This window comes from Poecile atricapillus, chromosome 9 (genome assembly GCF_030490865.1).
Source record: "Poecile atricapillus isolate bPoeAtr1 chromosome 9, bPoeAtr1.hap1, whole genome shotgun sequence".
Classification (NCBI taxonomy): domain Eukaryota; kingdom Metazoa; phylum Chordata; class Aves; order Passeriformes; family Paridae; genus Poecile; species Poecile atricapillus.
Window position 1 is genome coordinate 2,870,074 of NC_081257.1, and position 60,948 is coordinate 2,931,021.

Here is a 60,948-nt window from a genome sequence, read left to right on the forward strand (position 1 = left end):
ATCCCTTACCTTTCCAGAGCTGTCCCTCAGGTCTTCATCACTCCTAAGACCAGTTCTGCTGGGATGATCTTTCTCCTTGGCTTGGATCAGTGGGAGGCCTGGTAATGGAAGCAAAGGTTCGTGTAAATCTCTGGCAGACTTCAAGCCCTCAAAAACACCATGCTGGACAACAGGCAAGAAAGATTCCAGATTGCAGAGGTCTCATAAAACACAGGGATTGTGTAGGCATGGTACATATGCCTAGACCTTCTCCCAGTGAATGGGCTACTGGCACAGGCAGAGAGTCAGGGAAGAGATTTGTCATGGTAAACCTGCCATAGGTGGCTTTGGGCTTGTACTGTCAGAGGATGACAAACTCAGACCCTGCATAGGCTGCATCCATTTAGAAACCTCCTCCTTCATTGGAAGTTTCACAATGACTTTCCCTCAGAGGAGGTTTCCCTATTTCTCCCAGTGCAGAACCAGGCAATGTCTATGAATCTCCATCAGATCTCAAAGGCTTCAGCTCAGAAAGTGCCCCAAGGAAAGGTTTTCTCCTTCAAGGGCAGGACAAAGGAGTGGGAACATATCTCACTTCATGCTCAATGACTTCCTTCTCTCTTCTAATTGTGACACTAGAAAGGCTTCAGGGAGATAAAGGGCAAGTCCAGGATGGAGAAGAATGTTTCCTTTTCCTGCACTGCATTTCCAGGGCCGCAAGGTACCACTCCAGCTCCAGCCATTCTACACTTCACACTGGAGGAATTTTCACTACACCACCACAGCACATTGCTGGTGATTGGACTCTTCAAGAGTCCACTGAGCCCATCAAGCCATTGAAATCAATTTAAAGAAATTTTTAAAATTAATTATTTCCAACCAAGCATTCAAAATGTCACCCTGAGTCATAATTCCAACGGTCATTTGAGGACAGACATGCCCTGCACCTACCTCCTTCTTCAGAGTTGTCATCTTTGCTTCTGCTGCTGGATCTGGCCCTTGAGAAAATGGAAGACAAAAGAACATAGGATAAAGAAGAAAGAGAAAGGAGGGAATGCGTGTAGCATGAAACGAGACAACCCTTCTTAGCATGGTCACTCTGAAGAAGGAAGAAATGCAACACAGAAAGCCAACAAGATGCAAAGCTGATTCATTGTCCTTAAGCTCTCAGTTGCTGGAGCCAGACAGAGCTGGCCAAGCTCTGGCTGAAACACAGCAGTCATTCTTCAACTTGCATCATGACTCCCAATTCTGCTGTCTCTCCTTTTGGAGCCAAGTGGCTCCTACAGCCTCTCTGAAGCAGCAAGAGCTGCTGAGGTGAGACACGAGTCTCTATGGAGGGCAGCTCCTTTTGAACAGCTGTCGAAGCTTGACTTTGCCTGCTCGTGCCTTACACCGGTGACAGTCTCGTGTTCCATGTGGTCAGAGCACTGATGTCTCCTGAGAATGATATTACACCTCCTTGCTCTTTCTAGAAGAAAAAGGCTTTTGCAAACACAGCTGCTATGGAAGGATATTCAGATTGCACTTTAAAAGCCCTACAGAAGATTTTCAATGTGAATGATACTTCTGTGATTCCTTCTTTATTGTTATCACTCAGACAAGCTGGACAGCTACATTTTCTCACGCTTCTCTAAGCCAATATATTTCTATCAGGTACAGTCCTATACCTCCTCTCTAGCGCCTTCCCCTTTTGATCTTAAGCCCAGATTGAAATATTAAACGTCGGTCAGAATACGTCTACACCCCAAAACTTCTCTGGGATCTCATTTCCCAGTGGAGGCCCAGGCACAGAGAAGTTGTGCCTTATGTTTACTTTGGGATCCCTTTTCTTGAAAACAGCTGGAACACACAATGGTCTCCAGAATATGACAATTACATCTAGGAAGTAATTGCTTCCCAAAGCTAGTTTTCATTGCCCTTGTAACTCCAGCTCAGTTCTGGTTCAGGGATTATCAGTGTATTTTTCTTTTCAACATATAAGTGTTGGCAAATGAAATACAGCACCTGAATTTAAAAATAAAAGAATCAGTATTGGAATTTGCAGACAACTCTAAAGTAGCCAATATTTGTCCAATCATATTCTTGTGGCTCTAGAAGTTGACAGTGAAGGATCACAGTATTAAAAGATTTGCAGGATCCAGACCCATACAACACAGTTCAAAAAATGACGCCACAAACATTACAGAGGGAATCAATATCCAGTTCCAGAAGAGAAGCTGTCTTGAGGAGCTTTTAAGACCTGCCTCCTCGTCCCTACCTGTCGTGGTTTTGAACCAGTAATTAACAAAACAAGGGGGAAAAAAAAGAATTATTATTTTTTTGCTGTGAGATATGGATTAAAATAAGAGCAAACCAGGCATAAAACTTAAAAGGAATAAAGAGAAATTTATTGACAAACTACAAGAATAAGAACACCAGAATAAACTTTTAGAAAAACCTTTTCATTTCTTACTGCTCACTATTCTTTTGTTCACATGACAACAGAGACAAAAACTTTATAATTTTGACGGTTTAAACAGTTCTAATTCTTTTTATAGTCTTTTCCTCAGTTTCTGTAGAGAAACAGAAGTTCCTTTCTGTTAATTTATGGAGTTTTTCACAAGAAAACTATTTTGTTATAGTTTCTCATTTTTCTGATATCAGCTGCTCAGAGCTGTTATTATCAGAGCCCACCCCTCCTATTCCACATCACTCTGAAATGTTATAGGTCATTAGTTTGGGGATAGTATTTTTAAGGATAAGTGAGTCAAAGGCAAAAATCTGCATCTGCTCCTGTGAGCTTCACTAGAAAAACAGTTTTCTCATTGCCTCTCAAGGCTTCAAATCTCCCAGCACTTCACTATACCACAATTACTCCACTTTTTACTCAAATTTACACTTTGAACACCTTATTCCTCCCCATACTCTTCTATGAATTAAAGGAGTTCTTTTCAGGACTTCATTGTCTATCTCCATAGTTTTAACAGAAAGATATTTCAGCTTAATTAAAGCATCTTCTTAATTCTCTACCTTTCTTGAAGTTTTCTTTTCTTTCTTGCCACTAGTAGTTTATAAAGTCTCTTTTCATGTGGATCACTCTCCTTTTCTCTTTCTGGACGAAAAGATTAATCCGCAAGTCTCATCTGGATAAGAAAGAGTTAAAATCTTGCCCAAGCTTTTGTAGATGGTTCGGTGATCTCTGCTGAACAGGAGCTGGAGCTGTCTGCGATAGAAAGTTCCTCATAGTTGCTCTGGAAAGCATAGTTACTGTTTCTGCTTGCAGCAGGCTTAAAGCTTTTCTTCCTCTTTACTCGGCAGTTTTCTGGTAAATTCTATCACAGCAAAACCTGCAGCTAAGCCAGGAACCGGCCTGGCCCAGCTTAGCCCGGGGCAAGCCCCCGCCGGTCCCCATCTCCCGGCCGGGAGAACGGCAGGCCCAGCTCGGCCCCCCACCCAGGCCGCATGGCCTGGGCAGGGAATGAGAGGCTTGGAGCTCCTCCACCCTTCACAGCCAGGAAACAAAAAAGCACCTCAGACTTCTGGGTGTACACTTTAAGGTGGGGTTCACAAGTTGATTCTACTTTTCAATGGCTAAAACTGCTGTCAATTCTCAGCAATGACCGATAATTGGTCAGGAGAAAAGACTCCCAAGAGCCCCCAGCAACTTTAACTTCCTTAAAGGTAAACTAACCTCATGACACTACCACCACCTCCGTTCTTGGGCCATATGGTGGTGGGTTTGACGTTGGGCTGGATCAGCACAGGTAGGACCAAATGCTGAATACACAGAGGTTTGCCTAAATACATGGGAGAGCTGACTGTGCAAAAATAACCCACGAGATGGGAAGAGCGAGGTGAACAGCATACTGGAGTGTTGGAGTCTGAAATACAGACTGTGTGCCCTTGTTTTTAGTATTTAGTTCTAAGATCCAAGAAAACACTGAATTTCATATAATATGAAATTCATGAGCATGTTTTCATGGTGATACATGAAAACAAATGTTAAAGTTAGACAAGAAAGTGTAGGTGTGTAGATTAGAAAGTTTCTTAAATCACTGGGTGAAAAAAATAGTTTAGAGAACAGGAGACAAGATGGAGGATTTAGGGTGTTGTCTCTTGTCTTTTTCTTCCTTCTTCATGTTCTTTTCCTACAGGTTTTTGGGTAATAGTGAGTAACTGGATAAAAAATGCCACAGTGCATCACAGAGGTGATGGGTCATTGGGTCATTAAGAAAAATAATATACGTGTCTATTGTTAATTGGATAAAAATAAGTATAAAGATAAAAGAACTGCGTAGTTCAGAGCCATTTTGTGTATCAGACATGAAGTGTGCCACTCACAGAAGCTTCAATCAATACCTGCAGGATCACAGCAACCAGTTCCTGAAAGAAATCCGTCTGGAGAAAAACATCTGCTATCACATTCCGAATTTCCAAGGGCCCTGGACTCGGAACATTGGATTCTGCTGGTCAGTAATCTGAAGATAGCCAGGTGTGGTAAACTGTATACAGTCTATATAATGGGATTGAATATTTATAAAGAGAGATTGTTTAAACCCAGGATATGGGGGAAAATATAAATGTGATGTTTAAAGAGATAGGAGCCCCGGGAATGTGGGGAGATGAACTGCCCTTTCTGAAAGCGCGGGAAACCCAGATAATTCCCCAGCGGCGTGGTTCCCCTGCCCCTGTCCCTTCAGAGAACGTGGGGGGACGAGGGAGGAACGCGAGGGAAAACTGAACACCGGGAAGCTTGTGTTACTTCAGAAAGCAGAGTGAGCAGTTTGTTATATTGTTAGAGGTTAAAAAAATTGTATGGAGAGATATGATGGTTTATATAGAGTCTTTTTGGAATTATTGCAGTTAAAAGAAATCGCGGGGGGGTATGGAAAAAAAAAAGTTAGAAAAGTTCCACGCTGTTTCTGAAACCACGCCTTTAGAACAGCCCCCTGCACCCTCCATGCACGTCAGAGGAGCCAGAGCGAGGGAGTGAGCTTACCCCGCCCTCTGACGAATTTAATAACACAGAGATGTTAGAAAAGGCTGGTAAAGGTGTGTCTGCCCAAGAGGGGACACGGAGGGGGGTATTTGCTCAGCAGGCAACCCCGAAAATACCCGCCCATCAGGCGGAGTTAGAAGCTGCCCAAAGAGGAGAGGCTTCGAAGAGCAGCGGGAGACGGCGGGATGGCCGCGCCGCGGAGTGACCCCAAGCAGAGGGGGGAGAGATTAGAAAAAAAAATATTAGAACGCTGCCATAGACAGACAGCGAAAGAAAAGGGGCTGGCCAAAGTTATAAAGGCACACCCCGCAGGGAGAGCAGTGCCGTGATCCATGAGGAGGACCCGGCCCTCCGGAGGGGAGATTGGCGGGGCCCCTGTCGAGCCGCGCATGCGCGTTTCGGCACTGAAGCCGAGCCGGCAAAGTTCGGGAAGTCAGCCCGACTCAGTCGGCAGAGCCTGAGACTCTTAATCTCAGGGTCGTGGGTCCGTTTTCTGGCACAAACAGCAGTCACCCAAAAAGGGATTTATCTCCTGAAAAGGAGTTTCTCCCTAAATATAAGTTTTTAGAGTTTTTTTCTCAGATTCAAAAGCAGCACATGGCAGCACACAGCAGCTAGAAACGCTGTTGCCATGGCAACCACCGGTAAAACAACTCAAGCAACTTCGATGAAGCTACAGAAAGCAACAAAACAAAAGAGAAAGAACAGAAAGCTGGACATCTCAGAGAGGGATAAAAAAAGAGAGTGTTTTAATTGGACAATTAAAAAATTAGAAACTTTGCAAATTGTATTATTAGTAAATCAGCAAATTGCTGTAATCATGATTGACATTTAAAAAGAAGTCTCTATTGAATGAAGTGCCTTCAAAAATAGATCTAAAAGTTTATAGATATTTTATAGTAAAATATATATAGATGTTGTATTTCTAATAATATCTGCTGGTTTTGTTTTTACAAAATAGCATGGAAAATGATATTTATACATCCCAAGAAGTTTAAAAGATTTTTCTTCTGTTTCAGTATTCCTAATATATGAAGGTTTTGAAAATGTTATCTTCTCTATACATCTACTGATAATGTAATACTGTATCATATGGAGTGATCATCAAGCATTATTACTGTAGTTACAGTCAGTTTCTGCAAGAAGCATTTCTTTAAAATTAAGTTGAAAGATCATATGATTAACCCTACAGAAAAAGAATTGAATGACAGGTTTTCTTTTATTTTTAACCTTTCCTTTCATTTGAGTAACTGTATTGTGGAGTTAGTTCAATGCAGTTTTCAGTAATCTCAAAATTATATTAACCATATATTACCCATTTGCTTGGTATTTTTTTTTTTATAATTAGGCAATTTTAATGTGAGTCCTTTTGTTATAAAAAAACATGTATAATAGCATATATATCAATTTGGATTTTGAATTTTAGTTGAAAAAGTTAGACTTAATGTTTCTGAAAAGTACTACAAAAGCTGAATAGCAAATTACCAAATCTGTGGTGCTGTATTTTTTTTTTAGTGAAACTGCATTCTAAAAATCCTAACAAATGTAAGCATATACCAAGCAAATTTTTGTTATGAATTGGTATTTTTAATAACATCTACAATTATTATGAGTTATTCTCAAAACCAGATAACACAGAATGATGATAAATTTGTTACATCCCTATAATCTCTATAGTGAACCAATATTCCTATTATATTGTGTTCAAAGAAGTGTATACCAAACTTTTAGTTGCTTTTTTAATAATAATAGAGTAAGATTAAGTCATATTTTCATCTGATACAGATTAAGTGCTAATAGAATTAATCAAAGTTAAATTTCACTATATGTAAGTTTGAGTGTTTTTAAGTTAAGTTATAACTTTGGTATTTTTTGATTTTAAGTTTTGTTACTTCCTTTTATCATAATTAATTTTTAACAGGTTTAAATTTAAATTGCTTTATGTTTTATTGAAGATATTTGTTTAAATTGCAAAGTATAGTTATTTTCCTAAAGAGATGAAGATGAACACCTGCTTGTAGACAGAAGTGAATGCAGTCTGTGACACCTTTAACTTCATTAAGAATTCTATTGTTTGTTTTTGTATTATTATTGTTATATTGTTATATTGTTAACATATTGTTATTGCTATTGTTATAGCTTTCTTATTTTTCAGTGTTTTCAGAATTTTAAGAAGATGTACCATTGCTAAGGGTCAGCTGCCATGAGAGAAACTTCAGATTAAACCAACTGCTGCATGGTTTAATTGGTCTGGTACCTAAGGCTTCTGGTCATTTGCTTTATACAAATGCTTTTTAAAAGTTTGCTGTGTTTTAAGCATCTTATAGCTGTTATTTTTAAACCCCTTGCTTTGAAAATGAGTTAGGAGACATCTTTCCAGATGAAGCCCAAGGCTCTGGCCAAGCCTTGACTTTACCTGGATGGAGAATTTACCAATAAACCCAGAAGTTTTCTGCATCAAAACAATATTCAGGTCAATTTGACTTGGCAATTAGTGAATTAATATAGCAGCTGGATTTCACAGTGAGCTTGGAAAATTGTTATCTGGACACGATTTTCCAATCTTCCATTGATTTATCAGCTGTGGCAGACTCTGGGATGAGAGTATATATTTAGTACATTTAGCAATTCATATTACAGATTATTTAGATAAGTTTAATATCACATAATATTAATTATGCATCTTCTTAATAAGTTTTCAATTTCTGTAAAAGTGTTATTTCCTATGTGTATACATGTGCAAGTGTTTTACTTTGATAGTTTTTCATTTTTATAACAAAAAACCAAATACCTTAATTATAAAAAAAAAAAAAAGGGGAGAACCAAGGCTATGCCTCGGAAGTATAAAAACCTAATATATTTTAAATTTTTTGAAAAAGTATAAAGATCTTATATCTATTGCAAATAATTCTTGAACAGTCCTTTTCAAACAAGTCTTTTACTAAGCCAGTTCCATCAATTATCAGGTATTGTTCTAACAGTATTCAAGCAAATTTGAGAGAGAATTCTTTGGTTCTAGTCAAAAGTTCAGAAGCAAGAAAATTAAAAAATCTATTTCAATTAATAATTTGGAGGAAAGTGTATGTTTGTGTATTCACAGGTTCAAAGCAAAAGTAACTTCCTAGCAAAGAACATGAAAACTCATCAGCTGCAGAGACAAGCAGACAGCCCAAAGAGCAGAAGAGCGAGCATGCAGATGTGAACTGTATCAAGACCACAGTTAACAGCGGAACAGCTTGGATCCAACATGCAAGAACAATGAACTTTGGGTTTCATGTGAAACAGTGGGAAAGTCGATATTTTAAAGCCTCATTTGTTAAAGCATGGTGTGAACTGTGTCAAGATTCAGAATCTTGCACGAGAGATAAAGTCCTTGAATATGAAGGTGAATCAGGTATCACCCTTGAGCTGTATCATTTTGTTGATCATTTTGTGATGCAATTTCACCCGCATCACTTCTTTTAGTTAACTCAAAAGAAAGTGTACCTTATCTCAGTGAAAATAGATTTTAGTATAATATCCAATTTTTCTGTGTTAAAACAGAATGAAGATGAGATAATGAATGTTACTCCAAATCATGCTCTATACAAAGAGGCAACATCTTAGCGTAATCTTATATCAATCTTAGTTACACCTGATTGTGAAGAGTTTGACTCATGAAATTTTAGATAGAAATTTATAACAACTCAGCTCTCAATTCAAGTAGCTTCAACAGAAACTTTAGAGCAATTAGACAAATTAAGCTACTGGTCAAGTAAGCAACCTAGATCTATTTCTCTAGCTTTGAGTAGTTAGTTAACTAATGTTCAAAACTGGAAGCAGAGTGCTCTGTGGAACAGAGCAGTAGTTCTGTTGTTGGTGCATAAGGCATGAGTGAAAGAAAAATAACCCTTCTTGAAAAGTAATCAAAGAAAAGCTTTGGGTTGATTTTTTTAATTTTTTTTTTAAAGAGAGGGGCAGATGTTGGAGTCTGAAATACAGACTGTGTGCCCTTGTTTTTAGTATTTAGTTCTAAGATCCGAGAAAACACTGAATTTCATATTATATGAAATTCATGAGCATGTTTTCATGGTGATACATGAAAACAAATGTTAAAGTTAGATAAGAAAGTGTAGGTGTGTAGATTAGAAAGTTTCTTAAATCACTGGGTGAAAAAGTAGTTTAGAGAACAGGAGACAAGATGGAGGATTTAGGGTGTTGTCTCTTGTCCTTCTTCTTCCTTCTTCATGTTCTTTCCCTAGAGGTTTTTGGGTAATAGTTAGTGATTGGATAAAAAATGCCACAGTGCATCACAGAGGTGATGGGTCATTGGGTCATTAAGAAAAATAATATACGTGTCTATTGTTAATTGGATAAAAATAAGTATAAAGATAAAAGAACTGCGTAGTTCAGAGCCATTTTGTGTATCAGACATGAAGTGTGCCACAAGGCCTTGTTCGTACCATCAGAAGAAAGAAATGTGCCAAATTGCAAAGATTAACCTTGTAACCAGCCTAGAGAAACCTGTTAAGCTTTGTAAAGATCCTTCAATAAACACGAGAAACAAGATTCTAACGAGCTCGAGAGTTTACTTCGAATAATTAAGGACTGAGATAAGTGGAACTCCCCATGAGGGAGTATCCCAGAGGAATTCAGCCCAGAGAAGGCTGGGGAACTATAGAGAGCTGTATCTACAGAAAATTCAGCCCAGAGGAGGCTGGGAGACTATAGAAAGCTGTATTCACAGAGAATTGAGCCCAGAGAAGGCTGAGAGACTAGAGAAAAGATATATCTACAGAGAACAGAGCCCAAAGGAGGTAAAGAAAAGAGAGACAGAGGTAACACTGGAGCAGCAGACACCTTGGCTTACCTCATCTCCTGGGACTCTTGGACATCCAGCTGCACAGAGCTTTGCAGAAACCCTGCAGCACTGCTAACATCGTGACTTACTACCCTGCGTATCGGGGAGATCAAAGGCAGTCCCAGTGATTCCTTCTTCGTATCCCCTTCAGTGGGATACAGCAAGGAAGCCTGCAAAGGGGAGAATACAGTGCTCACATCAAGAATCCAGCCTTGTCTGTGGTAGTGCATATTTCTGGGAGTTACTTAGTTTCTCTGAACCCTCTAGGCAGCTGTGAGGTGTTTTTCCCCTCCCCTCCCCTCCCCTCCCCTCCCCTCCCCTCCCCTCCCCTCCCCTCCCCTCCCCTCCCTGTCCCTGAAATGTTATCCCATTGGTTTTAAAATTTCCGATACGGTGCTACACTGCTTTCCTGTGAACCCCTTCACTGGCCAAACGTGCCCAACCCCAAAGAAAGCACTCAGACGGCTGATTGATGTGGCAGGAGGTGACTGTGGTGGCACGTCCATTTCAGGACCCACCATGGCTTTTAACGTGGTGGCTACGACCCTGGACTCTGCCTTCATACCCCTTAAGGTATTTAACACAATTTTCCATACTGAACCGAGGGTTGTTACGTCTTTACTCTTTCCCATGATTGCCGTTTCCCACATCAGATTCCCGATATCCATCCATTCCTCTACCGCAAAGAGCAGTGAGGACACTACTAAATGCCCATGATAATTAGCCCATATAATGAGCATATCCAGGTCCTTCTCCCTGGCTGCTTCCCTTCGTTTAACGAGATTACAGAGAAGCAGTTTTTTAGCTGCCACAGGCTCCACATCCATTTTTCCTGCGGCCATGGCAGGGGGAGGGTAGCGACCCCTCTCATACGCCTCTGCATTGGACTCCCCCAGCGACCTGCCCCCCTTTTTCCGTGGGTCGCCTATCCGGTACCGATCCAAGGCAGCATCTATCTGTGCTCAGAACAGCTCCACCAACCTCGGTCCAAGGCTCCGTCCCACTGTGCGCGGACCCACCAAAGCCCCCCTGCCCGCAGGGTGTCCCTGTTTGAGCGCCAGATATTGAGAGACCGCCAGCTATTCACCACTCTTCACAGAAGGAAATGTGAACGCCGTTTATTTCTATCTTTAGGACACCTTTTACAGGGTTCTGCAGGGTCCACGGGCTAAGCAAGTTACTATTGCCTAATGCACACAAGTTTACATTTTTTCTTCCGTACACACGGATATTGTTTTGCTTTACTCTCTCTCTTCTGCAGGAAGGTTTCAAAGACTGTAGCCTTTAATATCACGACTTATTTCAAAGGCTGGATTGTGCAGACAGGCCTTTACTAATATATAAAATATAGCAACATTGTGCTGCTTTGGAATCTGGTGTTCCTGGAGGAGAAAATGGTGAGTGTTTTGTTCATCTTTCCCTCAAACACCTTCTATTGTAGACGGGAAACATACCCAGGGAGGCTGCTGTGGACTTGTGGGTAGTCAGTGGTTGCCCAAATAACTCTGTTGAGATTTCTGCTGCTGCCCAGGCCTTTCTTTGGCCTCTTCACTGCGGGGCCTTGTCCTGGGGAGCCCGCTGGGGCTGCAGCCAGTGCTGGCTGCCACTGAGGCTGCCTGGCCAAGAGCAGCCCCAGGAGCAGCAGGCAGAGGCAAAGCAAGGTAGGGAGGAAGAAGAGAAGGGAAGAGATTGGCCTTGAAAGGCAGAGGCGCTCTGAGACCTGCTCCAGGCCAGGGACCCTGCCCAGAGCCATCCCCTGCTCGCCAGGTCCTTGAGGGACAGCTCTCCAGCTGGGCCAAGCTGTGCCAGCAGCTCCAGCCATGCTGGGGAGCCTTGGCCACTCTGGGCCCTGCTGTGCAGGAGGGTCTCTGTGTGCCAGCGGCAGCTGGGGGCCTCAGTCACCTCCTCTCTCCAGAGGAGCACTTCTGGACAGCAGTTGAAAGACAATGGCTGCACTAAACACCCAGACAGCTTGAGCAGCTCCTCCGGCAGTAATAAGGGCCTGGACAGCTCTCTCATGGGCTCTGAGAAGAGGATCCCAGAACAGCTATCTATGAGAAAACCTCCTATAGCCCTGTAGATGCCACTGTCACCTCTTTTCCCCATGGGTATCCCCAAAGACCCTTCACCCTCTTTTTGATCTCCCTCTGCCCCAGCCTAGACCGTTCCTTAGTTCTTGCAGAGACCTCAGGACCAGCTCAGCACCCTCCAGCCCCAGCTGAGACCAACATGGCCCTTCCTCTGTCCCTGAGCCCCCTGGCCCTGCCCTCTAAACAGCACTGAAGGTGAGCCCATCTGCCAATGTAGGTGATGACCCCTTCATCTGTTCCAGTAAAGAAATGGAGATGTTACCCCAGTGTCCGGCTGGTCCCGCCAGCAAAGCCCACACAGCACCAGCCCTGGCTGAGCTCCATGTCCAGGAGCTGCCAGGGCTGACCACGGTGTGGGCAGGCAGGAGCCAGGCAGGGGCTGCTGTGACCAGTGGCAAGGCCCCAAGGGGCTGGGGGAGTCCAAGCTGAGCGTCCCTGGGCTGAGGGCACATTTCCTTCAGTGGCATCACCTGAGCCTGCACCTCCTTCACTGGAGTGCCCAGGAAAAGAGGGAACCATCAAGAGCAACACCAGGGACACAGCCTGACTGTGGACATGATTTTCTGAACCTGAGAGACATTCAAGCTCTCAGGGGCTGATTGTTCCCAAGAGAAAGTCTTTTGAGGAGTTTTTCTCTCTCAAGGACTGTTTATGAAAACAAGCTTTGCTTTCCCAAAACAAGACACAGATGTTCTGAGAATGTTTTTCTCTTGTCCCACCAACAGGATGAGGGAGGTATTGTTCCTTCTACCAATCAAGATAACCTGTATCAGAACACCTTAAAAAAGGGTTGAAAAACCCCAAAATAAAGGATTTTTGCCTCATGAAAAAGCCTCTGGTTGCTGTGTGTGATTGGAACCCTCTTCTATAGTTTGTGTCATCTAGCGACACCTGACCAGCAATGTCAGCAGGAAAAACTAAGGTTTTGTTTAGCAATGGCCCTTTGATGAAGTAAAAGATTTATAATCAGGGCAGTCAGATGGGAGAACACTCGAGGGGTACAGCCAAGGCTGTGAGGTCACAGCAGGCTCTGGGGTCACACAGGTTGAGGTCACAGCAGGCTCTGAGGTCACAGAGGTTGCAGAGGCCCGTGGTTGCACAGCACCACAAGGACCGAGCAGTCAGTCCTTGACTACGACTGTTGCGGAAGCACTGGCGGTGGCAGCAGCGGCAGCTACGGCAGTGGTGCTGACACTAGGACAGCGTTGTGAGGACAGTGGTGGCAGCAAGTGTTGGAGGACTGGCAGTGGGCAAGGCAGCATGGCCTTTCCTCTGCGCCTCTTCCTCCTGCTCCTCCTGGCAGTGGCCCTGCCTGACAGGGCTGCCCAGGCTGCTCCACAGCGAGCACAGGGAGCAGGTGAGCCCGCGGCCTGGCTTCCCTTTCCTGGGACAGCGCTCCCTTCTCCCTGGGAAGCATTGGGAATGGATTTCCCCAGGGCATAAGGGAGGGTTTCCTCTGTGGGAGGGAGAGAGTCAGGGGCCCTGGGCTGGTCCTGCTGCCCCTTCAGGGGTGTTGCACAGGGACTGCAAAGAGGGTGTTGAGAGTGACCAGAGCCAGCTCACAGCTCCCCAGGCCCCTCAGCAGCTTTGGCCACGGCCATTGACATCGGGCTCCCACGGCCTTACCCAAAACCCATGCAGTGCCCAGTTCCCTAAGGCAGAAGGGGATCCCAGAATGCACCATGGACATGGTTCTGATCTGTGCTCCAATCTAGATTGGAATCATCACATGGACTACCAGAAAGTAATGAATGATGGCTTGAAATTCTTCGAGGATGTTGGAGGCAAGTTCTCAATTCGCCTTTTTACTTACAGAATAATCAATGTCAAGGTGGCAGGAGCTCAGCCACGTGCCATTTCCCTTAACATAATCTCAGGGGTGATGGATTCTGGAAACCTTGCCCCACTGCCTCCTGCAGCCCTGAGTGATCCCACAGCATCGCTGCCAGTGGCAGGAAGGAGCATTTAGCTGTCAATCTTCTTCCCGTGTGCAATGCCAGTGTCTCCTTCCGTGTGCTCTCTGCAGCCATGGAGAGGAGCAGAGAGGGAAGGGGCCAGGCCCAGGGCTGTGCCCCGGGGCTGTGCCTTGCACGGCTCCTTTGCTGGCCCCAGGGAGCCTGAGGATCTCCTACAGAGCCATGGGAGCTCTTCTGTCCTGCCTTTCGTTGCAGACAAGCCTGTTGGTGAAGGTGATGCAGCTTCCCAACCTACACCCAGGACTGAGGCTCTTGGAGATGGTGAGGGTAGGTCAAGGCCTTTCCCCCTGGGAGAGCTGCCAGCTCAGAGCCCAGAGCTCAGCCAGGGCGGCATCGCTGCAGGTGCCAGGACAGAGCTGTGCACGTGTGTGCCCTCGGCCTGCGCGATCCCCTCACCGCTCCTGCAGCTCAGTGCTGCCTGTGGAGATCAGCAGAGATGAGAGAAGCTTCTGTGGCTGTTTAGTTACAGGTGTGTCTGCAGGGAGGACTTCGCCAGCTCCTGGGATGGTTACTGCAGCCAAGCCCAGCTCCCATCCTAGCAGTGAGTAATGTGTCCCTGCTGACCCTACAGGCTGGGGACTGGTTTTGTGGGATAAATTCCTGGGAAATGGAAATCTTCTGTTCTAAGGTCCTCCAAGAGAGAAGACCCAAGATACAGCAGAAGCTAAATCCCTGAAACATTCTGAACTCATATGGAAAATGCTGAAGGAATTCAAGCAGGGAGCACAAGGTGAGTCGATGTCCCTCAGCCTCTCCTGAGAATCAGCAGCCGGGGGCTTTCTCTGCACATCTGGACACACCGTGCCTGGCACAGCAGGAAGGGATCCATGGCAGCCTCGCTGCCCTGCTGCTGCTTTCATGGCCTGCAGGGCTGTTTCCCAGCCTGGCCTGGCTGCAGCTTCTCCCCAGCCTCTGCAGGAAGGCATTTGGCATCAGCTGACAGGGAGCCCAAACTGCAGCACAGGCCATGCACACCCTGAGATCCCCTGCAATTTCTCAGTCTCCGGGTAGATCAGGTCTAGGGGCTGTTTGGAGAAGGGATCAACCCGAGACCATCCTGAAATCCTGGGTGTTTGCAGATCCTTATCCATGCCTTTCAATATTGCCTCCTGAAGATGGCACCTCCGCAATGAGGAACACCTCCATCTGATCCAGCTGTCCCTCTTCCATTCTCCAGGAATGAAACAAGAGCCTGTGCAGCAGGAAACCATTCCTGAAGGAAGCAGGGATTCTGTGCCAGACTCTGCTGCAGGAAGGGAGGCCATGCCAGGCACAGTCACAGGAGGTAATTGCTGTGCCTCTGGGCCTGAGCCCTGCTGAGGCTTGAGCTGCCATTGCTGCTGCTTGGCAGTGCCTGCCCTTCAGGGATGTTGCACAGAGCATGGAAAGGGTGTTGAGAGTGACCAGGAGCCAGCCCAGAGCTTCCCTGGCCCCTCTGCAGCTTTGGCCATGTCCATTGACACCTGGGTCCCATGGCCTTACCCAGCCCCATTGCAGTGCCCAGTTCCCTAAGGCACAAAGCGATCCCAGCAAACCCTGATAAAGGTTCTCATCTGTGCTCTCTTCCAGATAAGGTTCCTGGCAAGGCTTCTCCATTAGCTTGGCTCCATAAAGTTTTGAAGCCCTCTGCGCCTCCTGCAGGTATGTTCTCCATGTCCCATGGAGGAATAATCATTGAAAACATGTCAGGAACCTGGTAACAGAAGCTTCTGTGGCTGTTGAGTTGCAGGTGTGTCTGCAGGGAGGACTTTCCCAGCTCCTTTGCTGATTGGTGTGCAGAAGCCCCACTTCCATCGCAGGGGTGAGTAGTGTCTCCCTGCTGACCCCATAGGATGAGCACAGGTATTTTGGGAAGCACTGGGAAATGGAAATGTTTTCTGTTGAGGTCCTCTGAGAGAGAAGGACAAACGTACAAGAGAGAAGGAATCACTGGAGTCAAACAACATCCAGAAACAAATTGTGGAGGAACTGCAGAAAGGGCCTGGTGGGTTCATGTTCCCCTAAGCCTCCTCCTGAGACTCTGCAGCCGGGGGCTTTCTCTACCCATCTGGACACGCTGTGCTCTGCACGGCCCCCTGCTGCTTTCATGCCCTGCAAAGCTCATGAAAGCTGGCCTGGCTGCAACTTCTCCCCAGCCTCCATAGGAAGGCATTTGGCATCACCTGGCAGGGAGCCCAAACTGCAGCACAGGCCATGCACACCCTGAGATCCCCTGCAATTCCCCAGTCTCTGGGCAGATCAGCAAGGGCAGCTGTTTGGAGGAGGGAGGGCCCTGGCCCAGGCCAAATAACCTGGGCACTTTCCTGGTCCCTGCCGTTGATGAATACTGGCTCCTAAAGTTGCCACCATCCGAATGGGGAAGAGTTCCATATGATCCAGCTGCCTCCATTCTTTCTCAAGTCATGGACCTAGAGGTTCTGTGGAAGGCAGCATTTCCTGGAGGCAGCGGTCACTCGTCGGCAGCCTCTGCTGCAGGAAGGAATGTGATGGCACACATGAGTACGGGCCCAGACACAGGAGGTAATTGCTGTGCTGGGCTCAGCCCTTGGAGGGGCTGTGTGCCAGCAGCTCTCCCCCCAGGGCAGGCCCTTGCATGGCCTGGTGACAGCCAAAGCTGGAGGTGCCTCAGCTCTGAGGCCTCTGGAGCTCGTTCCCAGCCCTTGGGAAACGGGACTCGTGCACCAACATCCCTCCCTCTAAAGCTGCTCCTGGAGCTGGCCCTGAGCACCCAGAGGCCCAAGGCACAGGAGCAGCCCCAAGTGGGAGCCCTGCCGTGAGCCCAGGGCCGCAGCCAGCCCTGGCACACAATGGGAATGATTCTTATCTTGGTTTACTTCTAGATTCGGTTGCTGGGAAGGCTCCTCCCTTAGCCTTGCGACATGAAGTTTTGAAGCCCTCTGGGTCACCTGCAGGTATATTCATTATATATATTATTATATATATAATAATGAATATTCATTAACAACCTGTCAGGAACCAGGTGACAGAAGCTTCTGTGGCTGTCTTAGTTACAGGTGTGTCTGCAGAGAGGATTTCTCCAGCCCCTGAGCTGGATGCAGCACACAAGCCTGGCTCCCATCCCAGCGGTGAGTAGTGTGTCTGTGCTGACCCCACAGCCTGAGCACTGCTTTTCTGAGATCCATTCCTGGGAGGCTGAAAAGGTTTTTGTTCAGTTCCTCCAACAGAAAAGACCAAACACACCTCAGACAAGAAATCCCTGGAGCCATTTGAAGTCATGTGGCAAATGCTGAAGGAAATGCTGCAGGGAGCACAAGGTGGGTCCATGTCCCTCAGCCTCCTCCTGAGACTCAGCAGCCAGGGGCTTTCTCTGCACATCTGGACACGCCGTGCCTGGCACAGCAGGAAGGGATCCATGGAAGCCTCGCTGCCCTGCTGCTGCTTTCATGGCCTGCAGGGCTGTTTCCCAGCCTGGCCTGGCTGCAGCTTCTCCCCAGCCTCTGCAGGAAGGCATTTGGCATCAGCTGACAGGGAGCCCCAAACTGCACCATGGCCATGCACACCCTGAGATCCCCTGCAATTTCCCGGGTAGATCAGGTCTAGGGGCTGTTTGGAGAAGGGATCAACCCGAGACCATCCTGAAATCCTGGGTGTTTGCTGATCATTAGCCATGCTTTTCACAAATATTGCCTCCTGAAAATGGCACCTCCACAATGAGGAACACTTCCATCTGATCCAGCTTTCCCTCTTCCATTCTCCAGGAATGAAACAAGTGCCTGTGCAGCAGGAAACCATTCCTGAAGGAAGCAGGGATTCTGTGCCAGACTCTGCTGCAGGAAGGGAGGCCATGCCAGGGACAGTCACAGGAGGTAATTGCTGTGCCTCTGGGCCTGAGCCCTGCTGAGGCTTGAGCTGCCATTGCTGCTGCTTGGCAGTGCCTGCCCTTCAGGGATGTTGCACAGAGCATGGAAAGGGTGTTGAGAGTGACCAGGAGCCAGCCCAGAGCTTCCCTGGCCCCTCTGCAGCTTTGGCCATGTCCATTGACACCTGGCACCCATGGCCTTACCCAGCCCCATTGCAGTGCCCAGTTCCCTAAGGCACAAAGGGATCCCAGCAAACCCTGTAAAAGGTTCTCATCTGTGCTCCCTTCCAGATAAGGTTCCTGGCAAGGCTTCTCCATTAGCTTGGCTCCATAAAGTTTTGAAGCCCTCTGCGCCTCCTGCAGGTATGTTCTCAGTGTCCCATGGAGGAATAATCACTGAAAACATGTCAGGAACCTGGTAACAGAAGCTTCTGTGGCTGTTTAGTTACAGGTGTGTCTGCAGAGAGGATTTCTCCAGCCCCTGAGCTGGATGCAGCACACAAGCCTGGCTCCCATCCCAGCGGTGAGTAGTGTGTCTGTGCTGACCCCACAGCCTGAGCACTGCTTTTCTGAGATCCATTCCTGGGAGGCTGAAAAAGTTTTTGTTCAGTTCCTCCAACAGAAAAGACCAAACACACCTCAGACAAGAAATCCCTGGAGCCATTTGAAGTCATGTGGCAAATGCTGAAGGAAATGCTGCAGGGAGCACAAGGTGGGTCCATGTCCCTCAGCTTTCTCCTGAGGCTCAGCAGCCGGGGGCTTTCTCTGCACATCTGGACACGCCGTGCCCGGCACAGCAGGAAGGGATCCATGGCAGCCTCGCTGCCCTGCTGCTGCTTTCATGGCCTGCAGGGCTGTTTCCCAGCCTGGCCTGGCTGCAGCTTCTCCCCAGCCTCTGCAGGAAGGCATTTGGCATCAGCTGACAGGGAGCCCAAACTGCACCACAGGCCATGCACACCCTGAGATCCCCTGCAATTTCCTGGTCTTGGGGCAGATCAGGAGGGGCAGTGTTTGCAGGAGGGAGTGCTTTGGCCCAGCCCCAACAGCCTGGACATTTTCCTGATCCTTAACCTTGCCTTTCACAAGCATTGCCTCCGTATGATGCCACCTCCCCAGTGGGGAATGTTTCCATCTGAACCAGCTCTGCCTCTTCCTTTCTGCAGAAGTGGATGAAGAGGCTGTGCTGAAGGCGGTGTTTCCCGGAGGAAGCAGTGGTTCACTGGCAGCCTCTGCTGCAGGAAGGGAGGCCATGCCAGGCACAGTCACAGGAGGTAATTGCTGTGCCTCTGGGCCTGAGCCCTGTTGAGGCTTGAGCTGCCACCTCTGCTGCTTGGCAGTGCAGGCACAGCCTGGACAGCCCAGAGGAATTATCCCCAGCAGGCTCAGGACACTCAGCTACTGAGCAGTCCTGCTGGGCTCCCTCCATGGGAGACACGTCCCAAAACCCAGCAGTGGCTGCAAAAGGGTGCCCATGGTGGGGAAAATGCAGAGGGGGAGGGCAAGGCTCCACTGCATCCTGAGAGGGCCTGGCTCTGTCCCCTTGGGCTGCAGGAGCTGTCCCAGCAGAGGGAGGGCAGGAGGGGAACAAGGAAGGGATATTTGTGGCACTGCCTGCTGCTGTTTTCCCCAGGGCTTTAGGGAGGGTTTTCTCTTTGGGAGGGGAGAGAGCTCCCAGGAGCCCCAGGCTTCACCACTTTCCTCTCCAGGGATGTTGAGCAGGGCATGGCAAGAGGGTGGAGAGTGACCAGGAGCCAGCCCAGAGCTCCCCAGGCCCCTCTGCAGATTTGGTCATGTCCATTGACACATGGCTCCCACACCCTTCCCCAAACCCCTTGCAGTGCCCAGTTCCCTAAGGCAGAAGGGGATCCCAGAATGGACTGAAAAGGGTTCTCATGTGTGCTCCATTGTAGATTGGGATTGTGATATGGATTATGTGGAAGCCCAGGTGGAAAATGGCTTGAAATTCTTGGAGGATGTTGGAGGCAAGTTCTCAGTTCCCCTTTTTACTTACAGAATAATCAATGTCAAGGTGGCAGGAGCTCAGCCACATGCCATTTCCCTTAACATAATCTCAGGGGTGATGGATTCTGGAAACCTTGCCCCACTGCCTCCTGCAGCCCTGAGTGATCCCACAGCATCGCTGCCAGTGGCAGGAAGGAGCATTTAGCTGTCAATCTTCTTCCCGTGTGCAATGCCAGTGTCTCCTTCCGTGTGCTCTCTGCAGCCATGGAGAGGAGCAGAGAGGGAAGGGGCCAGGCCCAGGGCTGTGCCCCGGGGCTGTGCCTTGCACGGCTCCTTTGCTGGCCCCAGGGAGCCTGAAGATCTCCTACAGAGCCACAGGAGCTCTTCTGTCCTGCCTTTCGTTGCAGACAAGCCTCTTGGTGAAGATGACGTAGCTTCCCAACCTACACCCAGGACTGAGGCTCTTGGAGATGGTGAGGGTAGGTCAAGGCCTTTCCCCCTGGGAGAGCTGCCAGCTCAGAGCCCAGAGCTTGGCCAGGGCGGCATCGCTGCAGGTGCCAGGACAGAGCCGTGCACGTGTGTGCCCTCGGCCTGCGCGATCCCCTCACCGCTCCTGCCACTCAGTGCAGCCTGTGGAGATCAGCAGAGATGAGAGAAGCTTCTGTGGCTGTTTAGTTACAGGTGTGTCTGCAGGGAGGACTTCGCCAGCTCCTGGGATGGTTACTGCAGCCAAGCCCAGCTCCCATCGCAGGGGTGAGTGGTGTGTCCCTGCTGACCCTACAGGCTGGGGACTGGTTTTGCGGGATCCATTCCTGGGAAATTGAAATACTTTGTCTTAAGGTCCTCCAAAAAGAAAGACCCAAGATTATGGAACCAAAAAGTCTCTATCATCAAATGATTTCCTGAGACCAACAGAGAAAGAAGTGCAGGGAGCACAAGGTGGGTCCATGTCCCTCAGCTTTTTCCTGAGACTCAGCAGCCGGGGGCTTTCTCTGCACATCTGGACACGCCGTGCCCAGCACAGCAGGAATGGATCCATGGCAGCCTCGCTGCCCTGCTGCTGCTTTCATGGCCTGCAGGGCTGTTTCCCAGCCTGGCCTGGCTGCAGCTTCTCCCCAGCCTCTGCAGGAAGGCATTTGGCATCAGCTGACAGGGAGCCCCAAGTGCACCATGGCCATGCACACCCTGAGATCCCCTGCAATTTTTCGGTCTTGGGCTAGATCAGCTGTAGGGGGTGTTTGGAAGAGGGAGGGCCCCAGAGCAGTTCCAAAAGCATGGGCTTGTTCCTGATCCTTATCCATATCTTTGGCAAGTATTGCCTGAAGAAGACCAGTACAGCGTCGAGGAATTATACCATGCAAGCTCAGGGGTTTGGGTACTGAGATGTCCTGTGCAAAATGGGGCAGCAAGGTGCCTGCAGGCCAGAGCTCTGGGGCAAATAGAGAATGTCCTGGCCATATCCACTGTGCTGCCAGCTCAGCAGTGGAGCACAGCACGTCTGATGCTGCCCATTGCTCCCACAGATTCAGCCGGCACCACAACTCATGCTCAGAATATCTGGGAAAGCATGAGAAGAATTTTCAGCCCAGGAACACATGGTTTGATTAAGCTAATGGCCATTTTGGTTGCTGGAGCCCTTTTCCTGATGATGTGGTGTGCTGGAATCTGGTATTGCTGGAACAGAAAAGGGTGAGTGTTTTGCTGATCTCTACCTCAAACAGCTTCTTGAAAGGCTGCTCATAGTCAGTAAACATTCCCAGGGAGGCTGTGGACTTGTGTCCTTGGTTGCCCAAATAACTCTGCTGAGAGTTCTGCTGCTGCCCAGGCCTTTCCTTGGCCTCCTAATTGCTGAGCCTTGTCCTGGGGAGCCCGCTGGGGCTGCAGCCAGTGCTGGCTGCCACTGAGGCTGCCTGGCCAAGAGCAGCCCCAGGAGCAGCAGGCAGAGGCAAAGCAAGGTAGGGAGGAAGATGAGAGGGGAAGAGATTGCCCTTGAAAGGAAGAAGCGCTCTGAGACCTGCTCCAGGCCAGGGACCCTGCCCAGAGCCATGCCCTGCTCGCCGGGCTCTTGAGGGACAGCTCTCCAGCTGGGCCAAGCTGTGCCAGCAGCTCCAGCCATGCTGGGGAGCCTTGGCCGCTCTGGGCCCTGCTGTGCAGGAGGGTCTCTGTGTGCCAGTGGCAGCTGGGGGCCTCAGCCACCTCCTCTCTCCACAGGAGCACATCTGCACCTTCACAAGACCAGCCAAAGACCCCACTCAGCGAGAAGCTGACCTGTCATCCCCAGTCTTTAAATCTGTCCCCATCTGCTGTGCTGCAGCTGCAGCCCCGTTTGGAGGGTGTCCCAAAACCCACACCTCCAAAACTAAACCCTATGGCCCTGACCCCCCTGGATCTCCTCCCTAGTGCGCAGGAGGTGCCCTGCGTGCCAGGAGCAGATGTGGCCTCAGCCACCTCCTCTCTGCTCAGGAGCGCCTCTGCACCTTCAGAAGACCTGACAAAGACTTTAGTCAGCAAGCAGGTGACCTGTTATCCCTGTGCTTCAGCTCTATCCCCATCTGAGCAGGTGACCTGTTATCCCTGCGCTTCAGCTCTATCCCCATCTGAGCAGGTGACCTGTTATCCCTGCGCTTCAGCTCTGTCCCCATCTGAGCAGGTGACCTGTTATCCCTGCGCTTCAGCTCTGTCCCCATCTGAGCAGGTGACCTGTTATCCCTGCGCTTCAGCTCTGTCCCCATCTGCTTTGCTGCAGGTGCAGCCCTGTTTTGAGGGCATCATAAAACCCAAACCTTCAAAGCGAGACCCTCTGCCCCTGAGCCCCCTGGCCCTGCACCCTGGCCAGGACTGAAGGTGGGCAGCCCCTGTCCACCAGAGCAGGCCTTGGCCAATGTTTTATGTTCAAATAAAGAATTGAAACTGTTACCCCAGTGTCTGGCTGGTACCACCAGCAAAGCCCACAGGGCACCAGCCCGGGCTGAGCTCCATGTCCAGGAGCAGCCAATGACTCAAACCAGAGTTTTCCAGCTAGCTCAAATATAGGTTTTCTTCTCTCTCTGGCCCAGGGCCAGGAGGGATCTTGGCCAGAGCTGCTGTCTGGGTTTAGATCTGGATTTGAGCAGTCCAATTCCCTCTGAGCACAAGTCTATCGACCAAGTAAAGAAGCTGTAATAAATTTTTATTATTTGTTAATCAAATTAAATATTATTACTAAAATATGATTGCTAAAGTTGTTTTAAAAAAGCTAACATTGCATAAATGCCTAACCACAATGACCACATATGCGGCTGTGAAGGCAAGAAGCTGAAACTGCAGAGCTGAAGCTGCAAAATGCTATCCGGCTGTACAAAGGGGAAGTAGAACATCTCCTCATTAAGGACAATTGCCTACCCACGACCACCAAGAGGCAGAAGAAGACCCCCTACCAACAGGAGGCGGAGGTGCTGATGCGATCCAGGAAGACACAGATGCAGGGACTGTATAAAAAAGGGAACCTCCTCAGCCAAGGAGCGCGCCATGTGTGGGACGCTTAAGAGGAAGTATCCTCCGGCTTGCCCCCAGCTAGGTTTTTGCTTGCTTTACTGCTTGCTGAATTAATAAAAATTGGCTTTCATTAATTATTATATACATTGTCCCTTCTATTTTGTCACGGCAATTTATAACAGAAGCCATAAGGGGGACTCTTCTGGGTTATATTTCACAATGTATTCTTGCAAAGGGAACGCCAGGAAGAGACAAAGGTTTGGGGGTCTGGGCTGATTCTTTTAACAGGACTTGTTCGGAGGGTGGGAGTTTCAGAAAGAAACAATTATTTTTCACAGCTAGCAAACTTAAAAACTTTTTACAAATCAATGTTAAACACGCTAAGATAACAAATAACAGACACAGACTCCTTCGAATGCCTACAAAGGTGTAGGAGTAAACTCACAGGAGGGGACTTGGGTATGCGGGGAGAGCGGGGCGGGGGACAGTCACCCGACCTCCTTTAGATGGGATACAGGAGACGGAAATGCCCCGGGGACCACCGGCGAGAACACTTCACTATCCTCGGGAAACCAAAAGGCTGAGTCCCCCGCACGTTCCTGGGCCGGGGCCGGAGAAACACGGAGCTGCCGCGACTGCTGGAAATGACAGCGGCGCTTTCTCTCCGTCCCCTCGGGCTCCCCGCTGCATCCCCGCGGCGGGGCAGAGGGGGAGGGGGGTCGGCACGGGCCCCGGCGGTGGCAAAGACTCAAACAGAAGGGTCCGGAAAAAGGAAACTCCAGTAACAATGATAAACCCGGCCCCCGGCAGGGAGAGGAGAGGGACTGAGGAAAAAAGCCTCAACCTCTGGCGCTCCCCCCCGGAGGGGTGTGCGGGGGGGGGGAGTGGGCACTCCCCGAGCTGACAGACAGAGGGGAACGACACAACAAGCCGGGGCTGACCACGGTGTGGGCAGGCAGGAGCCAGGCAGGGGCTGCTGTGACCAGCGGCGGGGCCCCGAGGGGCTGGGGGAGTCCAAGCTGAGCGTCCCTGGGCTGAGGGCGCATTTCCTTCAGTGGCACCACCTGAGCCTGTACCTCATGAGACACACAGGGCAAATATAGGCTCTCTCCTGAGGTGTGCAGGGTTCCCACATGAGGTGTGCAGCAGGGTTAAATTGAGAGGGTTTTTTACGCTTCACAGCACAGCAAAGGGGACACTCTTGGCTGAGGTTTTGCAGTGCTTGGAGGAAGCCTCTTGCGAGCCCTTGGGCCTGGCGTGTGGGCACAGCGGGCAGGCAGAGCCCATCCCTTGAGGCCAGTCCAGGCTGCTCAGGCTGGGCCAGGCCAGGTGAGGGCCCTGGTAGGGAATGGCCGCAGCCGTGGGGTCTGATGAGGCGTCCGAGCTTCGGCCTGGCCCTGTGCTGCAGCCAAACACACATTGACAGCCATGGCCATTCTCTGGGGCACAGGAGGCACCCAGGGGTATAACTGGGGCTGTGGCTTCTCACCCTGAAGGGAGGCTGGCTCTCTTGGTTCAGAGGGCACAGCTTAGATCCCAGTTACCTTTGTGAACCTGCTGGGGAACTGTTGAGGGGCAGAGAATTCCAACCCTTCTCACTGGGAAGTGTGGCTGATGCTGTGGGCTTGTTTAATTTTTTGCCCTCTAAATTTGTGTCCTGGCAGAGTGTTAAGTTTGCTTGCTCTCACTAAGAGCCTTCTCTTCTTGGTGCTTGGGGGGCTGCAGTGCAGCCAGGATTGAAGAAGGATCCGCAGCTGCTTGGTCTATGTTTGTGGGATACCTTGTGGGGCACCTTTTGGCTGTGATTTATGGTAGTGCTTATGCAGGCATTTTACAAAAACTGGCTTCAGTTCTTTCATCTTGTCAAAGTTGGGAATAAATGTCTTTTAAAGAACTGTAATATTAAGAGCCAGGCATTACTTGCTTGAAGTGCTGCATGCACAGGCCATTGGGATCACAGGCCCAAGGCACAGGAGCAGCTCCGAGTGGGAGCCCTGCCGTGAGCCCAGGGCCACAGCCAGCCCTGGCTCCCAACTGGGCAGGGCCTGCACGGGCTCCTGACAGGGCCTGGCTCTGTCCCCTTGGGCTGGGGGAGCTGTCACAGGGCAGGGAGGGTCAGGGGTGGCTGTGGCTGCTCAGGGATGGCTTTGACTCGAGTCCCTGGAAGGAGCCACTGCCCAAGCAGCTGCGCTGTCCCTGGGCTCTGCTCCCGGCCTTCTGGGCTTTGTTGGGTGGCACAGCCTGTGCCAAGGGGCAGCAAGGTGCCTGCAGGCCCCAGCTCTGGGGCAAACAGAGAACGTCCTGGCCGTATCCAGCGTGCTGCCAGCTCAGCAGTGGAGCACAGCACGGGCTCACACTGCCCATTGCTTCCGTAGATGTTATCACAGAAACTGGAGTCTATGTTGAGGATCCCGTGCGCCTGCCAAGAATTGTCTGCCCCCAGGATGTCTGCAGGTCCTGCATGATAGGCACAGTAGTGACACTGTTCACTGTGCCCCTTGTCCTGATATTCTGCTATTTTGGGATCCAGGAAGTCTACAAGATCAGACGGTAATTTGTTGATTTTTCTCCACAGTTTTCTTAAAATTCTGCTCATAACACTGGTAGCCTGATTCGTAGTCATGCTGCTGTGAACTTGTGGCTAGTCCTTGGTTGCCGAAATAACTCTGCTGAGAGTTCTGCTGCTGCCCAGGCCTTTCATTGGCCTCCTGATTGCTGGGCCTTGTCCTGGGGAGCCCGCTGGGGCTGCAGCCAGTGCTGGCTGCCACTGAGGCTGCCTGGCCAAGAGCAGCTCCATGAGCAGCAGGCAGAGGCAAAGCAAGTTCACAATACTTGACATTCATTTCATGATAGGACAGAGGTTATTTAAGAGCTCATGTAAAGTTTCATGCTAACAGTGATGTTACAGGACAAGAAAATTCGCTACAGTTCAGTGTTAAAACCAATCCAACCTGATGAAGGTTTGGCTTTGGCCTTGAGACTTTGCTCTTTGTGTGAGCCCTGTTCTGGATTGACTCCCAATCGGTCTTGGAGCCAGTTTTGGGTGAAGGCTCATCCCAGCCCTGAGCCTTGGCAGCTTTGGGCTCCAAGGGGCAGCTGAGGCTGCACTGCACGTGACTAGGCTGCAGGGCTCCAGTATCAAAGGGCTTTGAAAAGTGTAAATTACTATATTTTTACTACATGGCTTTGTGTATGAAATTAATTCACTTTTTTTAAACTTAGTTTTAGAAAAACTTCTTTTCCCGTTCTTTTTCCAGTTCTTTGATACAGTGAATTACAGCATAATTATCCCATGGTTGAATTACAAGGCTGTAAGTACTAGAAAATGAAATAATTTTTATACTCTTCTGTCTTTCACAGACTGTTCAAACTTGAGTTGGTTCAATGTGACCAGCAGAAGAGTTTTACTCTTCTTTTACTTCAAACAAAGAGCAGAGCTGGAACCTGTTGGAAAGAATCTTTTCACTTCATAGCTTATGCATACTACCAGGGTTCTTTTTTTTCCAGCTCTGGGCTGGAATATAAAAATATAACAACAGCAAATACTCCTGTGTTGGAATACAAAATAAAAGCTTTAATACATAAATGAGTATGAGCAGAAATTCTGTATTTATTTTAGGTTTGATGATGTCCACAGTTGCACAAGCATAGTGTGACAGTAATAACATTAATATTTAATACTAGTATATTTTGAATGGCAATATATAACAAATCAAGTATGTCTCATATTCTGCTATTCAAAGAAAACTAATAATAAGCTAATAACATGCAGCTTAGGAACTATTACCACACTTTTGGTTAAATTACCACTCCTGACTGTAAAACCCCTGATAAGTAACAATTTTAATCTATTACTCCTCAAAATAAAATAATTGTGACATCATGGCATTAACATTAAAAATTATATTCTTGCATACATAACACAGAACTTTATCAAATACTAAAATATATTGAAAATCTATTTGGTAATTGCTTTTATGTGTTCTGTGAATACAGCTTTTTACCATACTCTACTGTTGCTAAAAGATAATTTTAATGTATCCAGTTTCTAGAGTGTATATAGTACAAGAACAAATATATGCAAAGGTCTGGTTTCACTTCTAACTTCTTCCAAATAGTTGTCTCTAGTCTGCTGCATTTATTTTAGTATTTTGATTCTGGTTTATGATATGGATTAAGACAATGACAAAATTCTTGGTCTTTTCAGCTGCCTACTGAAAAATTACATACATAAGAAATTAAAAGCCTTACCTGAATTAATTTACCTCTCAGACGCAAATTATAGTAAACACGTGCCTATCTTTGGTACACCAGTAGTTTCTGTCTGAGCATTCCTGCACAATGTTGAGATATTTTTGGTAGATCTTCAAGCATTTCCCATCTGAGGCTTTTTTCCTCCATAGAAATCCTACAGAAAGGAAACATAAACCTGAAAAATTGTTGGTAACACATTCAAACAAGTCACATCTAGGTATATAACAGCAAGAGAATGAAGAAAAAAATTTGGGTGGTCTAACAAGCATTGAAAAGAAACAAATTATTTTTCTAACACAGTAGGCCCACAAAAGCAAAACTGACTGAAGAACACAGGGTTTTCTTACCAAGGCAGAGCAAGATGTTACCACCTGTCTAGAGGACATTCATAATAATCCCTTAAAAAGTACTGAAAAACAACATTTATTTTTTAAATTAAAAATACATTCACACTGTTAAATTATCACATTGGCAATATTCACTGTTTTTCAAGTATTACTGTTGGAGGGTAATTTTCTCACAAACGGGATGGGACCACCAGGTGAAGCTTTTATTTTGGACACCAGTCTCAGCTACAGACACAGGAGATGGCACAAGCTCACATCTACCACAAGCAGCTCCAAAATCTCTTTGTTACAGAACGTTTTATAAGTTTTCCAGGCAATAGCATATTGCTAAAGCTTACAGACAGTTTTTCTAGCCAAACATTATAAGCACATGTACATCTCCAAACAATGCTTGTTTGCTTTCTATTAACAATTTGTAATATTCTATTACTAAGCTTAAAACCTTCTACTATCTTGTACTATGTTTTTCTGCAGTCTTAAGGACCAGCTTAGCCAAGCCTAACAACTCAACTATTGTTTCATGTCCTCGCATATTGTATCTTCTTTACTTTTAGGCTTTGCAGCTGCAGCTAGCTCTAAGTTCTCTGCTTTTTCTCTTCTGAGGCCTATTTTCACAGCTTCTGAAAGTCCTCTTACCTTTACTGTTTCCCACATATTATGTTCAAATGACATTTTTCAAAGCATATACAAAGAAATATTCAGAATGCCTAAGTACCTTCCCCTGCCTTGGCACAGACTCTCTTAAGAAGAAGCCAGGACTGGGAGATACTGGAATTGCTCACCAGAGAGTATAGCCATGTCACTGTCACAAAAAGTCAATCTCAGCCAACTTCCTGTGCCCAAAACTCACCTTAAGATCTTACCATGTGTTTTATATAAACAAAAAATACTTTATTACTGGATTATTATTTTATTACCAAAACTATTTGTTTACTGGAATTGTTTTGAAACACAAAATGGAATAAAATTCCTAAGTGCCTAAACATCTTAGGCATTAATTTGAATAGTTTTGCGTAGCACATATCTCAGTTCTTTGGAGTACAGCTGAAAGAAACCATATGATAATTTTCTTAGAGAAGGGGAATGGAACCAGTTTTTTCCTCATTTATTCCTATCAATGGAATATTGAGCACAAGAATGTAGTGTATAAAATATATTGATCATGGACATGAAAATGTTGGAAAGACAGGCATACATTAAAGGTGGCTGTGGGTTAAACTTGATGAACTACATCTGCAAGCCTTCCCCCCTCAGCATTTTCTCTAGTATGGGTAAGAGGGGGAGGTGCTGACAGTGTTCCAGGAATGACCAGAGGATATCAGGAAGCACAGTAGTGCTAAGACAATTTAAAAAAAAAAAAATTGGATTCCAGCTTTTGAGGTCACTTTATCTGGCAGTAGGATTCCTGAGGGTGCTATCCTACTGTAAAACCAACTTAGAGCTGCCCATTTGCTATTGAGGAGCAGCTCAAACAGGACATAGCCCTTGTTGCTGAGATGCACCCAAAAAGGTGGGTTTAGCTTTGTTAGTGAAGCTTGTTTTCCACTGCGTTATCTGCTTGCTTGAACATTCCCCCGTAGTTATCAATTTCCTGCTTGTGCATGAAATTAATGTGTCAATTCACTTCCTGACTCCCTAAGCTTATTTTGCTTTTCTTAAAACCAAAAGACGGTGAAAATCAAATTGTTCTGCAGCTGCTGAATTATTCTCTACATCATGTCTTTACCAATGCTGAGGGGCTCCATCGTGCAGCTGCTTACAGGAACTGCACTGGAGATCATCTCACTGACTGGATGGCGAGGGACGCTGTGTAAGTCCCTGGATATTAACACGGTGAGAAGAGGAAAGATCTGTCAATTCCAGTCTTTCTTAAAAAGATGTAGTATATAAAATGTTCCAGTTACATAAAGGGAGGACAACAGAGGCTGCAGCAGAAGAGGAGCAGGGAGCTGTGTGAGTCAGAAAGGGAAAAGAAAGACGTGCTGTGGTGGCTAAGGATCGACCCCCAGCCCCTCTCGTGGCAGGTCTAGTGCCTCACTTGAGATGCCACCTCAGCAGCCCAACCCCGCCCAGCTCCAGCATCCGCCACCACCACGTCCTGCTCCGCTACCCCTCGGAGGAAAGAGGCTGGAGAGCGGCGGACCCGCTCTGGGCCACGTCCCTCCTCCCTACCTGCATCTGGGCTCGGCTGGGCTCGCCTTGCTTCGGCTGCACTCGGCTCAGTTCGGCTCCATTCGGCTGGGCTCGCCTTGCTTCGGCTCCATTCGGCTCAGTTCGGCTCCATTCGGCTGGGCTCGCCTTGCTTCGGCTCCATTCGGCTCAGTTCGGCTCCATTCGGCTCAGTTCGGCTCCATTCGGCTGGGCTCGCCTTGGTTCCGCTCCATTCCGCTCCATTGGGCTGGGCTCGCCTTGCTTCGGCTCAGTTCGGCTCCGTTCGGCTCCGTTCGGCTCCATTGGGTTGGGCTCGCCTTGGTTCCGCTCCATTCGGCTCAGTTCGGCTCCATTGGGCTGGGCTCGCCTTGCTTCGGCTCAGTTCGGCTCCATTGGGCTGGACTCGCTTTGGTTCGTCTCAGTTTGGCTCCATTGCGCTGGCCTCGCTTTAGTTCGGCTCCGTTCGGCTCGGTTCGGCTGGGCTCGGCTGAGCGCCACTCGGCTCCGCTCAGTCCGCAGCCCCGGCCCGGTGGACGCGGAGCGGAGGGTGGTCGGTAGGCGCCGGAGTTGTCCGGAGACCTTTCAGGCCGCCCCCGACTCTGGGAAGGCGGCGCCATCTCGCGTCTGGCAGGGCAGACGCTGGGCCGGCGTCTGCAACGGGGCCCGGCCTTGCTCCAGCGAGCCTGGGCTCTCCGCCCCACCCCGGGGGCAGCCGGGCACTGCTCGCCGCTGGTGCCGGCGGCGGCTGAGGGGCAGCGGGGATGCGCGGTGGGGGCGGGGAGCAAGGAGCTCTTGCGGGCCGGACTCGCGGGGATTGCCCGGACCCGCGGCTACCGGGGCTCCTTCGCACCCCCTCAGGGGGTCGCGGGCCCCATGAGGCTCTGCGGAGGGGGCTGGGGGGTTGCCAGCCCCGGGGCGGGAGGCCACTGAAGCTCCAGGGACCTCGGCAGAAACAGGTGCAGGGCAGCGCAGCTGAGGACGGGGTGACCGTCTGCTCTAGGTGTGTCCTCGGATCCTGCTCAAAAATAGGCGCTATAGAAACGGACACTCCGATCAGCCTTTTGCTGACTGGTAGGAGAGTTCTCTCTGCTAATGTCCCCTGGGAAAAAAAACCTGCACGTATTCTTTTCGTATGACAGAACGAGGTGTGGTGAGGGGTTTTAGGACTTAACCTTTGACTCTCCTGCTTTCCTAGTCTGGCGTTCGGGGAGAGAGAGAGAGATGTCGTTGAAACCATTCGCCTATCCATTGCCCGAAACAAGGTTTCTTCATGCTGGCAGGCATGTGTACAAATTTAAAATCCGGTATGGCAACTTCAACAGGTACGTGTGTTAAAGCCAAGAAGTCAGCCTGCTGTCTGTGACTGCATGTGGTAGTGAGTTAATACAAGACCTTAAAACACGGAATACAAGTGGGTAGAAAGTCCACACAGAGCAATCCTTGGAATAAGGGATGTTTTTTAAGAGTAATAAATGAGGAATTAATCTGCCTGTTAAGTATTTTTTCCTGTTCAGTGGGAATTATGTTTTGTTGCTGTTTAAACTCTTACATGAAATGTAGCTTCATTGCATTTTGACTGGGATGGTTCCAACTCTCTCTTTGTTTCACAGTTCTCCCAATCTCAGTCTCACTGAAAGTGCTGCCAAGGAGTCAGAGGTAGGAGCTGAGGCAGGTCCATAGGACCTCAGATGGGTGTTAGGTGAACAAATGCTTGTTATGGCACTGACAATATTTTGTCAAATGCAGCATTTCAGGTGTGAATAATGGGGAACTTCCCTGGAGAGTCTGAGTGTGGGAAAAAAAAAATTACATTAATGAAAAATATTCCTCAACAGACAAAATTTAGTATAGAAGAGTCATGTTTTTGTTTGAAATATTCCACAGAAGCTACTGACTCTTAAAATTGGACAAATGGAAACTCCTGTTTCCACGTTTCAACATTTCCTGTTGAGTTAGTCACACGTAGTTCCTCTCTGATTCCTCTTCAGAGTCATTCTTGCAGGAGCTCTTTCTCAGGATTTTAGTTTCAACCTCAAAACTGACCATCAATTTCAAGTTGTCAGGCTTGACTGGCTGTTAGTCCCTCTTGGTTTTTCAGGAGCTGTGGCAATACTGGTGAGCTGGCTTGATGGAGGCTAATCTAATGCTAAATTGCCTGTGTTTTCCTTGCAGCTGTGGAACCAATGGGTGTTATTTTAATGATGCCATTGCTTTGTGTCCAAGCACAAACTGATGGTCACAATTGATGAGTTGTGTTACTATCTTCTTCCTGAGACATAAGAAGGCCTCTGCCATTACTAAGAAATTGAGACAAATATATTGCCTGCTTAAAAATGCTCCTTCATATTAATTTCTAAAGATATTCAGAATATAGTAATAGCATTAAAAACCTTACTGAAGAAAATGTGCTGATTTTAATTGATAGGAAGAATTACAATTTTTTTTTCACTTTTGAAAATATTAAAAGGTATTACAAGAAAAAGTTTTCTGTTTGTAGAGGAGGAGTTTGTTGGGGCTTAACTGCAGTTCCCTTGTAACTGATTTGGGTCAATATTCAGAGAAAGAAGAGTAGGTAAATGCTATGTGTGTTTCGCTGGAAAAATGAAACGACACTCCTTAAATTTAAAACTTCTTAAATTTAATTTTCCTCATTTTTCCATAGTAATTCTTCTATATTAATTCTAGATTAAGATACTCATTCACCTAAATTTCTATGAGTCTGTCAGTGCAGTGCACTCTGAAATGGCAGGAGGGAGTGGGGAGGAGAAGGGGAGAAGGAAAAGCAGAGTATGTAGAACCTGGTCTTCCATAATTCACACAAACGGTAAAGTAATGTTAATTTTTTCCCCAAGCCTTGAAAGTGTACTTGACAGTGGAATTGTGACAATGTTTTTAATATTTTTCCTTTGTTTATTTTTTTGGCCTCTCCAGGAAGTTTTTCGAGTAATCCTTGGAAATCTTGATGATTTACATCCATTTTCTACAGACCACTTCACTGTCTTTCCATGTATCCTTTCTTTCCTACTCGTAGAAGATTCAGTGACTTGTATCTTGTCTCCTTTGGGACCAGTCAGCAGATCTTTTCCATCTTCCCTGAAGTTTGCAGAGGCATTGGGCTGCTGTCCACAGACAGTGCTGTAAAAGCTCTGTGCAGTTGCACAGCACGGTCATATAGAAGCTGATACTATACATGAATATTGGCATGCACAGCTTTTGAGGAGTGTGGTTTCCTGGGATTTCACTTTTGATACAGAAGTGCTGTGGCATTTGAGATTGGATTATTCTAGCTAGCAGCTGTACTACAGACTCCTCTGCTTTCTAGGTGCTTTTTCATCAGAATGCACCGACTGGCCTTCATTTTTGTCTTCTGGCTTGTGCAACTGGACAGAATTTAGTCGTGTCTGCTACATATTCTGCAGGTTATTAATTTAAAACAACAATAATTTGATAAAAGAGATAACTTCATATTTCTGTTGTAGTTGCTGTTGCGTAATGGGTTAAGAAGTTACTCTCCTGAGGCTTTTGTTGAAGAGAAAAGTAATTCAGTTAAATGTTAGCATTTTGCATCTTAAAGGTGTGTCAGCTTTTGGATCAGATCTGGCATCACCTCCTGTGATTCTGAGTGCCCAGGAGTAATGAACAGCTCCAAGGCATTCCCCTCCTGTCTTTGAAGACTGCATTATGCCTCCTAATAGCAGACAGGAATGAGGCCATCCTCTTTCTCTGTTTGAAGCAGGTACATACGACAGCAACCTATTCCTGTTAGAGGCAGGGAGATAATGTAGCCAAGAGCATCATTATACAGGAGGCACCCAACCCAGCCGTTATTGGTTTGCTTCTCTAAGCTCAGCCAGTTCTGCCTGTGTGTTGAGGAGTGTTTGGTTCACAAACTTGTATTTCTAGAGCTTGTAAGTCCATCCACATGCTCAGGCAGCACTGGGCCTGGAAGAGAACTGTGAGCTCAGAGGCCTGGCATGAGGAGTTGTCTTACAGTTGGTGTGTCGGGCTCCTCTCTGTAGAGTGACTCTTTGTTAATCACCAGCTATGAGTCCTTCAAGCCAAAACCCAGGCAATTTCAGTCCTTAAAGGAGCTGATTGTATCAATGTTTCATCATCTTCTGTCCCTGGGATGTTAGTTTCTGCTAGCAAATGTGGACTGACAGTATACATTTCACCTTTTTCTCCCTGAGATCAGACGTGTGTGAAGAGACATGTCCAGCACCATTTGTTCTTCCAAGCAGAAGCTGCTGGATGTAAGACCTGCACTCACATGAAGGAAAGGCTAGAACTGTGGTGGCTGTCATGTAAAATATCTTTTTCCCCCTGTTTTGAACTGTGAAGTAATTTAATGATGCTGCTTCTTTGAATCCAATTGCTTTTCAATTTTTAAATAAAATTTTAAAATAACATTTTAAAATAATTCCTTTTCAATTAGGAAGACTGCTGAGGGGGTTTTTTATTCATAGGTTTAGAAGAGCCTGGCATGGTTTTTTGCAGGAGGATGCCAGTACTAAAGGCAGACACAGTTAAGGGAACAGAACACTCTTAATACAGGTGACTGACGGGGCAGTGTGGATAAGTAAACCTGGATAAGTGTTTCCTGTAGTGTGTTACTGGTGCAGTTTCACAAGTTCATAGTAGCAGGTTGTATTTGCTCCCTTGTGCACATGTGCAGTGTGCTGTGTCTTTTGAAGCTTTAGGAGACGTCGTCAGGACTCGTGTTCCTTTGAAATGTTAGTGTTGTGTTTTTAAGTCTTACCATTCTTCTCAGATTTGAGTAAATGGGAGCGAGTATCAAAGATGAAATTCAAACATGAGAATGTTCATCTTGTGCCTTATCCCTACATTTGTACGTTGTACCTAGAATTGAACTCATTTCAGCGAAGTATATCTTGTGGTAAGTCACTGTGATTATGTTTGGGTAATTTTGGGAAACATCTATGATCTATGTCTTGCTTTTCTCTTTTCCTTCCCCTACTGTATCTGAATCAGAGAAAGCAAAACTGCATGTGGGATGACTGTACCATGAGTTTGAAACAGTGCAGAACAGGGTGCTCTTTATTGTCTCATATTGCTTTTCTAAAATTCCCTGAATTTCCTGTTGTCTTTCCAACCACGGCTGACTCTTTAGTTGGTATTTTTACGAAGCAGTGCCCATTGGCTCCCAACCTTCATTTTTAATGTCAGTCATTGGGCTGGAGCCAGCACATGCATGTATATGGGACACCTTTATCTTCCTTGTGCTTTCCTATGTTTGTTGACATGGAACATCACACTCTTTGTTGCTATTTTACTAGAGAAAGAATGGATTTCTGTAAAAAAATAATGATAGTAATCATGGTAATAGTCTCTTTTATATATTTAGCAAAAATTTTCACCTGAACAGTGTCTCGTTTTCCAGGTTTTCTGTGAATTCTCTGAACAACCTCAGGCCGCAACTAAGGCCTCTGTGGGACTCTACATTTAAACTTCTTTTGTGAAAACTGAGTATTCTTACTATTTCCTGTTCTGATTATCAAGCTCTGAAAAAAGTTACTGTTTTTTTTCTTTAATGACTGCTTAGCAGATGATGTGATCTTTATAAAATTGCCAACTAGCAATTTCTTAGACTATCAAACATCCCATGTTTGGATGTAAAAGCTTCTAGCCATGGAGAGTTCACTAACTTCCCTCTACACCTGTTCCAGTATTTAATTGGCCTATCCAGATAGTTGTAGCACATTACTATTCTAAAATTAGGAACAGTATAAGGCTCTGTTACTTTCAGACTTGATGTTTCAAATTTCTGTTGGTGGGGATTTTTCTTCAGGGAAATACATGTGAACCCCATACATCCTACAGCTGGCCAGTATTCTCTAGAGGCTGTGTTCCAGATGTCCTTGCATCTTCCATCTGGTGCCCAAAGCACAGCAAGATGCTAACTGTTCTTCAGGCCCTTGTCTTCTGAAGACACCTTTGACTTCTTTAAGACAAGCAGTTGTCACATCCCATTGATATCTGGTGTTCATAGCCAGGAATTCTGGTTCAGGAAGAGCTGTATTTGAACATTTTCAATTTCAGTGTATCTTGTGCATGTGTCCAGTAGTTTATCTTGCTCCTGGAAGAGGAATTGCAGTGCAAAAATGTATTTTTCGGTTGGTTAAACTCCAGTCTAAATACTCACCAAGTTTTATACCTCTCTTGCAGGTAAAGAAGTAAAAAAGGGCAGTGATAAACTTGTAAGTTGTGCATCTGGTTTTGTTTTGTTGTTGTAGGTATTCTTGAGAAGCAGAATATATGCCTTTAGGCAATGCTAGAGTTCTCCTACCACTAGGAGTTAGTCAGTCAGTGTAAAGTGGCACCAAATTCTCACCTGGAACCATCCAAGGGAGAGAAGTTCTTGTGGTAGTTCTGCTGGGCCTGGAAAGCAGTCTTGTATCAGGACCTAAGAGCCTGCTGCCTTCAGTTCCCCGGATTTTCTGCCAGCCTGAGTGAGCTGTCCAGTGTTTTCTTCACTGGAAGAATCTGTGAGGTTGATATTGCTGAGTAATTTAGTTCCCCAGGTACTGTGTTGTAAACAGCAAAGTTATGCTTATTTGAGGAGTTTTTGTGTAATGAGAGCTCAGGGTAGGTTTATTTTCAATATAGGTAAGTGTCTGAAGTGAATTAATGAAGAATAATTCAAATCCAAATTTCCCCAAAGAAGTGTCCAAATTCCCCTAAGGATTTTTTTTCTATCTCTGCATTCCTGCTACTTACATTCCTTGGCAGTCCTCTGTAAATGGAGGAAATAAGATATCCTAGAAAGAAATACTTTGTTCAAAACTGTTGAGCATAATTCTCTGGCTGACCTGCCAGTGCTTGCTTTAGTCCTGAATCCTTTTTTGGTTTTCAGTGTATAAGCTGGAACAATTTTTGCAAAATATGAATGTACATTAACTATGAATTTTGTTCTAAAATAGAAAAGTCAAAATCAATTGTTATCAATACCCAGTTTGCAATGTTTTGAAGGTCAGGAGAAGAAATGAAGTGTCAGAAAGTACTGCAATGAAAGAAGCAGTGAAGAGGAGAAGAGTGGAAGTCAGAGGTGATATCTCATGCCCACAATCACGTGTGGACGGGTCAGTTGACTCCAAAAGAGTTTCCCAGGACACATATTAATATTTTTAATGTCTCTTGTACCTTCTTCATGTTTCATTTCTGTGCAATCCTTTGCCCCATTTTTCTTCTTCCTTTTCTTCCATGGGTAACACAATCTAAGCATCGTTGCTTATATTGGGAAAAAAGTGGTCCTGTACTTTCCAAGTTCCCATACCATTAACCAAAGCTCTGCCTGTTTAATTCCTCTGTGTTCACATCATCTTTTGAGTCACAGTGAGGTGATAGCACAGCAGCCAGACAGAGCAGTGCACTGACTTGCACACCTGAGTTTAGGACAGCAAGGGAAGAACTGGAACCAGTTTTCCACCTGCCTCCCAGCCTGCTCCATTGAGCCAGCTGATGAATTCTGCCCTCTTGGCTCAAGGCTGATGGCAAAACACCTTGGAACTTGCTCTTTTCCAACTGCTTTAAAGTCTCAAGAAATTGCATATGTTGTGTGTACACAGGAGTATTCTCACACAACTTCACCATGTGTTTCTTCTGTAGCTATACTTCTCATGGTGATTCCCAAGTAGGTCTGTATCTTTGGATTTTACAGAATGGTTGAGGTTGGACAGGTCCTTTGATATCATCGAGTTCAAGCCCTCCTGCCCAAAGCAAGTTCCTCAGGTCTTGAGTAGACTCTGAGGGTGGAACCACCACAACTGTAGAGAGCCACTTGCAGTGTATGACCACAGTTCTAGTCAAAAAGGTTTATCTTGTGTTCGAATTTAATTCCATGTTTTGCATCTGTGCCTTTTTCCTCTTGTCCTGCCAGAAGACAAGAGGGTTGGAGAGATCCTGGCTCTCTTTTCTTCGTTCCCTCCCATCAGGTGTACGTTGGTAAGATCCCACCTAAGCCTTCTCCAGGCTAAACAGCCTCATCTCTCAAAGCCTCAGTTTACCCCAGTGAGTCCCAGTCATGTACTGGGGTTTCTGCTCCAGACTGGGACAGAGGTGCCTCAGCAGCCTTGAGCAGAGGGGAGAGATCACTGCTTGAGGACAGTGATTTGGCAGAGCTCTGCCTAATTCAGCTCAGGGTGTTGTTGGACACCTTCAGCGTGGGGGTACAGAACTGGCTCTTGGCTAACCTTGGGCTTAGTTCTTGACTACCTCTCAGAGACCCAGTGTTATTTTCAGGCTGGCAGGCTTATTTTATTTTTTTTTAAAGAAGAAAATGTATACCTGTATTGGATCCTCGCAAGTATGTGTCAAACAGTCGTGGATCCATCCATGGTCAGAAGTGTTTACACACACCTTTCCCCTCCCATGCACAGACTATATGTAATCATCTACCTTGTTGCCTTATATCCTACCCAATTCCCAAATGTGTTTCTTGCAGGGATATTAACAAAGTTTGAAGCCAGTTCTTCTCCTGCTCGTGCAAATGTAGTCTTTTAGTCCCTCCCCCATCCCCCTGGCTTGTTTCTACTCACAGTACAACTGTTGGATATGGGGGAGGAATGAGCCCAGGATTCAGAATGCTTTTATTTCTTTTAGCCAAAGACAATCAAGGTGTAGATTAATAAAACAGAAGGTGAAAAAAGACTATTTCATGATCCAGTCTAGCAATTCTCTGTAGGTCCTGTATCTTGCCTCAGCAGGTATGATTAAAACAATCCATAATGCCGAAGTGTATGCTTGAATTCAAAATCAAATTTGTGAGCACTAGCTTCAAGCCTTCTGTCATTTTTTTCCAGTTACACTGTTATACTGGAGACCTCATTCAGGCTGAGCATCTTCCCTGCCCCAGGAAGGAGTGTGTCTGCTGTAGTGAGACCAGCTCTCTGTCTTCTTTCTGGACAAGCTCTTTTGCTCCTAAATTCTCTTGGGGGGGTTGGGTTTTCTTGGGGTGCTACTGAGCATTGAGAAATGAGAATCTCCAAGTGACACTGCCAGTGATTCTGATCACCTCAAGTGAAGCCAGGATGGTTTTTCTGCACATGCATCCCTTTGTACTTCTCCATATGGAGTTTCCTCTGTCATTTTAATGCTCCATGACCAAGCCTTGCAAGATCTTTCTGTGGTTCTTTGCTATCTGCCCTGGTAACCTTGTAAGATTCACAAGCTTTCTCAGCTATCTGCTCATCCCCCTTTTCATTTAACACTTTTTAACTGCTTGTTTGTCAAAAAGCAAAATGAGTGCATATTTTGATTTTTAAGGAAGAGTTTGAAACATGAGTACAAATACAGATTAAGGGTATCTATCTTGTTGACTAGAGTCCTACTATAGTCCTGGTTTCTAGTGATGTACTTGGAGTAGCTGATTCCTTCTTGTGACATTTTGTAAACTCAGTTTTTATTTACTTATCTTTAGAACTGGAGCAGAGTGTCTTCACCAGATGAGTAAAGCAGAGCATGGATTTGAAAAGGTAAGCTACAGAATATTCAGAAAGAGCACCTATTTAGTCCTGGACCCTTACAGTGGCAAGCATAAAAATGCCTGCAGGTAATTAGTCTCCTTTTTCCCTGCATCACCCTAATAATTTTTGACTCCTCACCAGACTTTGCAAAGGGATGAGTTATATTTTTTTTGAGATGACACAAGCTTTTCTGACTGTCAAGCTACAAGCTCGGGGGCAAGCTCAGCCTCTGAGAGGTGAGCCTGAGGGATGCCCTGCCTTTTCTCCAGGACTCCTGTCCTCTGTCATCTCACATGCCCCTTTATGGAGGATTCCACAAAGGGCCAACTGTGGGTACTGGCATCTTTACCCGGCTTCGCTGTGACCATGTGCCACTCCCCACCTCTCTGCTGATGGCCATGCAGGCATCACCCTGTTGCTGAAACACTGCCATGCCTTTTCTCACTATGGCATCAGAAGGCAGATTCATGACAGGATTGTTCCAGAGGGATTGGCTGTTGGTCTCTAAAGCCACTGTTCTCTGAAGACCTTGTTAGGAGGAGAAGATTCTTTCTCTTGTAGCCCACAGGCTCCAAGGTTGCTCGGATAGAGCTGCTCTTAGGCATACCCTAATGCCAGCCAGTCCTCCTGGCTGTTGCACATCCTCCCAAATACACTTCATCTATTTTCTGGATACCCATTCTAAATTCAATTCAGATCCCTACCACACTATCACCTTTCTGGCTTTTCCCCCGTCTCTAACTCTTTGGAAGTGTTTTTTTCCAAGGAGGCAAACACATTTCTCTTGGGTTTGCCCACAAAGGAAGCCCAAAACTTTCTTTCAGAGCAGGGTTTTTTGACAGGTCTGTTGGATTTGCAAGACAGGAGAAGACTGCCTGGTAATTCCTTGGGAACATTCAGTAAAGAATAACTTCTCTAAAACAAGCAGGTTTATTTGTCTGTAAAACTTGTATCCCTTTTTTCCCCCCCGCTCTGCTTACCTTTGCAGTATTAGTGACAGGTGTCTACACATGCCTTCTCTGGCTTTTCCTCAAGTACTCAGAACACTTGGTGAGATAAGGATCATTTTCTGAAAGATGCTTTTTTATTCCCCACTTTGCTATAATCAGTGTCTCCAGAATTCCTCTGTTTTTTGTACAGTTTTCAAGACATTAGAGTGCTTGAAAGCTGGAGCTCCAGGTTAGCAGCTTGGACCCTGAGAAACATACTACAGGTGGCAGAGATCACTGCAAGTTCCTCTTGTGTTAACTAATGTGGGAGGACATGTCTTGAGCGCTTTCTGGGTAAACTGGAACTGTGATGTGAAAATCAACTCAGCAGATACCAACTCAGGTGAGAAGAACCTTTTCTGGAGCAGCTGCTTGTGGCATCATTACTTGTCCTCAAAATTGCACTAGTCAAGGCACTGTTACACTGAGAGGGATGTCTGGACACTGTTCTGTTGATGAACACCAGATCAGGTGTCACTAGTACTGTTGGAATCATGGGCAGAAGTCCTCTTCCTAACATGCATTCTTAGAAGATGAAAGCCAAACATTTTTGTGACATGCTTTCCATTTGGTTTTGTTGGGTTTTTTTTCCTTTCAATTCAGGATGAGAAGAAAGATTAGGTTTACGATAAAAACATGTCAGTAGCTCCTGTACTTTATCAGAGCTTTTCTGGTCATTCTTCCAACACTCTTTCTCAGTTATCAACAGTGTATGGCTTTGGTTTCAAATCCACCTGGTATTTTATAATGCTTCTCAAAAAGGGAAGGGTCTCATTAAACAGGAGGTCAGTCAGTCTACATAGTACACGTGGGATTGACTTTGGGATGTTGGATTTGGAACGAGGAGCAAAGAAGTGCCACAGGCACATGACTGTTTAATGGATTGCATTTTCAGCTGTCATCCAAATGTCTCCCAGGCCTGTGATGGTGACATCTGGTCAGGATGACCAAATCAAACCTGCATGTCTTTTCACTTACACAGTGCACCAGTGAAAGTCAAAGAAAGAAAGAGACACTCTGCCTGTCATTCCAGAGAATTTTCCTAACTTCATTAATGCTCTCAGACTAAACTGCAAAGATCTCAGGCCATCAGAGGTTTGGAATTTTGTGTTAACCTGAGCTTAGGTGTGGCATTTGGGGACAGGGTTTAGTGATGGCTTTGGCAGTGCCTGGTGAGCAATCAGTCTTACAGGACTTTGCAACCTAAATGGTTCTGAGATTAGTGCAAGGGAAACACCATCAGGACCTGTCATTGTTTTAGGGTTTACTCTCTTTTAGAAGCTTACCTGCTGATTTTGTTGTGTTTTTATATGTTTATTTTGGTTTTTTGTAGTACTTTGTGTTGTTGATCACCTTCCTAATGGGTATCCCTGGCCCACCTCTTGCTTCTGGCAGTTTTCATTTTTGTCCCTTGTGAGTTAAGTCTGTATCCCAGGACTGTGTCTTAGAAGGGCTAGTGTCCAAGGGCCTGCACTGTCCAGGGACTGGCATTTCCCACAGCTCTTCATGTTTTTTGAAATCTCTGCTTATTCCATAGCTACTATTAGTTCATTATCTGGTATGCTAAAGTCTTCTAAATGAATTACAACTTGTTATGTCCTGATGAGGGAGGTGTAAAAATACCTTAGTGAAGAAAGTCCTCATCATAGCAGAAAAAAATCCCCAAATGAAACCACACAACAAGGAGTGTAGAGCTTGCTTTTTGATACTTTCAGGAAGCAAACCAACAAAAATCTCTGTACAATAGAATTTAGCATTATGTAACAGTTCTTGGGTTCCTTTTCCTTTTAGAATTCCTCCAAAGTAAATGAGCTTGAGTTTAGCCCAGCATCCCTTACTAAAGACTGTGACCAGCTGAGTTGCTGTGAGTAAGGAATTCCTGGATTCCACTGAGTTTTCATTCTCCTGGGTACACAGGGAGTGTGTAGAGTGTGAGGTTCTGGTTTTGTTCTTGCTGCTGTTTCTTACAGGGGAACCTGTGGAATTTGCCCTTGAACAAAAAAGAGTAGCCAGTCAGGCTGAGGGTGCAGTGCAGCTGCTGCAGCAAATGGAGCAAACAGGAAAGAAAGGAAGCACAAAGTCAGAGGGAAGAGGTCTTTCACAGTTCTGGAGAAGGTACTAATCCTGCACTGATGAGCAGAGGCAATCCTGGCGCTGTCCAAGCCTATGTCAAAGGTTGGCAGTGCCAGGTTGTTTTCCATCATTTTGAAGAATGGAGACATCTTTTCTGTGATTAAACCAAAGTCCCCCAAGGCAAAGAAGGGGATGTTGTTTTATCTTGTGCTAAGGGGCAGCATTCCCACTAAATGTTCCTCTTCTGAACTGTCTATAGGAAAAACTCCTGATAAGAGAGTCACTGAATCTCCATCTCAGCCCTTATACAAAGTGGCTTTCCTCAGCTGAGAAGTGCCAGCTAAAAGGGTCTTCCCAGATGGACCTTCAGCCCCATTAAGGTTCATGTGACCTTTATTTGGCCACTAAGCAAATCTGGACTTTGTAACTCTGGCTCCCAAAGTCACCATTTCAAATGGAAATCAGTGTCACTGTGCAGACACCTGCTGTTTGCCTAAAGGAGTTATTTCATGCTGCTGAGGCTGGATCCTGTGAGTGCTGTCCATCACTGCACAGCACCAGCTGGATATTGGCAGCTGCTGGTTTTTGTTAGTGTTTTAAAAAATAAAACTCCTTGTTAATTGTAATGTGTGCCATTCCTTTAATGACTGAGACCAGACCATTAGTGCACAAGTTATTGTTTCCTGTTTTTTCAGTTTCCCTTTCTATTGTTTTGTACTGGCATTGTGTCTTTCTGCTGGACAGAAATTAGCTTTTTCATGAGTTTCAGAGAAGTCTAATGTGCTCTTTTGTTGTTATTGTTTCCCCAGCATCTTTTCACCACTACAACATCTTCTTGGTGGAAAAAACTGACCTGGAAGTACTAATTGTTGCGGAAAGGTAGATTTGTAGTATGAATACTGGGTTGCACTGTTTCTTCTGTAATTCAGCTTTTCACATTGCATGTCTCAGCTATTAAATGCTTTAAATTAAATTCTACTTTGCTAACGTTTTCAAAGTAACATTCTGAAGATGTTGGGTTAGAACAACCTGTTGGGTTTTTCTTCACATCTTAGAGGTTTTGGAATAGAGCAAGATTTTGATCCTTAAGTGTCATAAATTGCGAATTTTACGTTATGTGGTATTCTAATAAAACTAGAATCAGCTTGGAACTGTGTGTTATTTTAATCAGACTTACCCATGCTGAAGATACTCTTTCCCTCAAAGAAGAAGCAAAGGTTTCTGGTATTAGATGCACTCCAGTACTATGCTTCACAGCATTAAAAAGGTCAAAATTATGGATAAATATTTTGCATTAGATACTGCCACTACACTATGACTTGGGTAATTATTTATGCATTCAATATGTAATGGGATGAGGTTAGAATTGAAAATTTCAGACATGCCAAAGCCACACTCAGCTTTTTGTCGCCATGCTTATGTTTTTTAAATGATCTGTCATCTTTGAGCCACCCCCTGGGCAGTGGCTGGGCAGGTGACTCTGCTTGGCAAGGGCTTGGGCCCAGTGGCCTCCAGAGTTCCCTGCCAGCCTTGGCCACAGTGTGATGTCATGTGATGAGGTGTTGCCTGAGAGAGTTTCTTTCCCTTGTTAAACTGTCTGTATCTTGACCCATGAGTGTTTCCTCACATTTGCCTTTGTGACTCTCCCCAGTCCTCCTGAGGGAGTGGGCAGCAGGATGGGGGGGTCACCTGCCAGCCAGGGCTACCCCAGAAGGGACTGCAGTCTGCAGAGAAGCCAGGTGGGAGCACAGGCAAAGCAAGAGGCCACACTGTGTACAGACCTGTACCCTTGTGCTTGGCCAGTGGCACTGAGTGTGACTTGCAGTGTAATGAGCAAGAGAAGTCTGAGGGGAAGCTGAGCCTGGGAAATGGCAGGAAGGAAGCCAGATGGGTCTATTTCAAATGAGCATGTGTCCTGGGTAACCCAAGATGTTATAGTCCATATCTATCTCTGCCCAAACTTGTTACTGTTTCTTTAAGATCCAGTGCCATGGCTGGAAGTTGACATGCGAGGGACAGGGGTTGCTGGAGTTCCTTTTCAAAGTCAGGGGCAGGCAGGCAGCCCCCTCTTGCCTGGTGGTCTTTGCTCAAAGCAGAATCTTTGCTTTGGGTTTTTCTGTTGGTTTTTCTTTTTCCCCCCTCCCTTTTGTTCCTCTCTTGCATCTTGGGCTGCCATAAGGCAAATTCCAGGAGTGCTTGTCAGCAGCACTGTGCCAGAACGAGCAGTGGCCCTGCTCCAGTCTGAGTTGCCCACAGCTTGCCAGCAGTGCCCAGCTGAGGCAAGAAGGCACCAAGTCACCCCAGCCCAGCTGCTTCTCTGCCACAATGAAGGCAAAATCTCTCCATGAGTTCTGTTTGCCGAGTATCCCTTCTCGGAATGTGCCAGCTGCCTTTGCTGATGGAGAGATAAGTAGGGAGGAAGGCTGATTCTATTTTCCCTTTGTCTCCCTAAACATGGTTGCCTGTGGGGGATGCCATCTTGAAAGGGGGGAGTACCCCTCCATTTTGAGTTTTTCTTTGTTCCTGTGGAATTTGTGGGATTTAGCAATTTTGTATCTAGTAATTATTTCCAGCAGTAAGGAGAAATTAAATAAGAATAGATAAAAGTGGATTGTGTACACTAGACCTCATCTTAACCTACAGGGGCTGCATGTTATATGAGTTTTGTCACATGAATCAGCACGGAACTGTGAATGGCCTCTCAGCTGCTCAGCAAGGAGTGACCAGCAGTCATCTCAGGGGAGACCATGGGGACAAGTGTTCACCTCACAGGACTGCAGAGATAAAAGCCCCCTTGTATCTTCCCTCCCTGGCTGCCCCACGGCTGTGCTTTGACATCCTGACAGCCAAACATTCTCCTCTGGGTCTAGGGCTAGTGGGAGGGATGTGGACCTTGTGGTGGCATAGCTGGACATCCCCTGTGTCATGCTGCTGGGGAAGTTGGTGTCATTTCTGGGCCCACCAGGTCACCACAGCATCCCTACTTCTCTCTGGGACAGCTCTGTGTGATAACGAAAGACTCCACAACTCGTTAAAGTTGTAAATATGCATTAGATAAGTATTAAATCCAGCAGCCGGGCCTATGTGGGATCTTACCCCAGAGTCGTACGCGCTGAAAGTAGCAATCGTTCCTCATTTATTCTCTGTCAGCTAGGATTGTGCAATATGCCTAATGCATTTTCATTCCCTAGCCCTGCCTAGCCTCACTTCGTGTGGTAATTAGCCACCAGTCCTGTCTGCACCTGCACTTCCCCAGTTCGGGGGTCAACAGTGGTCTTCTGATGAAGGCTTCCAAGCTCTTCTTTGCATCTGAACTTTTCACCTTTCCTCTTTATGCATGCTCCCTGGCCCCCTGGTCATGGTCCAAAGCCACAAGACTAGTCCTGGCCAGTTTTGGTGTCTGACCAATCCTTTTATCTCAGTCTCCTGGCATTCTTACCTTCTCTCATCCTGCGTTTGGGTTAAAACTCCTTCCTGTCACAAAAGTCCTGCATTCTTTCACACTGTTTTGCTATCACAGCTAGCAGATGTTCACCTACTGTTGAAAGCAGAGGTTACAGAGACTATATACATTTCTCTACCGGGCAGAATACGTTTTAAATGTAATATACATTTCCAAGTTAGCTGTTCCTAATAAATTAATCCCTAAATTTTTAACTCCCTTGTCTCACACGGAAGGGAAAAGGTTTGGTGTCCTTTTGTCCCGATGTCTGACTCAGTGTCGTGTGGTGCTGGAGCTCAGCCTGCAGCAGCTCCATATGAGCTTTGCCAATGTCCCTACAGCTGGAGACACCAAAAATGGTGACACTACCAATTGTTTTTGGAAGGGTCACATACCAACATGGATACCTCTGCCCCTGTTGAGTTTGACTGTTACCAAGGCACCCTACCTCAGACTTCCCCTCGGCTGTGGTTTCAGCTCTGCCTTTGCCCTTAACATGGGCACCCCCAGGAAAGGGAGAGAGAAACTGCAGGTGAGGGAGGAGTAGTGGATGCAGGACATTGTAGGGTAAGGCAGGCTCTGGTCACCCCATTGTCCCTCCAGCATTGGACACTGCTGCCAATTTGGACAGAGCAGAGGGAAGGCTCCCACAATTTCTGTTCCCATCCAGAGGGGGCTCTTGGGGAGGTAGACCAGATTCCTCACCAAAGCTGGTGGGAAGGAAAGGGGAGTTGCCGGGCTGCAGCCAATCCTCAGGCCCTCCCCTGTGGGGACATTTAGGGCAGAATTCAGGCTCCCCTACACTGAAAGGTGCAGGGAAGCAGAGAGACAGCTCCCAGGCCCCACAGCATGGATAGAGATCCATGGAAAGGGGGAAGGTGCGTATCCACTACAACTCCCTGGAATGGGCTTGATGGTGGGATCCCATCCCCATCCCAGCTTGAAGATCCTGTCCAGCCAACTGCCACTGCTCCAGGAGTCCGATGACTGTCAGTGGGAAACAGGTCTTTCCAGGCCTTGCAGCCTCTTTCCTCTTGGGGACCACCACACTATAGCTGGTCTAGTCCCTTCACTTCTTGCACCCCAAGAAGAGCTCCTGGAGGACTGCTTCCTCCAGCTGTTCCTGCAGCCATCCCTGACCCCACAGCTGTGGTCCAGGCTACAAGTGCTCATCACCTCAACTCTGGGAAGTCCCTTCCCCAGGATGAGACCAGCAGTGCTGAGGGGTCAAGGGATATTACCATAAACTTTTCTCCTTCACTCTCTTACCCCTCAGAGCTTTCCAAGGCCATGGCCCAGCTCTCCTGCAGGTTTGCCACATCACTGGCTTATACACCTGTGGCTCATCAGAGTGGCCTAGCTGTGGGATGGTTGGGAGGTGCAAAGAGGCATGGGACCAGTGCACAGCCTGGGGGCACAGAGAGCCCAGGGAACAGGGTGGGAACAGGGCTTGCCTGCCCCATGGGAAAAACAGCCATGTTGTTGTGAACCCACCTGGCAGCGCAGAGCAGGGGGCAATATCTGTTCTATGCAGCTCCAGATATGCCAGACACAAGTAAGGGACACTCCTATCAGGAATGGCCAAGTGACACGTCCACCTGAAAGGGGGGTACAACAGAGGACTCAGTTCACCCACATCGCTCATTGTCAAGGTGCTGCTGCAGCCATGAGAGACTGCTCCTGCATGCAATGGAACAACCTTGCTGACAATCAAATTCCCCCAGCACTCACAGCCATACTCAGGATTCACCATCTCACTCCAAGTGGGAACCTCAGAGCCCTCCCCTAAACCTCAGTGCCAGCCCCATTGGCTGCCAGGGGCATTAGCACCAGCAGAGCTGCCCGGGCAGAGCCAACCTGAGGAGACCTCTGAGGCCACATCTCTCAACAGCCTGTTCTTCCTGCTGCTGCACCAACCGCTGCACACTCTGGGCCTCACTGCTGGAACCATGCAGGCCCCTTGCTGCTGCCTTCTCTCCCTCTTCCTTTACCTCGTCCTCCTCTCTGGGACACGGGCAAACCTCGAGGGTAAGTGTGAGCCCTGGCTCATGCACATCTACCTCCGTGGGACTCCACAGGGGTGTCCCAGCTCCCCACCCTCCTTACTCCTCCTTGTCCCCTGGCTCCACACCTCCTCCTCAGCAGGAATGGCTACCCCAGGTGGGTGCAGGGGATGGGAACTGGGGCTGTAAAGGCTGTAAGGGGCTTCTGGGGGACCTGTGGATCCCTGCAACCTCAGGGATCCATTCCTCAGCTCCTACACTTTCCTCAGCCCTCTTCTCCCAGTCCCATCTCCTCCTTGTCAACCCTTGTGTCATGTAGGGACCTTCACTATCCGCCTGCTCCAGACCACCACCTTCCAAAACACCTCGTTTGTGGACACGGAGGGGCTGGGCCTGCTGGAAGACATCGAACTTGGTTCTCTTGATAAACACACAGGGTCCATCCATTTCTGCCAGCCCTGGGTGCACCCAGCCCTGTCCTACGCTGACTGGGACACCATTAATAACCTGCTTAAGATTTATTTACAGAAGTTCCACCGTCTGATCAATGAAGAGGCTGCGCAAAAGGATGTCCCCTGTGAGTGCCCACCCTGCATCCCCTTTCTGAAAAGCAGCTGGGAAGTGGGGAGGGATCTGATGGTGCTGGTGCTGTGTAGGAGACACTGACCATGTGTGCAGGAAAGTGATCCCAGCCCCTCATGCACCTCTCTCTCCTCTCTGTCCCACCAGACCCCTTTGTGGTTCAGTGCATCGCAGGCTGTGTGCTGTACCCCAACAGAACCTCCCAGGCCTTTGCCTATGTGGGTTACAATGGTGAGGATTTCCTCAGCTTCAACACAGAGAACATCACTTGGACCCTCTCCCAGGACACCAAGTTGTCACGGTATGTCCAGTCATTTCTCCAGAACTACACCGCCTTGAGTGAGCTGGTGGAAATCATCTTCAACGATACTTGTGTCGATGACATGGAAGTGCTCCTGCAGTATGGGAGGGAAATTCTGGAGAGACAAGGTGAGACCACCCTGACCCTGCAACAGCCACCCCAAAGCCCCCCACACCGGGGCCCAGCCGTGCCCCACCGGGGCTTGCCCCACCCCTTTGCTCTCATTCCCCAGAGCTGCCCGTGGCCACGGTCTTCGCCCGCACCCCCAGCCCAGCCCAGCTGCTGCTTGTTTGCCATGTCACTGGCTTCTACCCCCGTCCCATCAGTGTGGCCTGGCTGCGGGATGGGCAGGAGGTGCCCCCGGGCCCGGCACTCAACACCAGCAGCATCCTGCCCAACGCTGACCTCACCTACCAGCTCCGCAGTGTCCTGGCCGTGACCCCCCGTGACGGGCACAGCTACGCCTGCCGTGTGCGCCACCGCAGCCTGGGCACCCGCAGCCTCCTCATCCCATGGGGTAGGGAACACCCATGGGGGCCTGAGCCACCCTGCCCCACAAGATGGAGCAAAACCCAGAAAGTTCATCTAAGCTCCTCCTTATGTTTCCCAGGGAACTCAGAAGTGGTGCTGATCACAGGGCTCACGGCTGGGCTGCTTGCAGCCATGGCCATAGCTGCCATGTTGGTGTTTTGGGTGTGGAGACAAAGGTGAGTCCATGTCTGCCCCATGGAACAGCAGTGAGAGAGGAGGAGTGGAAATGCCCAGGGGATTTCTGCACCGAGCACCAAAGCTCTTGCTTTGGTCCTGCCAGATGCTGTCTGCCCTCCTACAAGGTCTCTGCCATTGAGCATCCAGCTGTCTCCCTCTCATTTCAGAAAGCACCAGCAGATGCAGGAATCAGAGTCCAGGAACTCCATCCTGAGCAAAGAAGCTTAGCTCAGAAGGGAGCCAGCAGTCCCCATCCCCTCCCACTGCCTTCACAGCAACAAGAACTATGTTTTTCTGCTTCACCTAACTTCTGAGCATTGTCAGTTGCAAGACTAACTCAATTCAGAGATGCACAAGAGAAACACGGCAAGAGAAACCTGAGGTTTTGACTCACTTGAATTTTTTAAACAGACAAAAATGCAAGTCTGAGACCTCCTCACATGATCATCTCTTAGCTCGTGCCACTGACCTGTCTACCCACTGGTGCTCTAGGGCACCTCAGTGCCCAATGGCAAATTCTCCTGATTCTGCTTCAGTAACAGTTTTGTCAGAAGGTGAAAAGCTGTCCCCTTCTACTGTCACTTTGGGGTCCTGTTTTTTCCTTAAAAATGCCTTTATTAACCATACTCCAGAAATATTTGTGCTGAGACTGAACTGTTCCACACAGACTAAAAGAACCTGGCCAGAAATGGCTTTACAAAGTGCTGAGTAACACTGAAACTCTGGTGTAATGTGTGGGAGCTGCAGATGTGTATGAAAAGGAAATAAACCATTAATATTTTCACTAAGATCATGTGCCTTTCCTTAGCTGTTGAATGGGCTTGCAGAGGTTTTGATCAGCCACGTATAGAAACTGAAACACCGCTGAATTATTGACACTAATTGCAGAAAGCACCAAGGCATGGGGAAAAAGCAGTACATATGTGCCTGTGCATATATGAACAAGTTCTCACATATTGCATGGAAATAAGCAACTGTGCACATGGGGATAAAGTAACCCCAAGGCTCCTAATAAAGGAGAAAAAAGAAGCCCATGTCCCACCAAAGATAGCAGAGTTCACACACACAGGAAGGCAGGTAATTCATGCCAAATCAACTTGAACACGTAGCTTCAAAACGTTTGGTTTCACTGGACAACTTCCTGCAGTTTCCCAGGATAAGTCTGGCAGCCATGTGCAAGCCAGAAAATCTGGCTGGCTTGTGGCCACCACAAATATACACCACAAATCCAATGGTGTTTTTTCTCCCCTGGCTAGACCCTGGAAACCACAATGCTGGGGTGAGGACTGTGTTTCCTTAGCAGCCAGAGTCACCTGCTGGCATCACAGGGCTCAAGGACCTTGCTGCAAGAGGAATGACACCAAGCCTCTGCCAGCCCCTGCTGACTTGAGACAGACAGATGAACCTCTTTGCTGTGGACATGACTTCCAGGGAAGACCTGGAAAGCAGGTGCAGCCAGTGAGAAAGCCTGTTGAGGAAAGCTGTTCATGTGAATGACCTCCCAAGAGACCCTACAGTACCACACCCACAAACACCTGGTACCAGGGGTGTGTCTGCAAGCGTTTGCTCACATCCCCTAACAGACCCTACAATAAAATGCCTCACCCAGGCATTTTTAGAGGGTTCTTAAGGCACCTCATCACAGCCCAGTGCAGCAGTTCCTGCTGCTCACCCACCCACCCAGTATGGCACCCAGAGGCATCCCTGTCAACCCCACCCCAACTTACCCAGGCATGACTTGGGGCTTACAGCCTCCACCTCAGGGGAGATTACAAGGACCAATGTCACCTTTGGGGTCTTTGAGGACCAGTGGCCACATGAGAACTTCAAAGTCCTATAGTGCTCCAGGGCAGGGGGAAGGAGAGGACCAGTAATCACTTGAGAGGACTGTAAGGACCAACGTCACCCGAGGGAGCTGTCAGGATCAGTGGTAACCTGGGGTGACTCTGAGGACCATGATCACTTGAGAGAATTCTGAGGACCAATGGTCTGTGTGGACCAAGAGCCCCCTGCCCCCTTGGGTAATTTTCACACCAGAAAAGTGATAATATGAAGGAGGAAGAAGTTGTAAGCAAAAAAGGAAGTGAAAAAACTCCAAACATGAGAAGTACATTCAGTAGAGAAGTAGAAGGGCTAAAGCTGAACTTTAAAACAGATCCACTGCAACAGTGGGAGAACTGGAAGAACTTCCAATGAACACATTGTGACCACCCACACAAGCCAGGTGCCTGGTCCTGTCCTGTGAGCAGACACCGATAGTGTCACATGCACCTGCACAGGACAGGGGGCTGCGAATGGCCTCTCAGCTGCTCAGCAAGAAGTGACCAGCAATCATCTCAGGGGAGACCATGGGGACAAGTGTTCACCTCACAGGACTGCAGAGATAAAAGCCCCCTTGTATCTTCCCTCCCTGGCTGCCCCACGGCTGTGCTTTGACATCCTGACAGCCAAACATTCTCCTCTGGGTCTAGGACTAGTGAGAGGGATGTGGACCTTGTGGTGGCATAGCTGGACATCCCCTGTGTCATGCTGCTGGGGAAGTTGGTGTCATTTCTGGGCCCACCAGGTCACCACAGCATCCCTACTTCTCTCTGGGACAGCTCCATGGAAAAAGTATTCAGTGTTTGGTTGCTACCATGATGCACCCCCTCAGACTTGCCCTTGGTTGTGGTTTTAATTCTGCCTTCCCCCCACCCAGCTCAGGCTCAACCCAAAAAAGGGAAGAGAAACTGCATGTTGATGGGAGGAATCAGGGAGGAGCAGTCGAGTGGGGACATTGTGGGGGAGGCTGACTCTGGTCACCCCATGATCCCCCCAGCACTGGACACTGGTGCCGGAGGGGCCAGAGCAGGGGGATGGCTCTCACCATTTTTGTCCCCATGTACAGGAGGGTGGGGGAACTGGATTCTACACCAGAGCTGGTGGGAAGGGGAGTTGCCAGGCCCATCCCCAGGTGTTTAGAGCAGTCCTACAGCTTGGGTCTAGGTGGAACAGCTCCTCCCTGGGAGCCCCATCCCCAGAATTAGACAAGTGATGCAGGAGCAGCCTGAGCTGGAGGTGCCAGGAGCAGGAGGGGTTGTCCCAAAGAATCCCTTCTCCCTGTGTAGAGGTTGAGAAGACAGCAACCATCTTTCTCCAGTCAGGAATGAAATCCAAAAGCCATCGTCACCTGCTTTGGTTCTAATGCATCCCACAAGAAGAGGGATAGTAATATTGGTGGGGTGGGGGAGTCAGGAAAACCCAGCTTAGATGCTTTAATTTTTTTTTTCCCTAGTGTTGTTTCCTGGGACTCTCTTTCCTTGCCTTCTCCTTCTGGTTGGGCTTTTCCCCATCCCAGCCTGTCACGGCACTTGGTGCTCAAAACCTTACTTCAGCTTTTGTCCGTCCTGTAAGTCCCCACCCTTCAGCTCGGGACCTCTGAGCTCCTCCCTGATACATTGATTCTCCAATTGGTGCAGAGCCACCGCAGTGACTGCTGGGCTGGGCTGAAGCTTGGGGTCCCACAGCTTCTTTCTCCTCCCACAGTCACTGCTGCTGCTTCTTCAGCTTTGCCGCATGCACAATGCAGCCCCCGAGCCTCCTCCTCTTCCTCTTTCTCCCGAGCCTCCTCCCTGGGATGTGGGCAGACCCAGAGGGTAAGTGGGAGCCCCGGCTCACCTCAACTGCTCTCACCCCCCAGCCCTGTCAGAGGACCCCAGAAGTTCTGCTCAGGGGAGGCATAGCCAGGCCACTGTGCCATATGGGGGGCAGATGATTCCCAGCATCAGAGGGTCACCTCCCACCGTGCACCACCCAAATATGCTTTGTCCCTGCCCACCCTCTCTGTTCCTGCCTCCAGCTCAGGACTTCTGCCCCAGCAGCTCCAAGACAGGGCCCTGGGCACACAGGCAGAAGAGACAGCAGTGGTCCCCAGCCAGGCCTTGGGTGTTGAGTTTCCTTGCAAGGTGCCCTCCCCCTGCAGGGAGCCCAGGGATGCCAGGAGGATCTCGGCCCCACATGGTGCTGAGGGCCCCTTGCAGCAGCCCCGCGTTCATTCGGGAGCTGCACCTGCCAGAGTTTTGGGTGCTGCTGTCACACGGAGAGCTTCACCACAACCTCCTGAGACCTTACGCTTCTGGGGCAGGCAGCATCAGACACAAAGGCTGATCTGGTGTCCCAGCCCTATCAGGGAGCCCCAAACCTGGACAAAATGCCCTTTCCTATCAACCATCCTCTGTACCATGTCCAGGTCTTTGGCAGATAGAGGTCCTGGAACAGGTGCTTCTCCTGGGGGGAAACATCACCCCAAACAAGCAGCAGGGTGCCCCTTCATCTGCTCTGCACAGTCAGACAGCAGCTCTGGCTGGGAGGGAGGCATGGCACAGAGGGGACAAAATGCCTAAAATCCTCTGCAGGAGACAACCACTTTGTTGAAAGTAAAACAGAGAAGGAAAAAGAGCAGTGAAGTCAGAGGAAGTTCAGACAGGAAAGCAACCCTGAGCAGGATGAAGAGCAAAGAACCATAGAAGCACAGAATGATTTGGGGTGAGAAGGACCTTTAAAGGCCATTCAGTCCAACCCTTCTGCCATGGCCAGGGACACCTTCCCTGCTCAGAGCCCCAAACAACCTGGGCTTGAATGTTTCCAGGGATGGGGCATCCACCATACATCTGGGTAACATGTGTCAGTGTCTCACTAGCCCTCACTTAAAAAATTTCTTTGTTATTATCTGGTCTGAATCCCCCGTTCCCTCTCCAGTACCTCCACTTCCCATTTCCCCTTTAGCACCTCCACTCATCTCCTTCTTGCACCTTTTCTCCATCTCTTTTTCTCCATCCTCTGTCCTAGCACAGCCAGAGGTTATCCAGTACCTCCTGACTGGCGTCTTTGCCAACATCAGCTCTGCTGAGGTGTCATGCGTGGTTCTCGTAGAGGACATACCCGTCATAGCACTGCACCCGGCCAACTGGAGCGTCCACTTCCACTGGCCCTGGGTCAGCCAGGCTGCAGCTGAAGGCGAGGGGGAAAAGTTGATGTCCCAGTACAAAATTGGTCTGCGCAATATGATCCGATTTGTGCACGACATGGTTCAGCAGACAAAACAGCACTGTGAGTACAGGAATGAGCCCTGCTAGAGCCCCAGTCCTTCTCCCCACGTTCTGGCTGCAGCCTCCTCCACACCAGGATGACATTTGGGAGGGTCCTACAGGGTGCAACAGCTCCTGCAACACTGCAGCTGCTGGGGCATATGCCCAGGAGTGGGTAGAGCAGCAGACCAAAAATACCCCTTGGGGCTTCTGCCATCTGGCATAAGCAACCCCTCTGTACGTCAGGGAGCTGCAACCAAATTTATTGGAGCTTCAGGACTGACACAGCAAAGATCATGAAAGAAAATTGGGGGCAAATATTTTGGGGGACAGAATTCTTTTTAAGCAAGCGCCCCACACTGGTATCACTCCATTCTTCCAAGGGGTCTGAGGGCTTGCAGGGTGTCTGGGGTCTCCTGAAGCATGGCCTTACCCCCTGCTGCCCATTGCACTGTATATGCCCTCAGCCACATCCCATCTCATGCCACCCACGTTCCACACACTCACGGGACCTCTCCACTGGCTTTGCCCTTGACAGACCCAGTGGTGGTCCAGTCCCGTGCAGGCTGTGTGCTGTACCCCAATACGACAAGACAGGGCTTCCTGAATGTCGGCTGGGGTGGCAGAGACCTCGTAGCTTTTGAGGTAGACAAACAGCACTGGGAAGTCCAGCAAGCATCCCAGGTGGCAGAGCTGGTCAGCAAGAGGCTTAACAAGCAGAAGTCCGTCACAGTGCTCCTGGAGCACCTTCTCGCCACCTGGATGTGCCACAACAACTTCGTCACCCTGAAGAAGTATGGGAGGGAAATTCTGGAGAGACAAGGTGAGACCACCCTGACCCTGCAACAGCCACCCCAAAGCCCCCCACACCGGGGCCCAGCCGTGCCCCACCGGGGCTTGCCCCACCCCTTTGCTCTCATTCCCCAGAGCTGCCCGTGGCCACGGTCTTCGCCCGCACCCCCAGCCCAGCCCAGCTGCTGCTTGTTTGCCATGTCACTGGCTTCTACCCCCGTCCCATCAGTGTGGCCTGGCTGCGGGATGGGCAGGAGGTGCCCCCGGGCCCGGCACTCAACACCAGCAGCATCCTGCCCAACGCTGACCTCACCTACCAGCTCCGCAGTGTCCTGGCCGTGACCCCCCGTGACGGGCACAGCTACGCCTGCCGTGTGCGCCACCGCAGCCTGGGCACCCGCAGCCTCCTCATCCCATGGGGTAGGGAACACCCATGGGGGATGGGGTGCAGGCTGCAGATAGCAGCCACTGCCTCTGTGAGGAACAGCTCCTGACTGGCACTGCCACCCTCACAGTCGCCCTCTCCTCTCCTTGTCCCAGAAAATGGCAGCCGAGCTCCAACCATCAGCATCACCATTGCAGTGCTGCTTCTTGTGGCCACAGCCTCTGCTGGGGGATTCTGGTGGTGGAAGCGCAGGTGAGTTCTCTCTCCCATCACCTGCTGTAGGATTTATCGGTCCAGGGCTTGCAGCAGCAAAGCTCTGTAGGAGTGAACTGCATGACTGTCAGCCCAGCTCATACATACCCTTTGCAGGAAGGGTAACGAGGCTGCATGGGATACCCAGGAATTCATCATTTGAGGCCTGGTTCTGCACACAGAAACAACTGCTTGCTCTCCTTTCTTACTTCATGTCCCACCTCTGACCTATCAGCACTGACACGGTTTTGTTCTGGAAAACCACGGCATTAAACAGCTACGAACTTCCCCTGATGCATGTGACTCCTGTGCTTCTCAGCCCTTCTTCCCCCTCAGGAGCTTTTCTCAGGAAACTCCTCAGTGCACTGCAGAGACTCTGTATTACAGCCAGAGGTTGGTCTCCACCTGGCATGTCAGGAGAAGCCAGTCCTCTGACAGCCTCTCCCACATCTCTCTATGGCCAGTGTCTGTTCCTAGGCCAGACCACTGTGGGGCTGCTGAGTGAGATGTGGTATGGAGCAGGCCACAAATCAGGGAGAGATGGAGAGATGTGAGCTCTTTCCAAGGGAAGAGAAGGGGAAGGGAGGACCCAAGTGACACCCCTGAGACATTTGAGCACATTGAGCTGCTCCATTTCCAGGGCTGATCTCACCCTCAGCCCAGAATGATTTTAGATCAGGATCTCCTCCACTTCCGACTCCTGCCCCCATGCCTGCCTCCTGTCTCTGTAAAAGCTGGAAGAAGAAGGCATTGTCACCCTTCTCCTACGCCTGACAGTCATGAAAGAGCCATGCTGAGGCTCTGGGAGACTCTGAGGAACACAGCCCACAGCAGGATGTGCAGTGAGGATTGTCATCAATTCATTATGTATTGTCTGTCCCAGTGTGGAGTCCCACCCGCAGGAGACTGTCTTCTATAAACGTCTCCAGCGTGGGTCCTGTCCATGGGCTGCAGTTCTTCATAAACTGCTCCAGCATGAGTCCTTTCTATGGGTTCAGGAACGCTGCTCCAGCCTGGCTTCCCCTCAGGGTCTCAGGTTCTGACAGGAATCTGCTCCAGCGCAGTGTCTCCATCGGGTCACAGTCTCTGTTCTACGGCACTGGGCTCCACCACAGGCTGCAGGTGCATCTCTGCAGGTGCGGACCTTCATGTGCTGCCGCAGGCCAGCGGGGCCCTGCCCGGGGCCGTGCCCGGGACAAGCGGGGCCGTGCCCGGGGCCAGGGGGGCCGTGCCCGGGGCCAGGGGGGCCGTGCCCGGGGCCATGGGGGCCGTGCCCGGGGCCAGTGGGGCCGTGCCCGGGGCCGTGCCAGGGGCCAGGGGGAGCCGTGCCCGGGGCCATGGGGGCCGTGCCCGGGGCCGTGCCCGGGGCCATGGGAGCCGTGCCCGGGGCCGTGCCCGGGGCCAGGGGGAGCCGTGCCCGGGGCCAGGGGGAGCCGTGTCCGGGGCCAGGGGGAGCCGTGTCCGGGGCCAGGGGGGCCTTGCCCGGGGCCGTGCCCGGGGCCATGGGAGCCGTGCCCGGGGCCGTGCCCGGGGCCAGGGGGAGCCGTGCCCGGGGCCAGGGGGAGCCGTGTCCGGGGCCAGGGGGAGCCGTGTCCGGGGCCAGGGGGAGCCGTGTCCGGGGCCAGGGGGAGCCGTGTCCGGGGCCATGGGGGCCCTGCCCGGGGCCGTGCCCGGGACAAGCGGGGCCCTGCCCGGGGCCAGGGGGAGCCGTGCCCGGGGCCATGGGGGCCGTGCCCGGGGCCAGGGGGAGCCGTGTCCGGGGCCAGGGGGGCCGTGCCCGGGGCCGTGCCCGGGGCCGTGCCCGGGGCCCGCTGCCAATGGTGACCCGCGCTGCAGTGACGTCCCCTGGCTCCCGGTAGATGCCGGTGCCGCTGCCCCGCCCGCCCCACGCCTCCATCGGCTGTGCCACGGCCCGCTCGCCAATGCCATCCGCGCTTCTCTCCCGTCAGCGGTCACCGGCCGGGCTCGGGGCGGCCCCGCGGCGGTGCTGGGGCTGACCCGGACCCCTGGCCCTGCCCTCGGCCCTGTCCAAACCCGGGCCTGCGCTTCCCGCCCTCGCTGTGGCTTCCCGGCCTATTCCGCACGTCCTCGGGTCCAGCCCTCAGTCTTCCCCAGCACTGGAGAGCCGAGGATGAGCCCAAGGCGTTTCCCGCCTCAGCTCCGGCTTTCAAGATAAAGGCAAAAAAAACGGGAAGATGTTTGTTTAAAAACCCAAAGCCGTGCTGCATCGCCTGTCTGGGGGAGCCAGAGAGACACAGTGAAGTAATCCAACCAGTCTGGTCCAGAACCACTGGAGCTCTGTGGACCTCATTGTCATCACATTGTTTCCCTCTTTCTGGCACATGAAGGCACATACCTATGTGTATGTACACAAAGCGTGTCTATAAAACTACTGAAAATCTAAACTTTGAAATTTCTTACCAGTGCAATAAAATCTCCCTGTTTGGGTGGGTTATCCTGCAGTTCCTGCTTCTTTTGAGAAACATCTCTTGCTAGTGGGTATGCCAGGCAGAAATCTGAGACACCAAGGTACTACCATCTTTGGGGACTGACACCAGCAAAACTGCTTCTAATGAGCTCCAGGGTAAAGCCTATATTGTAAAATTAATTCATTGATGGATAATATAAACTGAAAAGATTAAAGCTTACCTGATCTGTGAACCTTTTATCCCTCATTCAAACATGGTCTCTGAATGCTTTCAAAACCTTCTCACCAGTACCAGTTAATTCACAGCTGGCTGCAAACCAGGCACAAACTCCTCAGGGGTCAGTGGCCACTTTTTAACAGATAATTGGATTCTGATCCAGCCACACCCTACAGCCCTACTAATGACCTTGAGTAAAAGCAAGGTCTGTACACTAATAATCAGGGTTTCTTAGGCCACTGGTTTCTCCCAGATGGTCACTAATCCCCAGAAAATGCTTTCCTGCCTAAGTTCTTGATGCCTAATTAACCCCACAACCGTAGTATCTCTGCCAAGATGCAAGTTTTCTATTCCCCCTTAAAAGCATTGAAGGCCCCAATACTTTCTAATCAAGGCACACACTTTCCAAGAGGCACAGGAACCTACCTACCAGTTACACTTCCATTTCTGGGAAATAAGATCCATGTGAAGTATACATATGTCAGATGACACTTTGTACATCTGCAGAAAATGCATTAACCATTAAAAACCTCCTGATCCCAGGACTGCATTCCACATCCCTCTCTCAGTCTTCCAGTGGAAGTTACAATGCAGACAAAGACTGTCAGCTTTGGTAACCTTTCTTGGAAAAAATGTTTTCTCAGGACTTCCTTCAGCTCAACCAAGCCAAGCAGCAAAGAGCAATTGTGTCTAAGTGTTTTTTTTTTCTTTTCACTTGTAGTGGGCAACTCAAGTCTTACCTCCTGCATCCCTGATAACTGTTAAAATTTACCAAATCCTTCTTGTTATGGCACATAGCACAGGTTTCACAGCATCTTTTTTCAGCCCTGTGGAGGGAGGGGGCATTTGGAGCCCCATTTTAGAGAGAAGGAGCTAAAGCAGAGGGGTTAATCCTCATTTTGCATGCTCTGGTCAAATAACCTGATACGGTTTTTCAGAGCACATGGAAGGATGTGACTCCCCCACTACTCCTCATATGAGAGAGACACCACGTGCATCTGTGCCAGCAAGGTGTTAAGCTTTTCACCTGATGCCAGTTCCTCCAGACCTGCTTGTTAAGCTTTTCTGTCTTAGGCAATTTCTCCATCGCCTTCTTCAGAAATGTTTACCTCCTTACCGGTCTGCAAAAATTAATTACCACCTTCCCTTCCACGCTTTCCACAGCAGTTCAGCAGAGTGGAAAGTGCATTTGCATCCATAATTTATGACAGAGAAACCTTAATTGTTCCTTCCAAGATACTGCCTGTTTGGAGCAAACATATTTAGCTAAGGAGGAAGAGCCATCTCTCTGTCATTTGTTTCCTACAAATAATCTGAACTTAGTTAATTCTGGCCTGAATTTTGGAAGTGCATCCTTCCTTGGCTAATTACACATCTCTTTATTGCCTTGTCTATTTTGTTATTTCTTGTCCTCTAGAAATCTCTCTAAGAGCTGCAGGGCAGCTGCTTCCTGCTCACATGAGCTGCCTGCAGCATGATCCCAGGACTGAGTGACTGGGAAAGGACTCAGGAACTGCTTCAAACATGCTGCAAAATGACTTGTTCAAGATTTTTACTTTTGTAAACATGCTTCAAATTTTAATAATCATCTCAAAATTGGGCAAGAGATAATTTCTTTCTTGAAGATAGAGACTAAATAGATACTCTTCCTATTTCTCCCTCCAGTATAGAAATTGGGGTAAACATGCTAAAACCATCCAGCAAATTATTCCAGCTTGATCCCTAATTTCTCTGTTTGCCTTCTTGGGCTTTCCTGAAGGTAAAATAAGAAGTTCTTAGTCTGAACTTGTGGTTCAAGGCCACAGCAACTTACCAGACAATCATCACACGTATCAGAGAAAGAAGGACCAGGAATGCATGTGGATTCTGTTAATCCTTTGCCATTACTATTTACCTCAGTTTAGCCCTTCTTCTGGTGGTTTTATTTGTATTGTATTGTATTGTATTGTATTGTATTGTATTGTATTGTATTGTATTGTATTGTACTGTATTGTATTGTATTGTATTGTATTGTATTGTTTTGTTTTGTTTTGTTTTGTTTTGTTTTGTTTTGTTTTGTTTTGTTTTGTTTTGTTTTGTTTTGTTTTGTTTTGTTTTGTTTTGTTTTGTAATGTTTTGGGGTTTTTTTCTGTTCAGCCCATGTGTCTGAACCAGTAGCACACTTATTTTACTTGGAAGCTGGAATCACTCAGCCCCATACACCACATCACCTTCCACCAGCACAGACCCAGCTCCGTGGTCCACACAGCCCTCTTGGAATGTTTTCCTGACTACAGCTTATTTTAGCTTCACTTTTGCTACCCACTCACAAGGGGTTGTACTGGGACTGCAGTTCCTGTGAATCTGTGCTTGTG

General features: G+C 48.3%; 3 protein-coding genes across 8 annotated transcripts; all 3 read left to right on the forward strand.

Moving 5' to 3' along the window:
• The first annotated feature begins 30,045 nt into the window (after positions 1-30,045).
• On the forward strand, positions 30,046-43,597 carry MAJIN (membrane anchored junction protein). 6 transcript variants are annotated; one of them, XM_058845052.1, is made up of 11 exons: positions 30,046-30,285; positions 31,070-31,196; positions 31,485-31,530; positions 32,806-32,881; positions 34,646-34,771; positions 36,061-36,092; positions 36,865-36,974; positions 39,311-39,365; positions 42,137-42,209; positions 42,316-42,460; positions 43,228-43,595. In XM_058845052.1, exons 2-11 carry the CDS (start codon positions 31,096-31,098, stop codon positions 43,268-43,270), a joined length of 807 nt encoding a protein of 268 aa, XP_058701035.1. In that variant the 5' UTR covers positions 30,046-30,285; positions 31,070-31,095; the 3' UTR covers positions 43,271-43,595. The 6 variants fall into 6 exon arrangements, 5 of the variants coding, with proteins under 5 accessions (XP_058701035.1, XP_058701033.1, XP_058701031.1 ...); XM_058845050.1 differs by lacking the exon at positions 30,046-30,285 and adding an exon at positions 30,294-30,428 and having other exon boundaries at positions 43,228-43,596; XM_058845048.1 differs by lacking the exon at positions 30,046-30,285 and adding an exon at positions 30,438-30,945 and having other exon boundaries at positions 43,228-43,588.
• A 3,456-nt stretch (positions 43,598-47,053) lies between these two features.
• On the forward strand, positions 47,054-50,218 carry LOC131582159 (antigen-presenting glycoprotein CD1d-like). Its single transcript, XM_058845053.1, has 6 exons — positions 47,054-47,888; positions 48,183-48,440; positions 48,593-48,874; positions 48,979-49,263; positions 49,357-49,453; positions 49,622-50,218. Exons 1-6 carry the CDS (start codon positions 47,810-47,812, stop codon positions 49,680-49,682), a joined length of 1,062 nt encoding a protein of 353 aa, XP_058701036.1. The 5' UTR covers positions 47,054-47,809; the 3' UTR covers positions 49,683-50,218.
• A 2,716-nt stretch (positions 50,219-52,934) lies between these two features.
• On the forward strand, positions 52,935-57,123 carry LOC131582160 (T-cell surface glycoprotein CD1b-3-like). The gene is made up of 6 exons (XM_058845054.1): positions 52,935-53,089; positions 54,282-54,542; positions 55,059-55,343; positions 55,448-55,732; positions 55,853-55,949; positions 56,067-57,123. The coding sequence occupies exons 1-6, from the start codon at positions 53,017-53,019 to the stop codon at positions 56,110-56,112; spliced, it is 1,047 nt and encodes a 348-aa protein (XP_058701037.1). The 5' UTR covers positions 52,935-53,016; the 3' UTR covers positions 56,113-57,123.
• The last annotated feature ends 3,825 nt before the right edge of the window (positions 57,124-60,948 follow it).

What these genes read in the sequence shown, in the direction of transcription:
- MAJIN (XM_058845048.1), top strand. Translation starts at nt 30,636, where the DNA reads ATGCGCGGTGGGGGCGGGGAGCAAGGAGCTCTTGCGGGCCGGACTCGC. An exon ending in GATCAGCCTTTTGCTGACTG is followed by an intron (nt 30,946 to 31,069) that starts GTAGGAGAGTTC and finishes CTGCTTTCCTAG; the next exon opens with TCTGGCGTTCGGGGAGAGAG. An exon ending in CCACTTCACTGTCTTTCCAT is followed by an intron (nt 32,882 to 34,645) that starts GTATCCTTTCTT and finishes CATTCTTCTCAG; the next exon opens with ATTTGAGTAAATGGGAGCGA.
- LOC131582159 (XM_058845053.1), top strand. Translation starts at nt 47,810, where the DNA reads ATGCAGGCCCCTTGCTGCTGCCTTCTCTCCCTCTTCCTTTACCTCGTC. An exon ending in TGCGCAAAAGGATGTCCCCT is followed by an intron (nt 48,441 to 48,592) that starts GTGAGTGCCCAC and finishes CTGTCCCACCAG; the next exon opens with ACCCCTTTGTGGTTCAGTGC. An exon ending in TTTTGGGTGTGGAGACAAAG is followed by an intron (nt 49,454 to 49,621) that starts GTGAGTCCATGT and finishes CTCTCATTTCAG; the next exon opens with AAAGCACCAGCAGATGCAGG.
- LOC131582160 (XM_058845054.1), top strand. Translation starts at nt 53,017, where the DNA reads ATGCAGCCCCCGAGCCTCCTCCTCTTCCTCTTTCTCCCGAGCCTCCTC. An exon ending in GGAAATTCTGGAGAGACAAG is followed by an intron (nt 55,344 to 55,447) that starts GTGAGACCACCC and finishes CTCATTCCCCAG; the next exon opens with AGCTGCCCGTGGCCACGGTC. An exon ending in CAGCCTCCTCATCCCATGGG is followed by an intron (nt 55,733 to 55,852) that starts GTAGGGAACACC and finishes TCCTTGTCCCAG; the next exon opens with AAAATGGCAGCCGAGCTCCA.